This window comes from Chelonoidis abingdonii, chromosome 7 (assembly GCF_003597395.2).
Source record: "Chelonoidis abingdonii isolate Lonesome George chromosome 7, CheloAbing_2.0, whole genome shotgun sequence".
Classification (NCBI taxonomy): domain Eukaryota; kingdom Metazoa; phylum Chordata; order Testudines; family Testudinidae; genus Chelonoidis; species Chelonoidis abingdonii.
This window is the reverse complement of record NC_133775.1, coordinates 88952355-89024072: the sequence shown is the minus strand read 5'-3', so window position 1 is coordinate 89024072 and position 71718 is coordinate 88952355. Positions and strand designations below refer to the sequence as shown.

Genomic DNA, 71718 nt, shown 5'->3' with positions numbered 1-71718 from the left:
TTTTATCAAGGACTGTGCAATAGCTCCCTGATTTATTCAACTGAGCATTGCTTATGTGCTGCAAATTTTGATCCTTCTCCATAGGGGCTAGGGTATGGATGTCTGCCATCTGCCATGGCACCCTGTCCCCCGACCAGTTTCCATCTGCCGCAGCATTCCAAACCTTGCCCTCTGTCAGACCTTTAGGGACCGCTCCATGTGTTTGCCCAGTGGACCCATATTTTCAAATCTGCCTCTGATAATGGGATCAAGACCCCACAGCACCACATTCCAAATGACTGTTTATATTGCTAATATACTGCCAGCCTTCTAAGATATTCTCTCAACCCTTGCAGGTCAATTCATTAACCAAACACAGAGGAACAGGTAAAAATCCCTTTCTTCTCTTCACTTTTGCAATATTCACTGCAAATGCCACTAACCAGCCTTTGTATTTTCCAAAAGTTCACAGCTCTTCATTGGGAGGCCATTATGTATTGGGCTAAAGGGACAGAGATTTCACTGCTTTTGTCCTCCTTCAGAACTGGACCTGCAATGGTGCTGCAAACATTCCTCACAAACATTTGTTCACATTGTTAAACAGATTTGCTTTGAGTGTATCTGTGCCTCTTTGCTTTCCCTGAATATGCTAGAGAAGGGGTTCGCCAGCAGAAGCGTTCCCCCAAACAGCACACTTAAATTCATACAGCAGAGTATTTGTGGAAAGTCAAGTGTGAATGCAGAAGGCGAGGATTCACCATGGCCACCTAATTCTACGACTTACCGCCTGGAGTTGTTCACAACCAGGAGTGTCAGCCTTAGAGCAGACTGCCGTAAAACAGGGCAGACACCCCAAGCTGGCTGTATGTGCTATAATTAGATTTCACCAACCCAGAAACAAGAGTGAACTCCTGAAGCACTAGAACAGTCTTACCATGGAGTCACAGCCAGCCCCCTGGGGCACTCCAGTCTGTCTTGTCACACAGTCAAGTTGGACATAGTGATAAATGGTCACTTACATCAAAGATTACAAAAGATTTAGGTTTCTTCCAGTCCCAAGAGACCAATCACTTACCTCAGGTCAATTTGTACCTCAGATCTCATACCAAAGACAACGCTTGTAGCCAATCCTATGGTTAACTAACTAAGAATTTATTAACCAGGAAAAAGAAATGAGAGAGTTATTTACAGGATAAAGCAGGCAACATATACACACATATGAGGTACAGTCTCCAAAAGGTGTCAGAGCTGTAGTAATCTGTCAGCACTGAAAGTCTTTTAGGGCTAACCCAGGTCTACCCCTGGGGATCTCCGCTTTTATTTCTTAGCGCCAGCCCTGCGAGAGTCCAGACAGCAAAGAGATGAGAAATTTTCATGTCAGTTATCTTTATTTCCTGTCTTTGTATTGTGATGGTTCACAATGGCCTACTTAGTACTGATAGTCCTCCTTGATGGGCGGGGGAACCACTCCTCCAGAACAGGCATTTTTACAATTATAAAGCAAAACTTACATATGACCTTATTAGAGACACCAGGTGGGTGAAGTAATATCTTTTCCTGGGCCAACTTCTGTTGGTGAGAGAGACAAGCTTTCGAGCTTACAAAGCTTGTCTCTCACCAATAGAAGTTGGTCAAATTAAAGATATTACTTGACCCACCTTGTCTCTCTAGTATCCTGGGACCAACATGGCTACAAGAACCCTGCATACACATTCCATTATAGCATGGGATACAGATATTACAAGTAAGATTAATGCATTCAGCAACTTACAAGCATTTTATAGAGTCTGAAACACATCCTGACAAGTCTAATACCGATCTTGAACAATACTAACATATAGATGAGCTGGTCTGGTTACCAGCAACGAATTTATCCATGCTCAGCTGGCACCTACAGCCTTGGCAATAGCTGTCACCTGGTCCACCAGTGTCACAGTTACATTCCTACAACCAGACTCATCCATTGGCATCCAGGGTAGGAACAGGCCCTAAGAGGCTGTTCTTCTTTTCAAAACAATGGGCTTTGCGTGTCTCTGTCTCTTAATGAATTTATTTTATACCCAACTCCATCCCCAAAGTGCAGCTTGTGTTTTAATGGACATTGATATTCAGTGTTGTCTCTTGACATACAGAGCAGCTCCAGACTTCAGAGACCATTTCCATTATCAAGGTGAGTGTTCAAAAATGTTGTTGTTGCTCGTAAAGCCTGTGGTCCATATCTTCTCTCTGGAGGGAAGGTATCTATCTCACGTGCATTTTGTATTGTGCAGCTCTGTCAGATCTTCCTGTCAGAGGCGAGGCCAGTGGGAATGCAGAGTACAGGTACAGGGCATGGTCCTCAAAATCTGCACTAGACTGACATCTGCTAGAAAACACACAAGAGACATCCTGGAATTTAGGCCTTAGGGAGGGATTCCTTCTGCGTCCGTGCTCCTTAGGGGCCTGATCTAGCTCCCAGGAAAGAATGTGCAGACTCCCTCTGACTATAACAGAAGGTGGATGAAGTCTGTAAGGATCAGGCCTAGTTACTGGGTTACCACTGAATAGTAATGTGGTGTCTGTGCATTTGCATGCCTACTTTGTGTGCAAAATTATTACTATAACTGCCTTTTCTCCTTCAGTGTTTTTACTGCAAAGTGAATGAGGCAGGGCTGCTATCTTCCCTCATGCAGTGAGCACCTTAACAGCTTCTCAGTGATTGAGGCATTTCTTCTCTCTCCGCATTACACAGCTAAGTTAGCCGTCCACATGGATGTGTGATGTAGCCTTCTTTCCTTTAGCTACTCTCATGAGGTTCTGCTCACTAATGGAGTAAAAGCATTTTACTGTCTTGCCCTTTATGCTTCAGAAAATACAGGAGTAACTTCAGATTGACTCTTGTAAAGGAGATGAGTCTAATCCAATGTTTCATAAATAACAAAAGCTAAGTAGCAAAATGTTAACTCAAGCTTATAAAGATCTAGGTGAAATGCTGGTCCCAGTGAAGCCAAGGGGAGTTTACCATTGACTTCAATGAGACCAAAATTTCACCCCCTGATCTTACATCCATGCTACTTTGGGCTGTTATTTTTGTCAGAATTTATAAGCTTACCAGGATTAAGCCGACTAGATAGGAGGCGTCCAAGAAAAACCTAAGTGCTGCGGGACATCATGTCGGTGACTCCTAGCATTCTCTTTCAGTTGCTACTAATCCAGTGCCCAAACATTGCACCTGGTTGGAAAGTAGTGAGTTGTTTCTGTGAAAATTTTTACCAAAAAAATTATTTTTACTGATGTTTTCAGGTTTGGGGCAAAAAATAGAAAATGGAAGCCTTTTCAGTTTTCTAACAATGCTTCATTGAAAACCCAGAATATCTATAAAAGAAATGAAAAATTTCCTCAAAAATTTTCGTTTTGGGGGAAAAAAGGTCATTTTCCATCCAAACCTATTTCTGATGGAAAAATGTCAGCCAGTTCTACTCAACAGGATGGTGGTAACATTTTATTTCAAAGGGGCTACCTGTGTGATAGCTGCTCACCTGTGGGAGGAAGAGTTCACAATCTAGTCCTAGGTATGATTACATTTCCCTGAAATGTTTGGTTGTTTTGCCAGGTAATCCATACCATCCTTTCTTCAAAAAACAACAGATGTTTGATTTTGGAAATCCCTATTTTTCATGGAAATAGACTGGGAACACAAGGCAGTGAATGCAGGTAAGGTACTAAGAGGAATTTAATTACAGAGTAATTCAACAGTATCTCTGTCCTCTCTTTAGCACCCACCCAGTCCCAGATATGATAGTAAGTGTTTAAAACAGCTTGCTATATTTTTCTAAGACACTATTTTGTCAAAACCCTAAGTATCAGCTGAGCATTTTAACACAATAGTGTTGTCTAATTAACTGTATTTAAAGAAAGCTATAGCTCATTACTAGGGCTCTGTGTTTGCAATGTAGGTTGGGTTATGAGACAGGTTTTCTGTTAGGGTCAAACTAAATGTTCCATGCAGAGCAGGAACCTAACTGAAATGAGAAAGCAGGAGAAAACACTGGACAAGATGAAATACTAAATAGCCCTTAAGAAATGTTGCTAACATGCTAATACAAATATAATTCATTATTGAGGGTGACAAAGTGAATCTTCTCTCTATCTTTTATATTTCTAGAACATACAACGAAAGGAAAGGATGTGGTGTCTGAAATAGTGGTTCCCAGCAAAGCCCATGATTCCCACAAGTAATGAAGAGACATGGAAAATATTGGGGAAACTGAGACCAAAGAGATTAAGTTCAACATTTTCAAAACTATCTGTTAATTCTGGGTACTTTTCAAGTGTCCCTGCCAAAAAAACTTCCTGCAGCAAATAAAAATATAGAATACGAATGCAAAGAATTAAACATGAATGCAGCAAAAAAATCCATGTGGCTTGTCCTTTTCCCTTTCTCACCAACACGTGGAACTGCTTGTTTCAGAGTATTTACGAACCAAGCTATAGTCGTGTCACCAGTGATAAGTCTGACTAAATAGTGGCTGTGTGTGTGTAAGCTTTTGACTTCTGATCAATGTGTTTTGGCGCAATCAAATAAATGATTACAAACTTGAAAAGTCAGTGCTATAGTAGTTCATGCCATTAAGCAGATTTCTAGTATTCAAGACATGTCTGCTTACAGTTGACTTCAGTAAACAAGGCAGGACTTCGGGAAGCTAGACAGTGAAGTATCATATAGTAATCCTATGAAGAAAATTTTGTAAAAGGACTCCTCAGTTCACAAGCAGCACACTTCACCTACAGTCCTGCAGGCTGGGAATGTGCTGCTTTATTTAACTGTATACAAAAACAGGATTGGGGGGGGGCACAGGAAATGAGAGGTGGAGCATGGCCCAACCCATAATACTCTACCCAGTTAACCCCTGGATGGCCACTGTACTACATCCCTCTCTTCGTAATTTACACCCCAAATGTAGTTTTATAAATAACCGGCGGCTCTTCTCTCTCTCATGGGATAGCACCTCTCTGGGGCAGCTCAGGCAGATTCGGAACCTGCTGCCTTATTCAACTATATATAAACAGGATGCGGAGAAAATACACACTAATTAAACAGGAATTAAGGTAGCGGGGGAGCATGGCTCCAACCTTTAATACGCTGAGTAACTCAATTAACCCCTAGATGCCCACTGTATTAGAGAAAATATTTTGAAAACTTTCCATAAAGTGTGGTTATTAGCTCATGTTCACTTCAGAGCATCATAATTGTTTTTATATCAAAGCCTACAGAATGGGAACACACTGGAGCTTAGGCAGCCTCTGAACGAATCTTTAACACGATTGGTACAGACAAGTCAAAGAGCCAGCAGCAAATAAGGGGAACGTATCAAAAAGACCTACTCTGCCAGAGGTTTTCTTCTGGTCTGACATGCTAAAATGCCGCTGTATTTCTTTCACAATCCTACCCCACCTTGATTCCTGAGGAGCATTCCGCATTTCAATACAAGTAACTGCTGCATTATTTGTAAGAATGCCTACACAGTGCCCATTTAGTTCCAGGTAGGAGCCATATGAGTTTCTTATAGACATCAGAACAAAGCATGAAATTACTCCAAGACCCCTATTAAGTCCATTTTTAGTGTCCACATCCCAGTAATGCTGGCTGAAAGAGAAAACGTGAACTGAGAATCCCCTTCAATTTGCCCAAACTGTACCTCTTCCTAGTAACTGTTGTCCGATGGTTTGAGATGGTGAGTCCTGGTTCTTGTTCCTTACTTCCAAAAGTCAGGTCAACATCAGCTGTAGAAGAAAAAGTAAATCTATTTTTTACCACTAGCCCACTCAGCTTTATTTGTTTAATTTCAGATCTTACAATTATGAAAAAAGAAGGGAGAAAAATGAACAAACACAAATCTCCCATCTCAGGTTTCTAAAATAGTCTTTAGGCCTGCTCCTCTGCTGGTGTCAACTGGTGGAGCAGCCAGCAGGGAAGGAATAGCAGTTGCTCAGAGCACTGCTGGCTCACGCTGGAGCTGCTCCTGAAATAGGGGCACGGGAGAGGTGATGGGACAGCTGGAGAGGCAACAACTCTTTCCTCTTCCCTATAGTTGTGGGGCTGATTCAGACTTGCCGGTGTAAAAGCCGCACTGCACAGCTCAGGGACGTGGTTTCAATTCATAATCAAATACACAATTTCTTCCCACATCATCACCTTTGAGGACCACAGTTCAGTGCCACAAATATTCCCCAGGCTACAGGTTGGACACTCTTGACCTAGTGGGAAATTCACCCCAGTGCAGAAGAAGACTTATGCCCCATCTAAGTGCCAGTTAAGGCCTATTTTGATTAAACTGATTCCTAGCTCTATTAGTTAGAGCTGAACTAACTGACTATTTTGACTGAAATGGCTCAAGAGTTTATCTGAGTTCCAGAAATAGGCCACATATTGAGAGACGTTACCAAATAATCGTGTGACCAATCAGGACTCTTGAGCAGGGCTAATGAAGGAACAGATTAAGACGTGTGCATGCCGGCGGAGATGCCAGTATAGAGTACTGCAAGGTGAATTATTATCTTACAAGCACGTGGCACAAGCATGTTACGGTACGATCAAATGAAGCCATAAGGTGCTTCCATGGCCTCAGATCAGACCCTGGCCTCCATGGCTTCTTGACTAGGCTAGTGCCTGACATGCTACCTGGGAGTGACTGTGAAGGTTGCACTGAGATGAACTAGCCCAGCATGCTGCTGTCTGCTGCCTAAGTGGAATGAGCCAGAGAAAGAACATCACGTGGGTTGCTGTACACTGTGCTCCCTATCCAGCCTGAGGCCAATTCAGAGTTTTGTTCTTGATTTTTCAAGGCCATTAATGGACAGGCTCAAGCGATTTTGGCTGACCATCTTTCGCTGCATGACATACCATGGCTGCCACAATCACTTGGGCTGTCCTCCATAGTGACGTTCACAGAGGCTGGGGGCATAATGTTCTCAGTCATGTTCTTCTGGCCTGTGGCACTCCCTCCCCAATATGCAATAGAGACCCACCTCTTTGTGCAGTTCTAGTCTCAGTAACGCAGCTACAGAATGACTGAGGTGTTGAGGAAGTCGGGTGGGAAAGTTTGCCTTTGGACACAGAATTGATATGGTTCCTTTTTTTTTTTTTATGGCACTTAATGCAGAGCTAGTGGTGCTAGAAATGAAATGAACACATAGGCGGAGAGACAGCTCATAATTAGTTTACCATTTGTTACATTTTAATTGTTTTAGGACACTAATTAATTATCTCAATCTTCTAATCATTTTTAAATGTAGATAATTATTTAACTATTTAGGACACCAAAGAACTGGCTTAATTCAGTCTACAACTTCCGTGAGATATGACAGGCCCAACCACTCAAGATCAAGAGACAAGACATTTTCTGCCTTGGTGTTTTGAACCCTGCTGTGCTCCTTCCTCATGCATCCCTGTTGCCCTGCTTCCACAGGTGAATTCACAGACACTGTCAGCTCTGTTCACATTCTGGTATGGACTCATTGGAAAGTTGAGAGTTCGCTAGCCACTAATGGCACAGATTCAACAAGCAGGCTCACAACTGGGCATTGCTTCTTCTCAAAACCTGCCAAGTGAAATGTTGGAAAACAAAAGAAAATGATGAAAACAATATCTCCAAAACAAGACTGTGAAGAAATATTCCCCAGGATTGTCAACGGAACGTTGTTCAGAATTGAGTTTCTAGGGTTGATGTTTGCAGCCTTTAGGTTAACCTGGTGCCATTCTCATTAAATTAGGGTTTAAAGATTAAACTACCATACAGAAAGCGTATTAACTGAATAATGCTTTACCGAACATGCTCAAAAAGGTAAAAAGAGAGTTATAAAGAGATATTTCAGTCATTTTTCATACCCTCTTCATGAAGTCAACTTTGTTTTGTAACCGCTTCGGCATGAAATGTATCAAGCAGTTGAACTCAAAGCCACAGATTTTCCAGCCACCCCGCGTGTCTCTGAATCACTAAAGCAATTTCCTTAATTAAACTGAGATTATAAAACTCAAAGTCTGGAAAAGCCCGCACTGTTCATTCAGTAGTTTCCCCATCTATAAATAGAGGGCAGGGATACTTTCCTACCTCCCTCAGCGTTGTGACAATTAACTGGTCAATATTTGTACTGCCCCTTGCACCATGGAAAATGCAATCTCAGTGTTAAGTGTGATCATTAGCAGTATTTTTACAAAAGACAAATAAACCTCATAACATCCCTGGGAGGCAAACATTATTCATTATTTGTACTATTGTAGTGTTTAGGGTCCCTAGTCAGAACAAGAATACAGTCTCTGCTGCAAGGGGCTTACAGTTAAGTGTTAGACGATAGATGGAGGCAGACAGACAGGCAGGCTGGGGATTACAAGGAAACAATGAGACGATATTGGTCATTAGGATAGGCAATGATAGGGATTATCCCAACTTTATAGAGCAGGCAGGTTAAGTGTTTGCCTGTGGTCACAGAGGGAGTCGCTGATGAGAACTCTGCGGTTCCTGACTCCCTGTCCTATGCTCAGCCACACCTACTGCCTTTCTTCACATGCTTCTCTGTGTGTTTATTGCCCTCTCCCACCCATTTGTAATAATCCTCCTTGTGCCTGTGTGGCAATAGGCAGGGCCTAAATAAATTCAAACAATCACTGCAAATACTAGAAAATGGACAAATGGCCTCAAATGCAGCCCTGGAAAGTGCAAAGATTTCTTTCAGAGGATGTAGCTCAATCAGATTTTACCAAGGTGCAAATTCATAAAACCTTAGCACACCCTTACTTCCCCTTATTTGTCTCTTGTTTTTTAACTTTTAAAAATAACAGATAATTTAATGCTGGGGAAAGGTGCAGAACTGGCATTCTTAGGAACAGGTACAGAGCAGCAACTGCACAGCAAGCTCATACACTAGCCCAACATGACTCAGACTTGACCTTGAAAAATCACCTCAAAGGGAGATGTATCTCCGGCCTATTCAGTCCTTAGCGTCTCTACTGAGAGGAAACAGTTTGTATCAGTGTGATGGTGGATTCTGTGATGTGGAGGCTTGGCCACTGAGAGCAGAAGTGAGACCCCTGACTCATTCTCTGACTATAGGTCATGTCATCACACATTTTCTTTTAGTGGAAGGGGAAAGGGAGGTCCTATGGGATCTCCCAGCCTATGTTCCCTTATTGCACACTGTGCTCTGCAGCGCAGAGCCCTCTCTCTGCCTAAAAAAGGCTGGGTTTCTCCCTTCCACAACTCTGCTCAGTCTCTGTAAAAATTGGCCAGAAGGGGTCACTCAAGTGCAATTTAAGACCACCTCAACCCAGCTTCTCAGCCCAGCCATTCCTGGGCCTCTCCCATCCCAGGGTCAATGCACTCTTCTCCATTGTGTGGTTGGGGGGAATAACTGTAGTGAGGTTTAACGTTCACTTTGATGACCTAAATTAGTCTACTCCTAGCCTGATACCAAGGATCCAGCCTCAGCTGCACCCCCAAAGGTCCACAAATGCCATCTTCAAACAAACAAAATAAGCAACAAAGAGAAAAACTGAGTGGCAAACTCCCAGCAGAACAGACATGGTCTGCCCATGAAGCTCGTAGTGTATGAATTATGTATAATAAAACCCTTTAGGATAAAGAAAATGCAGTTGGGCACATTAGAAATAAAACTCACTCTGCATTGCAGAAGGCCCAGGGGAAAGAAACCAGTAAATGCAGCTGGTCTACTTGGTGAGCTGCTATTACAGACATAGCATTACTGTCTGTGCAAAGCCAAGAGCTTTTCTTTTCATTGGTCCCATTGCTTTGATTTCCTTCCTCTCTCCCGGGGATGATCAGTTGGAGAATAGTAACCAGAAGGGAAGCACATCCCTGTCACAATATCAGGGTCCATGTCACACAGCATGGGGAGCCTACAACAGATGCACTTTCATTTTCTAATGTTACCTGTGATGGTCTGGAGTTCTGGTTCTCTTTTAGTGGGAGTTTTAAACACTCTATATTGGGAGTGTCTTTGGAATGGAGAGATGGTTCAATTCTCTTTTATCACCTGCAGTAATCAATATGCACCTAGAGCGAGGATTCTAACCAGTAACCTCAACAGAACTGTCTCTGAGATTTCTCCCTTCTCAGCATAAACAGACAAGCTAAAGTCTGATAGATCTCCAGCCTTTGCTCTGCTGCACATATCAATCTTCAGTGTAACTCAAAGTTTGTGGCCAGGTTTGGGAGTTCAGCAGTCGTTCAAGGTGATCTACCTGCTCTCCCTATCACCACGCTAACTTTGGGTCCAAGCCAGCAGGATATGGATAACAGCTGCTTTCAGTCGCTCAAAAGACACAAAAGAAACCAGCCTGGCCTTGTTTACTTTTATTACCTAGCGTGTTTTCTGATTGTAAAATAGCTTGTTGTTTTCACCCAAAGCAAAGAAGCTATGGCCTGCAGATGCAACCTGGTGCTGCAGTTGCAGGCAGCAACTTATTGCAAATCAGTTCAGATGGGAAGGTGTTTTCTCAGAGTGCTACTTTAAATGCCACCAATATTGTTCTAGGTGGAGTGAGGGCAAATCTTTACCATTAATCAGCATCTCTGCATACTCCACCGAAGAGCTAATTTGTTACTTTCTGTGGGGACAGCACTTGGTAATTCACAACACATTTCCTTCACCTCCAGCAGCAGGAGGACATCGTAGGAGAATGAGGATCTATTTTCTTCTTTCTCCAGCAGTGGAACAGCCCCAGCATCATAAATGGCTGTGCTAATTCTGGGCCCTGGGAAGGAGTGAGCAGCTATGTGGCCACTTGGGGAAGATGTATTGTTGCACCACAGAGCATTGCCCTGTGCTGTGAAAATGCCCAACCTGTCTGTTGTCTAAGGTTTGGTTTCACTGAAAGCTCCCTTGCACAGGACTCTGAGCCCAATACAGCAAGGTGCTGAGCTTTATTCTTCTGCATTCACAGGGATTTGGCCTTGATCTGCATGTTGCAGGGGTAGGCCCTTTGTTCGGCAGCTTCTTTTTTTAACATCTGTTGGCGCCACTGCCAGAGAAGTGGCAGCAAACTTTTCTTCCTAAGATGAGAGGGTTTGAGATGAAGAATTTAGGGAGTTTACCTCTCCCTTTATTGCCAACATGCAATGGCATTTGGCTCCTCCACAGTTCCCCACATCTCTGAACCCCTGGTAGAAACTTCTGAAACAGGCTTAGAGAAGATTTCCTCTGACACCACTCAAATAGGTGGCAGTCTGATTCTTATGTGCCTCCTTTAGCCATTTGAAAGGAGTAGGTGGAAGCCATAGAAGGTATATTCACACTTTAAACAGCTGGGTATAGATGTCCCTGCTGTGATGGAGACCTCTATAGCCCTCACTAAACAGATCTAAAGCCCTCTCTGCAGTATGACCAAAGACAATACAACATCCCATTGCACAACTAAAACACTTGACAGCATTGCAAAGAACTGAAACCTGAAATTATTGGGTTATAATGAGCAAAACTGAGAGGATAATTACCTAGGTGGGACCTTCCCATCTTTGTTAGACTATAATTTAGAAGAAAAGCTGAACATTTCTCCACATTGGTACAATCTTCTGTATTCTAGTAGAATTTTTGGGGATGCAATATGTTGCCAAACTCTATGTGTGGGGGGGGGGGGCGGGGGGGGGTGGGGTGCCCACGTTGTTGGCTAAATTAGCTGTGATTGGTGGAGATAAGGATTTTGTCATTCCTGCTGTTTAGCAGGTGAGCTAGATACACAGATGTCCCAATACTGCCTAAGGTCAAAGAGGCTTGTAAGTGAAAATTAATATCTAGGAAGGCAGATTTCTCTTTGGATACTAAGCTGACACTGCAATTTTATTTCCAGGTCACATTTTGTCTGTTACAGAATGAGAAAATGTGAGTTTGATAATACTCCTATTTTTAATGCCCCCTGCTTATGCTTTGGAGGAGGAGGAAAAGGATGAAGATGATATGAGGAAATATACCTGAGCCCAGTGATTATTTAAGAAGAATTCAATCCTATAAGAATTTTAATACCCGCGTAGCTGTTGACTCTAGGACCCAATAGTACACCATCCTGCACACTCAGAATCTAACCATTTTGGATAGAGATCCATGGACTTGATCTGTCTGTGAGGCCTGATAGGAACTGATGTGTGAGCTACGCATTCCTGATGCATGCTCAGTGTTATTTAATGTTGATATTTCCATGGCTTTGAGTTACTGGGGCAGTGTTCATTGCCATGGCCTCTTCCCTCCATCCACTTCCTTTCTGTTTGCTGTTTTTCCCATCTTTGATTGACAACTTTAGTAGGGTGAAAAGAGGAGAAGACAATTTTGCTGTTTCCACCAGTTGCATCAAGAGTGAGGTGTGGCTGCAGTTACACTTAAAGGCATAAATAAGACGCTTTAAGAAGCCAGGGCACAGACCCTGTTTGCGTTTACATTCCTGGGCAGCGAAGTAATGGGGCGCAAAGTGACCCCTTTCCCCTGCGCACCTCACAGGTCATACCTGGGGGAGAGCAGCCTCCGCAGAGCTGTGGCTGCCATGCCTGTGCAGGGGGGCGGCTCCTCGGTTCCCGAGTTACCGCCGCATCCGCCAGACCAGCTGAGCCGGCGCTGAAGGGGAAGGACAGAGTGGAGCAGGAGCCGATTGCTTTCCCACGGAGCAAGGCGGAACTAGAGGAGGATCCCGACTCCCTCCGTGACCTGCTCCAGGGGCAGCGCAGCTACGTGCCTCTGGCTCCGTGTAAAGATCGTCTAAGCCCCCAAGGAGCAAACGGTGAGCAAAGGGGTCCGAATCTGGGCCGTGTCTGCAACTCTGAAGCTCCTGAGACTGACAAACTGTCCCCACGTCTCAATAAAAGCCTGAACGGCGATGGCAGCTGTAGCTTACAGGGGAAAGAAGGGGTTGTAGTGTTCCCGGGGATAGCGTCTATTCACGGAGGAGGGGCTCAATCCGCCTGGTCCTGAACGGTGGCAGAGGATGCTCATTTCAGAGTCAAACACTGGCCCCTCTGGCTTTGACTTCTCAGATCCCCCGACTCAGATCCAAAGAGCCATTTATCTAAAGCACAGACTGGAACCCTCGCTGCATGTTTCAGGATATGGCCACCGGATCCCTGGGTGGGTCCTCTTCTAGTCCAAAACCACAGAGGCATTTAGCAGCTAGATGTGATCAGAGACATCCCTGCTACAAGACATACTCTTTGCAAAACTGAACTGCTCTTAGATGAGTTTTTCCTTTGCCTTAAATAGCCCAAACAGCATGGGAGCAGCTCAGAGTAACCCACACACCTCCTGGGTGTGGTGTTCTGGCCCTTCTAATGGCACCAAGACCACTTAGAGCAATGGTCCCCAACCTTTTTCGTCTGGGGGGGCACCAGATGACAAGCCACAGACCGTGGCGGCAGAGGAGCTGTGACGAACTGGGACTGTTCCTAATGTTTGCTCTGAATACTGTGTTGGTGCCTCAGTGTCCCCTAGGCAGTTCTTAAGTATCTTGGTGGTGGGATAAGGGTGTGTGATTGCTACAGAGGAAGGGGCCAGTGCCCCTAACTGCCGCGCACTCTGCCTCCTAGCAACTGATGGCCTGGGCCCCTCCTCTGCAAAGGTGCCAGCTGAAAGTGTTGGAGACAAAGGAATCAGGTGACCTCCTGGCCCGGGAAAGAGCTGAGCAGAGAGGAGGGGCTGGAGGGAGGTTAGTCTGGAGCTACCTGGGGACATAAGGAGTGAAGTGCAGATCTTAGGGGTCTGGCTCACTGCCCGCAGAATGGACCCGGCCGAGGGTTTGTGGTTTGCTGTTTCTACAAGCTCTTTTTAGACCTGTTCCTATCATCGAATAAACCTCTGTTTTGGCTGGCTGAGAGTCACGTCTGACTGCAAAGTGGGGTGCAGAACCCGTGTGGCTTGTCCCAGGACCCCGCCTGGGGCGGGCTCGCTGTGGGAAGCCCACGGAGCGGCAGAGGATGCTGAATGCTCCAAGGAGAGACCCAGGAGGTGAAGACTGTGTGAAGCTTCTTGCCCTGAAACATAGTCTGCTCCAAGGGAGAGGAGCTCCCCAAAGTCCTGACTGGCTTGTGGGGAACAGCAGTTCAGAGCATCGCCGGGGACTCCGTGACAACTGGTGGGCAGCGAGGGAGATACTGCACCCCGTGGATGCGCTTCTGCAGTAAGTGACTGGGGAGCAGATAAAACAGAGGAGGGATAATGAGGACCAGGCGTGCTGAAGGCTGATAGAGAGGAACGGTTTCAGGGGCGGTTTAACCTCTGGGAGTGTGACCAGCGAGAAGACTGTTGATAAGTACGGGGTCCCCCGGAGGATGCAGGTGAGCAGTCTCAGGGCGGAGGAGCTTGCCTTTCCGCTCGACCCTGGGAGAGAAGAAGGATTTTGCAATAGCAGGATTACCCTGGGATTGCAGGAGCAGTCCAGGGCAGAGAGTCGCAGCTCGACCCTGGCAAAGAGGTGGTGATCACGAGAAGGGCTGGGCACACTAGGGGTTCTCCTGGAACCATGGAGAGCCAGAGAGCACAGGCCTGTGAGTCCCAGAGCCACTTGGAACGGTGAAGTGATGGCCTATCACCATCTCCTTAAGAAGGACGTCGTGATCCTGTGCACAAAGAGAGTTACGCATGGGAAGTTCACCAAGCCACAGTTAATTGGTGCAGTTTGAGGAGGAGGACCGCTCTGAGGAGCAGATTCCTGACCCAGATGGGGCTACAGAGGATCTGGGGCAGCTGAGCAGCAGCCAGAGCATCCGAGAGTCTGGTCCCCGCCAGACAAGGATCTTCACGATTGGGTTCCCCATCAGGGTATCGGGAGACGGATGGGATTGGAGCAGAGCCTGAGAGAGCGAGAGGACCATGAGAGAGAGCAAGAGCTGTGAAAAGCTGCAGGAGAACAGCAGCAGCGCACGGACTGGTGATGGTGGAGTGGAGAGACATAGGGGGCTAGCCCAGGGGTCAAGTGGGGAAACACGCCTCGCAGGGGCGGAGGCCCTGGCAGAGGGAACTGTGGTGGTGCAGCCGCAGATGCTACTGAGGGACTGTGGGAACCTGGTGAAGGGTCCCTGGGGTGAAAGCCCCTTGCCCTGCCTATGGCCCGGATCCCTGGTGCAGACGCGAGAGGGGGTCGGTTACTGGCTGTCATTGGGGTTTCTCCAGGATATCGGCTTGGCGAGGCCCTGTTGGGGGGACTGTTCTCCCCTAGGGACAGGACATCCCAGGACCCTGCTCCTGTAACTGCCGAGGGGGTTTGAATTTAAATCCAGGGGAACCAATTTGGCTGGGATGGAAATGGTTAGTGGAAATGCAAATGACCGGCTGGCAGGGGGAAGCGTAGGGGGTCTGCTGGGCTCAGGATACCTGCCTACCTGTAACCAGCCCCCTGCAGACTGAGGGGGAGGGCAGAGATGCTCCCCGCCCCCTGCACACCAGAGAGGGGGCTCACGCTGGCTCTGAGATTGCTTGTTGGGACCAGAGGCAGAGAGCCTTCGGCTGCTGCCCCACTGGGACAGCCAGGGCAGCGCTGAGCACGGGGGAGCTGAGACCCCAGCTGAGTGGGGGACCACCCGGCAGGCAGCGGTCAGCTTGCCAACCAGGTTTGCCTGGGTCCAGACTGCCTGCTGGGACATTGAATTATACAGCCGGACAGAGCTACCAGGGACAGGCTCAGGTAGGCTGTGACGCCCGGCCAAGCAAGTGAGCAGGGAGCAGGTCCCACTCCCTGCTTCCCAGCCAGCTGAATTCCCAGACCGTAAAGCTGCACTGCAGAGAGGATCCCTCCTTGGAAGATCAGCTGATGGGACCTTGCTGGACCAACAGCGCTGCAAACCCCATTGGCGGCAGCTGCTGACCACGGGACAGAGGTTCCTTTGCGGTGGAGAGGGATTGCCTGTCAGCGGGAATGGCCCTCCCAAGGAAGTAGAACTGAGGGGAATTCTGGAGGCAGTGGTGGTGCCCCAGAATCCACATCAGGGTTTTCCTCTCAAGCTGCGTGATGGGAGGAGACGTGAGGGGACTCCCTGGACTCGGAAAGGGAGGGAGTTGGCAAGGAGAAGGGAAGGATGACCCCTCGGTGTGATCCTCTTACTCCTGATGGTTGGGAGCCAATCTCCCCATCAGGTTGTTCCCCATGTCAGAGTCTACTGGCGAAAGCAATTCACAGATCCTGGTAGAGAGAGGTCATAGGGATATGCTGGCTTTAGATAGGATCCAGCCGTTTTACAAGCCCAATGCGGCCTCATCCGTGGGGCTGATGCCCAATGTGGCAGATGGTCTGCGTTTTATGGTCGCCGATCATGCTTTAATGCCATCACGCGTCCGATGCCGACCCCATGCCTAGAGGCCTGGGGAGATTCGTAGACCAGCCAGGAGGGGGATGGGATAACTTGGGCCTGGCAGACACTGAATAACTGGTGCATCCTCTCTAGCCAGACCTAGCGAGTTGGAACAGGTAGTGGTCCACGGGGCTAAGAGGGGCGGCTGGGCTTGCCTCTCAGGAGGTGCGGACTGATGGTAAAAGCTTGGAACGTATTAAGATGGCGGGATGGCTTAGGAGATGTGTTGTGTCTGGCCCACCAAGGTGGGGAGTGGCTGCCCCAAGCCCCAGAGCTGGCCAACGGCCAACGCTCTGCGCTTGCCCGGGCTCTTAACCAAGACGGAGCCCGAACGCAGCCCAGAGTGCTGGGAGAAAGACCCTTGTCCCAGTTTAAACCCCAGGAGTTATTGGACCGGTGGGCAAAAGAGGGTAAAGGCCGCAATTAACCTTCCACACGTGGCCTGCATGTGCGCTTCAAGCACACTCAAGCCCAGAATGGAGGGCACAAAAACTGGGAGGGGCCTTGGTGTGTCAACTCACCCCAAGGAAATGGAGAGATGCTGAGGTACGGACTCCATGGGAACGTTGGTGGGTTCGAACTTCCCCAGGTTCACTGGCTGGAGTGACCATGGCTCAGTTCGCGGTCTCGAGATACAAGGAGGGAGAGATAGTGTACCGACCTGGGACTGTTCCCTAATGTTTGCTTCTGAATACTGTGTTGTGGTGCCTCAGTGTCCCCTAGGCAGTTCTTAAGGTCTTGCAAGTGGGATAAGGAAGCTGTGTGATAAGCTACAGAGGAAGGGGCACAGTGCCCCTAACTGCCGGGCACTCTGCCTCCTAGCAACTGATGGCCTGGGCCCTCCTCTGCAAAGTGTGCCAGCTGAAAGTGTTGGAGACAAGGGATGAGAGTGACCTCTGGCCCTGGAAAGGAGCTGAGCAGAGAGGAGGGGGGTGTGGAGGGAGGTTGTTCTTGGAGCTACACTGGTTAGGAGTGAGTGAGACCTAGGGGTCTGGCTTCCACTATGCCCCGCAGAATGGACCCGGGGTCGATGGGTCTCTGGTGTTTGCTTGTATTCTACAAAGCAAGCTCTGTCTTTAGGGGCTTTGGATTGCCTGGTCATCCGGATAAACTTTGTATTTTGACTTGAGTGGATGTCGACAAGGACGTCCGTGCTGCACTAGGCTCAAGAACGTGAGGCGCCGAGGCTTTTCCCATAGCAAAGCGCTGTAAGTCGTGTTGCCTCAGTGATGTCAGGATCCCAGGCGATGGGGCCACTTCTTTCCTGGTGCTCGGGCTGTGGGAAGCCCACCGAGCTGAGGTGCCAAAGACAGCAGCAGATGGGTGTTCTGGAGGCTACGGTGCCAATTGTATTTTTGGGAGTGAGCAAATTAGCCAAAGTCTTCGTCTTCTAATTTTTTTTTTTTTTTTTTTTTTTTTTTTTTTTTGTTTTTTCCAACAGTGTTTTTTTTTTTTTTTTTTTTTTTTTTTTTTTTTTTTTTTTTTTTAAGACAAAAATAAAGTATTCCTCCTGATAGACGATTTAACGAAGTGGGAGTTCAGGAGAAATGTAGTTCAGTGATACAGGTCTCTCTGCTAAATTGTTGGCCATTGCATGGTGCACTGGTATTAATCAGGGCAAGGGCCTATCCCACCCAGGAGCTCCACAGCGGGACCCCCCTCCCCCCCGTCGCGCTTCTCTCGCCCCCCCCCCTTCGCCCCCCGCGCTCCTTCGCTCCAGCCGCGACGCGCGCCCGCTCCCCACGTCCTCCGCCCCTCGCGCTCTCGTCGCCCGCCGCGCCTGGTTCCACGATGGAGTCATTCCGTCGCAGGGTCGTACTCACCAAGGAGAGACCCAGGAGGTGAAGACGTGTGAGCTTCTTGCCCTGAACAAGTCTGCTCCAAGGGAGAGGAGGCTCCCCAAAGTCCTGACTGGCTTAGTGGGGAGCAGTTCCAGAGCATCGCCCGGGGACTCCGTGACAGGAGCATCTGCTGAAATTCTGCCGACAAGCAGCAACATCAATAGGCGTCACCACCGAAATGCTGCCAACAAGCAGCGTCATCCAGAGGCATCGCTGCCAAAATATAGCTAAAAATCGGTGGCCTTTCGGCAGCGACACCTCTGTATGACGCAGCTTGTCGGTGGCATTTTGGTGGATGCTCGTCCACCGGCCAGTACGCGGGTGCCATGGCGCCTGCAGGCACCGTGTTGGGGACCCCTGACTTAGAGAGAATTAAATGAGTCTGCTCTACAGTCTTAGCTAACAGCCAGTTGGCTTTTAGCTCATGCACTAAGCTCCAGAGGTCCCCGGTTCAGTCCGACAACCAGGGTCTGTCAGCATTATATTAGCACAAAATTTTCTTCGACAATCCTATTAACGAACCATCATCAATCACCTCCCACATCCTTCTTCCCCTCCCCTCTATTTTTTGAGTGAAAAAACCCAAACCAGTTAGCATAGATGAGCATGCTTGTTTGCACCTGCTATAAACACATCCTGTGTACCTGATTCAATGAACAGCAAGCCATGCATGTGCTTGTGCATGCAATTCCTAGCCTCCAGCCCTATATATCAACTGATGCCTGTAGCATTGGCTGATTTACTTCCTGAGATGGGTGACTGACACAAATTGGAACTTCAACCTTTTGAAATGTTTTCCCTCATTTTACTGGAAGGCTCAAAGGATATAATTGTGCTCCACCCTCTTGGTATCTAGGGATGAGGAAGCTGCTTCAGATAAAACAAACTGAACCTTCACCCGCAATTAAAACTGAATAGAACCGAAGCCTGCAGTTTTCCTGTGGGTTCAAACAATATTTTCATTCTGTTTTAAAATGCATATGTACCTCTTCACTTTCTGCAGTTGCAGTTACTGCAAACGGAAATACCAAAATACTATAAGAAAGGCTATTCCCAAAGTATCTGGGCCCCAGCCAAAACCAGGAGCCCACATCAGAAAGAGCCAAGATCCAGAGCCAAGAGGTTCCAATACATTAGCTTTGAATAGGCATCCAAAATGAACCTCTGGACCACCTGAAACACCCACCATGCCCAGGGTTGGCAAAACAGATGGGAAATAGGCATTTTGAGTGCCACACAAAGGTGATCTTGTAAAGGGTGATGATTGTCATGGGGGTCACTGGATGAAACCAAGTACACTACTAATAGTCTTGAAGCTCTGTCCTTTAGGAATATTTTGGTATGGCCTAGCTGATATTTAAGAGGCAATTAATGTATGCTGTTAAATGGGGGTTCTCCTTTCCCACTTTTGCCTCCCCCAAATCCCACCATGGTGTAAATACAATAAGCTCCAATAGCTTGGGCATGACGGGTGCTATTTAATATCAGTAACTGTTCCTAAAACAGGGCACAAACAATATTATAGGAGAAGAGCAGGGGGGAGAGAGAGAAAGGACCTGTGTGTTATTAGACACCACCGGTGTGGTGCTCTGCGCTGTTCAGTGTTGATAATAGTTGGCTGCATGCGTGTGTTCCCTCTGTGAGCCGCAGATAGCTGACACAGCAGACTTCGAGAGAACTCCCCAAGACCACAGACTCCAATAAGGTACGAAAGCACCAGTCCAGGTTTATTATCAAACGAAACACAGTTTTTAGCTCCCCAGATCAGATGTCTAAAGTTCTGCTAGTACATATGTGCTCCTGGAAAATGGATATAGCCCAGTCAGTGGCGGGACACTCCACTGCCCCCTAGGCTGGACAGAGATACCGCCCCAGGGATGTATTCCTATACACAGGTACAAACAAGTTACGCAGCACTCCTGACGTATTGAGGTGCAACCAGTAACATAGCTGGGCGGGGGGAGTTGGGGGAGCAGCCACTCCCCCACTGAGCACAAGTGGTGCCTTGTCAATTTCCTGGTGCCTTTGTACTCACTCGAAGGAGCGATAAAAAAAAAAAGGTGCACGCGCTGCGGGGCTTTTATTTTACTCACCAGGCGGTGCTCCGGGTCTTCAGTGGCGGCACCTTCACTTGCTCCGGGTCTTTGGCAGCATTTCGGCGGCAGGACCCTCAGTGCCGCCAAAGACACACAGAGCGAATGAAGAGCTCGTCGCCGAAGACCTGGAGCGCTGCTGGGTGAGTAAAAGTGCTGCAATGGGTGACACCTTTTTTTTTATTGCTCCCCCTGTTCCCTCCACCTGGCTTTGCCACTGGGTGCAAGGTGCCGCCTCTCGCCTTGTACATATTGGTTCGAACAAAACAACTCTGTCCATCATATTACCCTTTTGCCCCTGTCTTTAGGATGGGTCAGCTTGTTACTTGTTATGTGTGTGGAATGTGCAAGTATTGGAGTGTTCTGGTATCTCTAGTGTCCAGTACCTTTTAGGTATGTATCTTTTTGCAACATCAGCCCTTTTCTTGCCAGCTTCTGTGAGCAGGGCCTGCCTCTGGCTCACAGCTTAACTTTGCTTTACGTTAGCAAAGGCTTGACCTTTACTTTAGTTCAGGCCTTAGGCCTCATACCAGACCTCTGATAAGGGTTTATGTTTCAGGGCCTCATCTTACTACACTGTGCATCTGTAACACTGACAGACCCTGGTCATTATCAGCAGGGGCGGCTCTAGACATTTCGCCGCCCTAAGCACGGTGGCATGCCGAGGGGGGCGCTCTGCCGGTCGCTGGGAAGGTGGCAGGTGGCTCCAGTGGATCTCCCGCAGGCATGCCTGCGGAGGGTCCGCTGGTCCCGCGGTCTGCAGGTCCCGTGGCTTTGGTGGACCTCCCGCAGGCATGCCTGTGGGAGGTCCACCGGAGCTACGGGACCAGCGGACCCTATGCAGGCACACCTGCGAGAGGTCCATTGGAGCCGCCTGCTGCCCTCCCGGCAACCGGCAGAGCGCCCCCCGCGGCATGCCGCCCCAAGCACGCGCTTGGCGGGCCGGGACCTGGAGCCCCCCCTGATTATCAGGCAGGTTTAAATCGGAGACCTCTGCAGCTTAATACATGATCCTCTATCGCATGAGCTAAAGGCCAACTGGCTACTAGCTAAGGCTGTAGAGCAGACTCATTTTATCTCTCTCTTTAAGTGGTCTCGATGCCACTAGATGGGACAGAACACTACACTGAGGAGGTGTGTGGGTTACACATCAATATACCCTAGATCAAATACTGAAGATTATAGCTGCATAACACTGCAATGTAAGAAAAGTAACCAGATCTTCCCTGGGACAAAAGTCCTGTTAACACAAACGTACATTAACTATAGAACCTGATACCATATGAAGCTGCTGAAGGAAAAACAGATGGAGGCTAATTGCCTACTCTTTAAATATTTACATTGTGATTTTTACCAAATATAAAAACACTGTACAGCAGGAAGAAAAAACAACCAGAATTAAAAACATTCAATCTGGAGAATTTTTTTTTGTTCGTTTGCTTTGCAATTCCAACAAGTATTATTTCCGTATTCCTCTTTAGCTGACACAATTCAGTGGATAGGCCAAATTCTCTATGGGTAACCTCTCTAGGGAGAAGGTGAAAATGCTGTAGAAATTGTTTCTTTGCTTTGTTGTTTCTCATTTGTGTTTTGTAGAGTCACTCCATAAAGATCTGTCTCTTGGTGCTTTTATAATAGCTGCCACTCTTTACTGGAATTGACCTAACAATATTGGACAGAGCTGGGCAAAATGTTCTGGTTGAAACTTTTTTGATGAAAAATTTAGATTATGGGTCGACCAACACACCATTTTGTGAATTTGAGTCAATTTTGCCAAATTGTTTCAGTTGAAAAAAAAAAACCCTAACTAAAAATGAAAAACAAAAGTTCTGAAATAACTGAAATATTTCATTTTTTCCTCTTAGAAATGAAATATTGTGATTTTTCAATTTCAAATGAATGGGTTTGAAATTTCTTTCAGTTTTATTTAAAAATTTAAAAATTCAAAGCAAAACAAATCATAATATTTCATGGAACTGAAAACATTTTTTAATTTTTTGATTTGCTGAGTATTTAAAATAAATTGTTTGGCGTTGATCTAAAATGAACTTTTTTTCTAAATTTTCAGACCTGCTGTCAAACCAAAAAATCAGTTATTCTCACAGCTCTAGTCTTGGAGTTCCCATACATTTCATGCTCAGTTAAAACCCATATGAAAAGCACCAGCAGGATCAGTCTCCAGGAGGAACCAGCAATAGTGCTGCTGCTGATGCCATTAAATGAGCAGGAAAAAATGCAACATTACAGCTTTTAAATGCACTGAAGTCTGGAAATTCAAAGCTAGTTTTCCCTATAGATCTGATGTAACAGTTTGTATTACTATACGCAGTGTTGATTATTAATTCTTATTGCAGCATGGCCAAATGATAGTCGTGGCAGGTGTTTTCCTGATTTTTGTGAATTTAAGGGCTCAGCCATAACATTGCATTAGTAAGTGTACAAAACAGGTGTGTCCAACTCATTGTAGCAGGTCTTTCTGGCATCATTTCTAGTCTCTATAACCACATCATTTCCCATAGTTGTATTTCCAATTGGTAGCATTTCCTCAAATCTATTTTAATCCCCTCATTTTCCAGTTCATTATCCATTTTATTGGCTTTTTCAGCATTGGGGTCTAGTGCAGTGCCTCATTTGTGCCAGGCCTTCCCAAGGCTGAGCCCTAGCACCTCTAGGCTTGGTAGTTCATAGCCCCAGCACCTCTGGGCCTGCTGTGTCAGTTATGAAAGTAAAAAAATTGCTTGAGCCCCAGCATCTAATTGCTTGAGCCCCAGCACCTCTTTCAATACAATTAAGCATTGGTTAATGTAATGGCCGCCACTAACTCAGTGCTTGGTTTTCCTCCATCGCAAGTGGACTTAGGCTCTCACCTTTTCATGTGAAAGGTGTGTTTAGAGGGCTCTTCAGTGAACTGCTCTTTATTACCTAATCATAGAAGCTTAGGGCTGAAAGGAACCTCAATAGATCATCCAATCCAGTCTGCTTCACTCGAAGCAGGTCTAAGTAATAACTAATCCAGGGGTAGGCAACCTATGGCACGCGTGCCAAAGGCGGCATGCGAGCTGATTTTCAGTGGCACTCACAATGCCCAGGTCCTGGCCACCGGTCCAGGGGGCTTTGCATTTTCATTTAATTTTACATGAAGCTTCTTAAACATTTATAAAACTTTATTTACTTCACATACGATAGTTTAATTATGTATTATAGACTTATAGAAAGAGACCTTCTAAAAACGTTAAAATGTATTACTGGCATGCAAAATCTTAAATTAGAGTGAATAAATGAAGACTCGGCACAGCACTTCTGAAAGGTTGCCGACCCCTGAACTAGTTCATTCCTGACAGTATTTTCTAACCTGGTCTTAAAAACCCTCAGTGACAGGGATTCCAAAACATCCCCAGGCAATTTATTCCAATGCTTAACTACCCTGATAGGAAGTTTTTCCTAATGTCCAACCTAAACTGCCCTTTCTACATTTACCCCCTTGCTGCTTGTCCTGTCTTCAGAGGTTAATGAGAACAATTTTTCACCCTCCTGCTTGTAACAACCTTTTATGTACTTGAAAACTGTTATCATGTCCCCCCTCTGTCTTGTCTTCTTTTCTCCAGACTAAACAAACCCAATTTTTTCAATCTTTCCTCATAGGTCATGTTTTCTAGACCTTGAATCATTTTTGTTGCTCTTCTCTAGACTTTCTCCAAATTGTCTACATCAGGGATTGGAACCTTTGGCACGTGGCCTGTCAGGTTAACCCACTAGCAGGCCGGGACAGTTTGCTTACCTGCAGCATCTGCAGGTTTGGCCGATCGCAGCTCCCACTGGCAGCAGTTCACCATTCCAGGCCAATGGGGGCTGCGGGAAGCAGCACAGGCCGAGGGATGTGCTGGCCGCCGCTTCCCACAGCCCCTATTGGCCTGGAACGGAAAACAATGGCCAGTGGAAGCTGCGATCGGCCGAACCTGCAGATGCTGCAGGTAAACAAACCATCCCAGCCCGCCAGCGGAATTCCTTGACAAGTCACGTGCCAAAGGTTTCCGAACCCTGGTCTACATCTTTCCTGAAATGTGGCACTCAGAACTGGACACAGTACTCCAGCTGAGACCTTATCAGCGTGGTACAGTAAACAATCAAGGCAGTACATTAAACATCTACCACTCAAAGAAATAATCAGCACATTTCATCTGTATTGATTTTTGGTCAAGAGTGAAAAAACTGGTCAGACACCTTTTTCTCTGCCACTGTGACACAACTATCAATTACCATTGTGCATGTTTAGAGCCTTAGGAAAGGATAATATTAAATGTGTCATTTTAAACTATACAGTTAAGCAAAAGTAGATCTTTCAGCCCTTGTCTAATATCACAAGACGAGACATGGGTGGGGAGTCAGTAGACCTAGAGTTGTTGGCACCTTCCTTATTCTTGCACATTGAACGCAACTGATCTTTGGCAGTTCAAGGCTGCATTTGAAAAACAAATATTAGGCAACATTCAGTTTCAAGGACCGCATTCCTGCTTTTCAATGAAAACCCAGCCGAAAAGGTAAGTGGGGCTGGATTCAACCCAAACATTCCAAAGAAAGAAACACAGAATACTAGAATACTAGTGTTTCTGAATGTGTAAAATATCAAAGTTTCGCTGTGGTTTGGCTTGGAAGGATTTGATTTTTGTTGGTATATGTCAATTTCACACAAACTGATGAAAAAATATTTCCATCTTATAATAATAGAAAAATTTATAGATAGGCAAAGTAAGAAAAACGCTGCCTGAGAACTTATCAGTTTGATTTAAAAATATTTAGTTTTTATATGTGATGTCGATAGTTTGTGTTAGCAGTTATAAAATTTTAACTTTTTAATTTCAGTGTCTACCATTATTAAATAATTATTGTTGGACCCCACCCCCATCCATAATCTTGTGCAACTGTGAACATTTAAAGTGTTAAAAATAAAAAGAATGCTTCAAAACTCACATCAATATTACCTATCAAAATTATAAAAAAAAATTGAATTATGCCAAGCCTATCTCTGGTTCATGGTTAGGAGGGACAAGGAGAAAACATACTTCAATGACACTGAGGCAGATAGCTTTGTAAGATTTCAAAAGGCATTTGACATTTCTGTGAATATTTGTGGTATCCTAGTGCAAGATTTTCTCTTTAAGGAATTACTGAAGTATCTTTAAATGTGAGAGATATGGGAAAATTTTAGATTCTTTTGCCTGTTTGTTAGCAACAAATGATTAATCTTGTAAATTAAAAGGATTAGGACGATTTAATTGGTTCTCACACTTGAATTAATCAGTTGGTCTTTTCCTTCAGAAAGATTAGTGCCAATGCATCATTCTTTGTATGAGAATTCTTCAGCCCTCGTGGGGGTCCAGGACGTGCTAGGAAGTAATCATATTTGAAAGGTAAAGCTGAAAGTATTATTATTAATTCTGCAGTGGGCCAAATCCTGAGCACTCGGACCTATTTTTGATATCAGTGAGGGATGCAAGTGCTTTGCAGATACTCACTTGTTTTCAGGATTTGTCCCAGACTTATGAAATATTGTGATCAGCTCCATGTGCCAATTTTTCTTGCATACCATGGCTGGTTTATTGGAAGCTGAGAAGTTTTTTGTCAGCCTCATGTCTCACCCAAGAAGTAGTATATTACTCTGCAGCGTTGGTTTTCAGTTTTTTGCCTGCTCCTTCTTCTGCAAACCTAGTAATTGTTTCCTTTGTAATCCTCCATTCCCTTGTCTTCCTCTTTTATTCTGGTCCACTGGTCATTCTTCTGCAATATCGGTTGGCAGTTAAGAAACCATCTGCATGAGGCAAAATTTTGTCATAAATTCTGATACACTCGGCCCTGGTCCTATACCTAAAACTTATGTCAAACTAGCTATGTTGCTCACACCTCTAAGAAATGTAGTTAAACCAAGCACTAGATTGATGGAAGAATTCTTCGGTTGACCCAGCTACTGCCTGTTAATGAGGCGGATTTACTATAGCAATGGAAAAAAACCCTTCTGTCTGTGTTGCAAGTGTCTACACTACAGCATTTGCATAGCTGCAGTAGTGCTTTGTAATATAGACACAGGCATGTGATCTCAGAGTCCCAACCGTTCCACAGAAATTCTCTCATTTGACAAGATTTGGGGTCAGTTACCATTACAATCTGTATTTTTCTACTTTAGCACCCCATGAATTGTTACTTTTTCGAGGTAAACAAGGTTTCTTCCTGTCCATGTGCATTTGGGACAAGGGAGATAGAGTGATGTGATGTTGTTCACAAGACCTTGTGATGATGTAGTTTTGCTACACATGGGGCATAAAGCATACCATGAAGCAAGCCAGCAATGGTCTAATCTAATACAACGCATCTCTCATGTGCCAAAGCGTTTGTGTCTGCTGGGACTAAAGAATCAGCATTAGCCCAAACACTGAATTTGCTGGCAAGAGGTGTTGGTTTGTATCTAACCCTTAGGCTTGGTCTACACTAGAAATTTTTGCCAGTTTAGGGGTGTGATTTTTTTAAACAACATTTCTATACTAACAGTTACAGTAGCATACAAGTTCTTTTGCTGGCACAGATTATTTCATGTGGGGAACAGGTTGCAGAAGCACTCTTTTGCTGGTATAAGATGTGTTTCCACTAGGAGGGTTTGCTGGTATGGCTATACCAGTATGGCTAGGCCGGCAATGTTTCTGCTGTAGCCCTGGCCTTAGTGTTATGTACAGGACAGAACTCCCTCGTGTAAAGACGGACAGGCCTATCTCCCCCTCCCCACCACTCCTTCTGTTATGAGCGACAAGGTGGCACAGGAGGAGTGTCACTTAGGTCAATCCAGGAGGCCTGAAAGCCGGGCCTGGGTCTGGGATTGTGACGGGGGTTCTCATCATGGGCATTCTTGGCACCCCTGCCTGTGGCATTGTGTGGTCCCGTCTCTTCTCCCAAGGTGCCACTTCCCTGCCTGTTTGTCATGGGGGAGGAAGGGGTGTGGGCTTTGGCTGTTCCCAGGAGAAATTGGTCCCCCAACCCCTCTGGCCAGGGAGGGATCCCTCAAGAGAATGACTCTTCCCCCTCCCTCTGCTCTGCCCTGCCCCCCGCCTTCTTCCTCCTGCCTTGCCCCGCCCTGGCTCCGCCCCCTCCTCCTCCTCTGCCCACTCCCCTCCCTTCTTCCTTTCCCTCCTGCCTGCCCCGCCCCCTCCTCCTCCGTCTCCCCTCCGCTCTGGCTCCGCCCCCTTACCTTCCCCGCTGCCCCTCCTCCCCCTCTTCCCTCCCCGCTGCCCCCTCCCTCAGGGCGCTGCGCCAGGCGGGCAGAAGGAGGCGGGGCTTGCGGCCGGGCTCGCCCCCTCCGCTCTGGACCGGCAGCTGAGCTGGGCGCGGGAGGGGTCCGAGTTTATCCCCCGGCGCTGGGAGCGGGGCGGCCGGGTGAGTGACCCCTGCTGGGAGCGGGGTGCGCGGGCGCCTTTGCGAGGGGGCTCCGGTGGGGGGACGCCCCGGGGAGAGCGGAGAGTCCCGGTGCAGGGATCCTGGTGGGGTACGTGAGCCCCAGGGAGAGCAGCGAGAAGGGGGTCTTGGGAGTGGGAAGGGGCGACACCCCGGGGGGAATGCGGGGCCAGGGATCCCCCGAGAAGGGGGCTGCTAGGGAGGAGGGTGCAGCGTGCACCCCGAGGAGAGGCGGCTGGGAGTCCTGTTGGGGATGTAGGTTAAGAGTTGGTCTCACTCTGAATCGTTTTTAAACTTCTCAATTAACTTTGTCAGGGCTTCTATAACTAAGCCTCCAAATCTGTTCTGTCCAAAAATCCTTGTTCTCCTTCAGCCCCGCAATGCCTTATACATAGAGCCTCCATTGCCAGAACTGCTTGCTGTCCCAGCTCGTCGCATCCCTGCTCTGTCTAACCCATTTATAAACTTCTGCCAGGTGTCTTACTCTGCCTATATCACATTAAATAACTGATGATAATCCTGAATGGTGGTTGCCCTCTCAGCACCATTTTGAGTGGTCCAGCCTGGGGTGAAATTAGGAGGGGCAGTAGTATTTAAAGATTATCTATTATTACAGATTTAAACTCACGCGAGTAAACCAAACAGACCAGTTTTTCATAGAGATATGAATTCTGGAGTTTAAGGTTGTTGAAATTTATGATATTATTGCAAACTCGTCACTGGTTTTGAATAGAACTTGACTCATCTGGTTACTGCATCTTTATTAAAGACTTTATCCCAAAACACCTTCCAGGGCTAAATAAGAGATAATAGCAGAAAGATCTCATTTTGAGAGAGACAAAGGCAAGAAAGAATAAGTTTATAGGTGAGACTTGAAAATAGATGAGCGTATCACAGCGGCCGATCGAGTGCCTGGAGCTGTAGTGGGGCTGATAAGTACTAGATTTGGAGAGAAGGGAAGATGGAGAAGGCACTGGTCCCTTTTCATTTTAGACCCTGGTCAGTTAAATTCTCATAGTTTAAGTGGGAAAAGATCAAAGTGATGATTTAAAAAGAAATAATTTCACTGATGGTAGGAACTGCAATGTCAAACCTGACAAGGGTAGGGCTGAGGGTCTTGATAAAATTGTCCAACCCTGTAAATAAACATGGAATTTCTGTTTTTTTCTGCTGTACATGCATTATAAAAAATATTCCTTTAAAAAAAAAAAGCAGCGTTAAACTGAATTCTGCAGATATATTCTGTACGAGGCAATGTGGCCTGAGTCGTCTGAGACCTGGGTTTTATTCCCAGTTCTGCCACAGCTTGCTGGGCCTGGGTCACTTCCTTTTCTGCCAGAGTTTTCCCCATCTGTAAAGTGGGGATAATGATTCGGACTTCCTTGATAAAATGCTTTGAGATCTACTGATGAAAAGCGCTTTATAAGAGCTAAGTATTATTGTAACCTCATTGTAATTTACTGTCATCTGGAAAAACTTAAATAATCTAGTAATAAATTTGTGTTGGCTTCTAAAATGAGAAAAATAGGCCTCCACAGCCCTAGTAGATCAGGATGGGACACTGTTTCAAAGAGAGAGTGGCTGTGACAGTGGATAGAAGACTTTCAAGCTCAAGAAAAAAAAGTGTTTGGATTTTTTGTTTGATCTGTTTCACTTCTCACCTTGTTTATTCCCCCCCTGCCCTCACTTATCCTTTATCCAAGGTAAATGTTGGCTTTCTGTGTGCTAGTCTGTTCAGTTCAGTCTCTGGCAGGATTCGTTTACAGATGTCTCCTGTTCATGTGAAAACCAAACAGTTTCTCTTTTTCTGGTGGAGCTGGGAAGTTCCCGGCATTCAGTCAGAGAGGGCCATGTGATGTGAGCTGGCCTTAAACATGCTAGGAAATTTCTTTGGGGAGAACTTCCCCTGCTGGTATTTTATGCAAAATTTGTACATGACTGTAGCACTGTGTATCTGTTTAACTTGCCTGACTGACAGTGGGCTAGAGAGAGATTGTATTTAATGCATGAATTGCTGCTTTTCCTTCCCTGGTCAACCCAAAAACTTTTGTTTTAATTGGAAATGTTTCGTTTAGATAATAGATTAAAATTCAAAATGATCTGGAGAAATGGTCTGAAGTAAATAGGATGAAATTCAATAAGGACACATGTAAAGTACTCCACTTAGGAAGGAACAATCAGTTGCACACATACAAAATGGGGAATGACTGCCTAGGTAGGAGTATTGTGGAAAGGGATTTGGGTGTCACAGTGGATCATAAGCTAAATATGAGTCAACAGTGTAACACTGTTGCAAAAAAAGTAAACATTCTGGGGTGTATTAGCAGGAGTGTTGTAAACTAGACATGAGAAGTAATTCATCTGCTCTACTCCCTGCTGATTGAGCCTAAACTGGAGTATTGTGTCAAATTCTAGGTGCCACGTTTCAGGAAGGATGTGGACAAATTTGAAAAAGTTCAGAGAAGAGCAACAAAAATACTTAAAGGTCGAGAAAACATGACCTGTGAGGGAAGATTTTAAAAAAAAATGGGTTTGTTTAGGCTGGAAAACAGAAGACTGAAAGTGGACATGATAACAGTTTTCAAATACCTAAAAAGTTGTTACAAGGGAGGAAGGAGAAACATTGTTCTCCTTAACCTCTGAGGATAGGACAAGAAGCAATGGGCTTAAATTGAAGCCACACATGGTCCAGCTCTGTGCCCATGTGGAGACTTCATGCTGGGCCTGGGGGCCCATTGACTGTTCTGCCTTGGGGCCTGGAATTGCTGTCTGCGGGCCTGGATGGACTGCTTAGTACAGGGTAGTTTTTTGCCTCCAATAACCACAGGTGAAAGGGCATGTTTTCCAAAGTATTGCTTTTACACTTAGACATTTTGGCTGGATTTTCCAGGGAGCCTAAAATTGTTAGGCCGCAACTCCTAATTAATTTCATTAGGACTTGGGTGCCTTTGAAAATCCAAACGTCTCTTTAGAAAGTTTGCTTGTGCACTTTTATTCTGGAATAAGTGTGTCTACAAACTGAGTTATACAGGAATAGCTATTGAACTTTAAATTCACACCATGCATTAATCAGAAAGAACTTTCAAGTATAAATTAGCTTTTAGTGTTTAAAAGTGGCCGTGTGAAACTGCACAACTGTTGGTGCACAAAACTGGGTATTTGCACATCTAAGTGGGTGTTTGTGTACATATAGTGTAGGTAGCCAATCTTGACATCTGGAGTCTGTATTTTGGAAAGCAAGCAGGATTTTCTTTCTGCTTGTAAGCACAAACTTGACTTGAGTTTAAGGTTGTAATGAATTGTTTGAGCATATAAGTGAGTTAAAATTCCCATTACTGTTCTCTCACTGTCAAAGTGACCATGTTCTGGGATGGTTACATGGAAATCCATGCCAGCAGAGACTGCTTGCTGCAGTTCCTGGTTCCATGAGGCTAGACTACTAGGCAGGTTGCAGCTAACGGTTTAGTAAAAGGGGGAAATGAATCCCCTGTCTTTTTATACTGACTTATATGTAATCTGGATATTGTACAAATTTTAAGCTTGCATAACTAGAAAACGTCCCCTTATCTGATTTTTAAGACTGGTACTTGTGGTAAGTCTCTCATGACAGAGGGATATCTGTGACCGTTTCTCTTACTTCACAGCATATGTGATGGATCTGAAGCAATTAAGCACCCCTCAAAGACTACATTCAGGCTGAAAGGAACTGGTAAGACTGAATTCTGTGCATGGAAATTGGTCATATAAAATAACATCTTCTCAAAGTAAACAGACTTTGGAAACTCCTTTTCTGAAATGAAATGCTGTGCTCGCTGTACTTAACTGAGGTTGTCTTGTCCTCTAGCCCTGAATGGAAAGAATTCAAGTTTTGTTCTAGTTGGCTTGGGCTGTCTGGTTACAGAAATAATACAGAGCAGCATTTTTGGTCAGAAATGAGTGTAACTGGATGAAAATTCTGCCACTGCCCAGTGTCCTTTCACTCTTATAGGCAATGCCTATCTTTTTGATGAAAGGCCCTTTTCACACCACATAAGGAAGGCTGTTATACAGACTTTGTGTAAGTCAGTCCACTAGTATGACCACAACTTACTAGCAAAATCATTTTCCCTTAGACCATGATTCTGCCGTCTAGACATTATATAGTGGTCAGAAGATGTACAAACAGATGTCACTTGGGATGTCTGAATCCAAGAATACCGAATAGGAATAAATAATATAGCTGGCTGTCATTTCAGAGTTTTCTGACAGAAATCAGGAATAACTCCAAGGTTGTTGCGAGCCCTCTGTGATTTTTTGGTGAAGAGGGGATCAGAGAGATTTAGATTACTGTAATGTAGGAAAATAGTAAGCCTGTTTAAGAAGTTTGTAACAGTTATAAGTAGCTTGGAGATTAAATTGAAAAACAAAATGTCAGCATTTTATTGTACTCATTCATAAAAGGGTTTTGGCAGAATGATTCTTGGTTCATAATTATGGACAGATAAATTGGGAATAAAAGGCTTCAGTCGCAAATACAGTGTATGCTTAGAGTGCCTACTGTAGTAGTGCCTACTGTTGTTTATCCTTGCTGACTTGAAGTATTTGTTTTATATGCACACGCTATAAATAACAGCCAACTAGAATTTTGCAATACCTTGTAGGAGGGCATGTTATCAAGTGGGTGCTGGATGAGGCAAGGGTCATGAATTCTAAGGTCTCTTTTGAAACTGACTTGCTGTGTGACCTTGAGTAACTTACTCTGTGTAAATTTCCCTGTTGATAAATAGGGATCAGAATACATTCTTCACAGAGCTGTTAGGAGGCTTAATTAATCAATGTTTATAAAGCGTTTTAAAGGTATGTGAATGGAAGGCATTATCAAATAACAGTGTACAGTTACAGTTCTATATGATGATCTTAGTGTTATCCTGCCAGATATGAGACTAGCATAAGGGCGAAGTTCAGAATCATTAGGGATTTATTAGATCAGTACCATAGTGATACTATATTTTAGATGGAGATTTAATAGACTCTGGTTTGTGGATTTACACTTCTAGAGCAATTAAGAGGGGATGCCCTCATGTTAAATGTAAGATGGATGTATATTTGGGTCTAAAATGAAGCACACCCCAGCCAGTTAATGTGGGCAGGGCTACTGGACCAATTTGTATAGTGGGGGTGCTGACAGCCATTGAACCAAAGTAGAAACCCTCTGTATGATGGAAACCACATCAAGCCATGGAGTGTGGCAGCACTCCCAGCACCTCTAGTTCCAACACCTGTGAATGTGGAACCTAAATTTGGATTCCCTGGGTTAGAGCATATAGTGCTGTCACTGGACACAGTGCTGGACAGGTGTTTGTTTTTATAACAGCTAATTGAAAAGAAGGCCTTTTTAACAAACATTAAAAGGTTGCACTGTAGTCGTCTTCAGAAATGGACTTGTATTGGGTTTCATTTAGTCATAAGTAAGCTATTGTTTTCCTCTTTGTCTCATTACTTGGAACATTTTAAAACTAGGCTGGGGGGAAATGTTGATAAATAGAGAACAATCCTGAAATGTTAGAGATGTGACCTAGACAGGGCACTGTGTCTCAGTGGGTCAGAGGACCTAATAGGTATTTCTTATTTCTGGATTCAATGATTGTTCACAGAAGATCAGGCTGTTTTGTAAACCGCACTTTCATGAATCAATTCATTTCTGATTGACCGAAATTAATCTACTAATTTAACTGGTTGACACAGATTTCATTGAATATAATAATACTAGTATTTGTGGTGAATTGGCTGTGTCTTCCTAGGCATTTTTCTTAAAATTACCCACCATTGCTCTAGCACCGGTAAGGTCTACTGGTGGTAGAATTGTGGCTGGCTAGTATAGACTAGCTGTTGGTGTTTTCACCATTATTTCTAACCTCTTCAGTGCTGCATCAGTGCTAAGTGGAAGATTCGAAGAAAAATATAATTGGAGACAGTTTCCCCCAATTCTGTTGCCAAAGAAAGGGTCATGTGTGCTTTTGGATGCACAAAAACCTCTATTCTGTTTGATTTGGCGGTTAGCAAACCAGCTTTGCAATTCATGTAATTTGCAAGAGGCCAAGAGTTATTTAATTTGTCATCTCATGTGACTAATGCTTAAATCTACAGTAATAGAGAGTCACATGGTTACCATATTACATTAACTTCTAATTATCATGTTGATCTTCAGTGGTATTGTTCAGAGGATTTAAAAAAATAAAGGTATTGTATATAGCTGTGAACATTATATTAAAGGCTGCAGCTCAGCTTCCACAGTAATCCTCTTTTCACTCTCAGCTTTCTCATATACCTTTTTGGGGTGAAACTTTCCATTCTTGGCCTCACTCCAAAGGTGAGAGTCTCTTGAAAGCTTTAATTAAAATCCATTTAGCCATTTGAGTATGTGTACAAATGAGAGAAAACATACTTCCACTATTGTCTTTTTGTGGCTGCCCAAAAAGTGAGTGATGTATCCCTCCTGCTGATAGGTGGAGATAGGAAAACAAGTCTCACAGCGTTGCCTTTGCTGCTACATAAAGGGTTTGTTGATTGACATGCTACTGTGTGGGAGAAGCTCCAGCTAGTGGCTCTGAGGCTCACAGCATAAGAATGGCCGAACTGGGTCAGACCAGTGTCCAGCTAGCCTCGTATCCTGTCTTCTGACAGTGGCTGGTGCCAGAGGCTTTCAAAAGGAATGAACGGAACAGGGCAATTTATCGAGTGATCCATGACCTATCTTCCAGTCCCAACTTCTGGTAGTCAGAGGTTTAGAGACACCCAGAGCATGGGGTTGTGTTCCTGGCCATCTTGGCTAATAGATATTTATGGACATATCCTCCAGGAATTTATCTAATTCTGTTTTTGACGCAGTTAAATTTTGGCCTTCAGAACATTCCCTGGCAATGAGGTCCACAGGTTGACTGTGCATTGTGTGAAGTATTTCCTTATGTTTGTTTTAAACTTGCTGTCTGCTAATTTCGTTGAGTTCTTGTATTATGTGAAGGGGTAAATAACACTTCCTTATTCACTTTCTCCACACCATTCATGATTTTATAGGCCTCTATCATATCCTCTGTTTAAGTTGTCTCTCTTCTAAGCTGAACAGTCCCAGGTCTTTTTAATCTGTCCTCATAGGGAAGTTGTTCCATACTCTTAATCATTTTTATTGCCCTTGCCTGTACTTTTTCCAATTCTAATATATCTTTTTTGAAATGGAGTGACCAGAACTGCATGCCATTCAAGGTGTGGGTATAGCATGGATTAATATAGTGATGTAACAGGGTTGGCACCCACCTCTTGCAAGTGCCCCCTTCTGGTTAGGCATGTCTGTGTTCTTTAGTTCTGGTGATCCTCTTTGGTGGTTCTCAGGTGGGTTTGTCAGTGACAGTGCTCTGACTCAGTCACACTGTCTGCCTGTTAACCAACACAACCCCCTTCCAGGATATATAGTCTACCGGGGCCTCTTTCAGTGCCCCTCTCGTGGTGTCTCTCTCTAGCCCTCCCCAGGCTTTGATCTTTAAGTAGTCCAGCCTTGATATGGGGCTGTAATCCCAGGGATTCCTCCCTAGCGACGCTATCTTCCTGCAGCCCTCCCCAGACTCAGTCCCTGCTCAGTCCTAGCAACCAGCCAGGAGCTCCCTCAATGCTCCCCCGGTCCCTGCTAGCAAACCATCTATGGCCCTGCTGTTCTTTCAGGTCTGCGGTCCTTTCTTTTCCTGCTCCTAGCAACAACTAACTACTGCTCTGCACTGCAACTCCTCCTGGTCCCTGATTGGCTGCTTCCCCTGCAGCCACTCTAGCCTACTTGGAGGACCTCTCTACTGCTTCTTCCCTGGGATGGGTGTGGCAGAACCCTGAGGCCTCCAGCAGGGGGCCTTTGGGCCTAGTTCACCCCATCACAAGTGGCATTATAATATTTTCTGTTTTATTATTGGCCCCTTCCTAATAGTTCCTAATATCCTATTAGGTGTTTTGACTGTTGCTGCATATTGAACAGATATTTTCAAAGATCTATCCCCAGTGACTCCAAGATCTCTTTCTTGGGTGGAAACAGCTAATTTAGACCCCTTTATTTTGTATATATAGTTGGGATTATGTTTTCCAATGTACCTTATTTCCCAATTATCAACATTCAGTTTCCTCTGATATTTTGTTCCCCAGTCACCCAGATCCCTATGTAACTCTTTGCAGTCAGCTTTGGATTTACCTTGAGTAATTTTGTATTATCTGCAAACTTTGCCATCTCTCTGTTTACCCTTTTGCTAGATCATTACTGAAATACGTTGAACAGCGCTAGTCCCAGTACAGATCCTTGGGGGACCCCACTATTTACCTCTCCTCTGTGAAAACTGACCATTTATTCCTACCCTTTGTTTCCTATCTTTTAACCAGTTATGTATCCATTAGAGGACCTTCCCTCTTATCCTATGACTGCCTACTTTGCTTAAGCAGCAGAGAATCCTGTGGCACCTTATAGACTAACAGACGTTTTGGAGCATGAGCTTTCGTGGGTGAATACCCACTTCGTCAGACGCAGGTAGTGGAAATTTCCAGGGGCAGGTATATATAATGCCTAGCAAGCAAGCTAGAGAACGAGGTTAGTTCAGTCAGGAGGTGAGTCCTGTTTCTTCAGCAATAGAGGTGTGAGCAGTGAGCCAGTAGAGGTTTTCACACCTCTACTTGCTGAGAACAGGGCCTCACCCTTCCCTGACTGAACTAACCTCGTTATCTCTAGCTTGCTTGCTAGCATATAGATACCTGCCCCTTGCAATTTCACTAGCCTGCGTCTGACAAGTGGGTATTCACCCACGAAAGCTCATGCTCCAAAACGTCTGTTAGTCTATAAGGTGCCACAGGATTCTCTGCTGCTTTTACAGATCCAGACTAACACGGCTACCCCTCTGATACTTTGCTTAAGAGTCTTTGGTGAGGGACCTTGTCAAAAACTTTCACAAAGTCCAAGTATACTCTATCCTGGGGGTCGGCAACCTTTGGCACGTGGCTCGCCAGGGTAAGCGGCGGGCTGGGCCGGTTTGTTTACCTGCTGCGTCCACAGGTTCGGCTGATTGTGGCTCCCACTGGCCGCAGTTTGCTGTCCCAGGCCAAGGAGGGCTGCGGGAAGCGACGCGGACTGAGGGATGTGCTGGCCGCTGCTTCCCGCCACCCCCATTGGCCTGGGACGGCGAACTGTGGCCAGTGGGAGCCACGATTGGCCGAACCTGCGGACACAGCAGGTAAACAAACCAGCCCGGCCCGCCAGGGTGCTTACCCTGGCGAGCCACATGCCAAAGGTTGCCGACCCCTGCTCCATCCACTGGATCTCCCATGTCCACATGTTTGATCCCTTCATGCCTCACCAATATATTAAAATTCTTTGATCTCCCTTTATAAAAGCTGTGTTGACTCTTCCTCAACATATTGTGTTCACCTATGTGTCTGATAATTCTGCTCTTTGCTCTTTCAATCAATTTGCCTGTTGCTGAAGTTAGGTTTACTGGCCTGTAATGGCCAGGATTAGCTCTGGAGCCTTTTTAAAAAATCAGCATTACATTAGCTATCTAGCAGTCATCTGTTACTTTCTGGGTACTTTCTGTTTCTTGAAGTTGTTGTTCTCCCCTTTCCCTTTTTTAAAAAAAAACAAAAACAAAACTGAAGCAAACTAAATCAGTATTAATGAATCATTAAGGGCGCGTATTTAAACACAGTCAGGAAATGCAAAAATTAGCATTTTCACAGCAACATTATCTCACCCACCTTGCACAGAAGCACTTTGGGATAATTATACTGTTCAGTGTGTACCTTAAAATACAGCATGTGCAATGCAGATACATTAAGGTTGCTCCCAGAAACATATTTTTTCATTTCTATAAATTTTGGTGTTTAAAATTGCAAACTTAACATTGCTTTAGCTAAGGATTTTTTGTGTGGGTTCCCCCCCACCCACTTTTATAATAGATGTAAAATGAAATCACTGGTGATGGACATTATTTAGGCCTGTTTGACTTTTGCAGGCGGTTAGTTCCATGTAATAATGTCTTTATTCACTGGGGTCAAGTATCAGAGGCGTAGCCGTGTTAGTCTGGATCTGTAAAAGCAGCAAAGAATCCTGTGGCACCTTATAGACTAACAGACGTTTTGGAGCATGAGCTTTCGTGGGTGAATGCCCACTTCGTCGGATGCATGTATTCACCCACAGAAGCTCATGCTCCAAAACGGCTGTTAGTCTATAAGGTGCCACAGGATTCTTTGCTGCTTGTTCACTGGGGTGTATCAGCAAGTACTAGACTTTCAGCAAGCTGACACAAGGAAGTGCTTGGATAGATGACTCTATGTAAAATGGTCATGAAATAATTTTTTTAACCGGTTGCAGTAATGACCACACTGATGTCTCTCTATTCCTAATATTTATGCTATGCTCACTATAATCTATTCTGTCTTTCTTGTCTGTCTGTTATATTTCTCATGCACCTAGCACTCCAGGAAACACCAGTTAAGTTTGTAGGCTTTTGAGTGTGGAGTTTGTGAAATCTTTTCAGTTTAACTTTACAGTCGGACTAATTGGAGTAAGGAGCTCGCATTGGGCTGAGCTGCAGGCTGAATATCTTGTGATATTTTCACTGTCATAAATGTGTGTGAAATGTTCCATTCAAAATGTGACTAGCCCAGTCTGTCAGTGACTTGGGTTTCTTCTTTCAACGAAATATTTGTGGTTTTTCTCTGTGTGTTTCTCCTTTGTCTCCCCACCCCCTCCACTCCTTCCTTCTGCCCAAACCACCATACAGACACTTCATGCAGAAACCCAACCAGTCCTCTTTATATGCAGAGAGAGGAAATTTACCAAATAACTAGTTCAGTTTTTCAATAATTCCAAATCTCTCTTTGAGGATTTAGCTGACTGAGGCTGAGGCCTTTCCCTCGTGCCCTTTTTATTATGGCCATGGCTTTTATGCGTCCTTCTGTCTTTGTTTTTATTTTCAGAGAAAAAAAATCAGGTACTTTGAAAATATACCCCTAAAATTAGAATTGCATTGGCTCTCTGAGTGGATTAGTTCATTGGTTTCAATGGGCAGCTAAAATTTAAGAACTTGAATGTATACTTGAACTGGCCCAGTTCAGTATAATCAAAATATTATAACCTTCCATTGCTATTGAACAATGGAATAGTTCAATTTTGGTGCAATCACTGGAGGTTAATACAAAACAGAGGTTCCAAAGTGAAATACATTGCAGTGTAATATGGAGTAACTGAACTAATAAGAATATATTGATTCCTAATTGGAACTTCATTATAGATGTGCATTGAATATTGCTAGTTGGAAATGGAGGCCACTTTGAAGATTAAATGCTATCACAGCTTCTAGTGTGATGGGCAGGTTTGAGTAGTTCAAGAAAGCAGATACTTCACCATTTACATTTTTTTGCATTGTCAAAATTATCACCCAAATCCTGCCTGAAGGTCCTAGAGACAATTAGTCTGAGTTATGTCTGCATTAACAGACTATTAAACACAACTATGGGCATGGACCATGGCATTAGAGGCCAGTGGACTGCACTTTGGCCACCCCTGCTTAAGAGCCTTCAAACACAGAATGAAGAAGTGTAGATAATGCATCCTGTAAACTGAAATTAGTTCCACAGCTGAACCATTTCCACAACTCCAAAGAGCAGTGTCTTGTAACAGACCGTAGGAGAAGCAATCTGTCTAAACTCCAAAGTCTGACTCCTGCTTCACCCATGTGTACACAGTTTCTAAGAGATTCATCCTGAAGTAGTAGTAGCAGTGAACATTTTATAGCTCTTTGCAAAGTGTTATTTAGGTGAAAGAATTCCCAGTGAGAATCCTGTAATATATTCTCAACAAGCCTAGCTCAAATACGCTTCTGCTAATTAATTCAGAAGTTGACATTATGTAGAATATGAGTTCTGCAGTCATTAATGTCTGAACTACACATTGAAGGTGCAAATTGCTATATAAATGATAAATATTTTTGTTAGTAGTAGAGCTGAACTGGTAAAGAGGTGTGATCTGGTTTTGAAGGTGGAGGACTGGGAGCTAGAAACTCTAGAGTTCTAATACCACCTCTGACTTTGACTCCTTTGCGGCATTGAGCAAGTCAGTCTCTGGCAGAGTTTCACCCTATGTAAAATATGAACGGTAATGTTTAATTCATCCTTACTAGCCATCTGCGAAGGAAGTAATGTTTGCAGAAGTCTCTGAAACAGAAGAATGCTGGGTAAGCGCCAAATTGCATACATGTGTTAGAGATGTCTTTTTCAGGTTGTTTTTGATTTGCTTGTCTGCTCAGATATTTTGCTTTCACAAATTGAGGAAGTAAGTTCTTATTATAAGAATGTTCTTTATTAACGATCACCTTGCTCATATATCGTCTGCAGTTCAACTTACAGTAGGAGAAACCTGTTGGTGGGAGCATGTCATCTAGTACCCGTATTTCCAGTTAACATGCTTGTTTCTGTTCCTTTGATTGGATATAATTTGCTTGAAATCCAACCTTTTTTTTTTTTTTAAATGGAAAAGTGCATGCAAAGTGTTCCTGTGCTATATCACAGGCTGAAACAAAACCATTTGGATAAAGATTGCTGCCTTTTAGATAACAAGTAAAAAGTAAAGCTCCAGTATAATTGGCTGGCATCCTAACTGCACTGGAAAGAAAACACTAGTGAAAGACTTAGACCTCAACTGCTATACCAGAAACTGAGTTGCAAGGGGTATGGTTCACAAACTGAATTGTAATGAATGTTCAGCTAGTACAGCCTACTGTTTCTAATTTTGCTGAATAGTATAGAACAGAAACAGTGAGTGGACTCATCAGGGAAGCAGGGGCGGCTCCAGGCACCAGCACACCAAGCGCGTGCCTGGAGCGGCAAGCCACGGGGGGTGGCCTGCCGGTCCTGTGAGGGTGGCAATCAGGTAGCTTTCAGTGGCATGCCTGTGGGAGGTCCGCTGGTCCCGCGGTTTCAGTGGCAATTCGAGGCGGGTACGCCAAAGGCACAGGACCGGCGGACCTCCCACAGGCATGCAGCTGAATCTGCGTTACCTGCAGACCTCCCACAGGCAAGCTGCCAAAAGCCACCTGACTGCCGTGCTTGGGGCGGCAAAATACATAGAGCCGCCCCTGCAGGGAAGGTGTTCCAAGAAAAAGTGCCTCTATAGTGGTGTGCATATATCACAGTTGGGCTGATTACACAAAAAGAAGCATGTTCTTTTCTTGCAGTATGTGCATAGCTATGTTTTAGTCACAGTCATATTCATGGAGGGGCTCTGTCTGATCATAAAGTTTATTTTAGTGACAACAAAAGGAATCAGATTAGGTTTATGATGCCACCTATGCTTGGCTGAGGAGGGGAATAACAGCTGATGCTAGGGTGACCAGACAGCAAATGTGAAAAATTGGGTTGGGGGTGGGAGGTAATAGGAGCCTATATAAGAAAAAAAAATCCCAAATTGGGACTGTCCCTATAAAACTGGGACATCTGGTCACCCTAGCTGATGCTGCTGGGCAAGATTGAGTTGTATCACAACAGGTTGTGTGGAAAATTTCCAGAGACCTTGCTTGTGCAATTGTTGGCTTAAGCTAGTACTATTAGTCCTTGCCTTTCATGAGAATTAAATTCACTGCCATTTAAAAAAAAAGAAGTCTGGAATAATCTATAATTTAGTTTAAGGTTAACTGATTTACCGGATTATGTTTGTGTTGGTAGGGAGCTTTCAGGATGGCAGCAGAAGTGGAACTCAACCACATCCAATCAGCATCTGAAATGGCAGAGGGAGAGGATGACGAACACATTTTTCAACCCATGATGTTCCTGGAGCCTCAAGAGACGAGCATTGATATGAAGGCACTTCTGGTCAAGAAAGTGAAGAAAACTTGCAGCTGCACCCCAGCCAAAGTTAAAGACCTGATTTTCAGTTTTCTCCCTGTCTTGCAGTGGATCCCCAAATATAAACTGAGGGAGTACATCCTGGGAGATATAATGTCTGGGGTGATAGTGGGCATCCTGCTGGTCCCCCAGTCCATTGCCTATTCCCTGTTGGCTGGCCAGGAACCTATATATGGTCTTTACACATCCTTTTTTGCCAGCATTATTTATTTCCTATTTGGTACCTCTCGTCATATATCAGTTGGTATTTTTGGTGTGCTTTGCCTGATGGTGGGACAGGTGGTGGATCGTGAGGTACAGAGAGCTGGGTATGATATAGAGCCCAGTGTTCATAGTGGCCTTCAGAGAGAGATGGTCATTTATGTAAATACCACCACTTTGGCTGTGAACCAGACATCACAACTGCTGTTATGTGATAGAAGTTGTTATGCAATTATTGTGGGAGCCACGGTGACCTTCATAGCTGGAGTTTATCAGGTAAGAGGGGGCAGGGTAAATGGGTATTCTATGGAAATGCTTCTAATTCTCTTCCTCTCCTCTCTTAGCTATAGTTCAGCTCTTTACTGAAGCCTTCTGAGACCAGCCTAGAGACAGTGGCAGTGTTGTTTATAGCAGTAGTGTCCCACATTGCTCTTCTGGTTAAGGTCCACCAACATTTCCCTTTATAAGGACCTGATTCTAAGCATTGCCAAAGACTCAACTTCGATTGATTTCACATTATCAGGTACTCACCACTTCTTACAGTCTGGCCCTAAACACTTCTTTTCATTGATTTGTATTTGGGCTTTAATTTTCACTGGGCCAAAATTTGCAGCATAGCTTTCAAATCAGACCACTTTTCATTTATTTTATATGTGATCAGCTGGCTTTTTTCCCCACTGAAAGTTAATACAAATTGTAAAATAAATTCTATGGTATTGGATGCTTTTATTTGCTGCTTGTAAAACTTGACGACTTTTTGTTCAAAGCCAGAACCTTACTATTATTTTAAAGAGATGCTACAAAGATAAAAAATACTAGATTTTAAGATATTTCCATTTTAATAAATTAAGGTATTAAGTAACAGATTTTTTTTCAGTTATGATTTTTAACAGTTATGCTTTGTTTACCACTTGTATTTCACTGTTTAGCTACTGAAATTAGATCAGCAAGCTTAATTTCTGGATTAGCAAAATGCCATTGTGTTTGGCTTTCATAGCATTGTAGAGGAAGATATACATCCAGAATCATGCACAGTCATTTCTGGAGTGCCCACAACTGTCTCGGCTCTATGAGCTAAGAGATGAAAACATTATCTAAAAGTTGTATCTAACACATTGTGGGGGAGAGAAAAAGAAAACATTTTTATGACATTCTAGATAATCCTCTTGATATAAAACCTATGATGCCCTCTTAAGCTATCTGGAAGTGTTGAGTAATTGAGATAGAGTGGTGGTAGTGGGTTGGGTTTCTGTGAGGCAGTGGAGATGTGAATTGCTGTTTGGTGTTTGGCAGAGAACACTCTCTCTTTAGCCTCTTTACATAGACAAGTCAAATTACTTTGCCTGATTTAGATGTTATACGTAGAACAGCAGTTAGCTGTGTTTTGCCTGGGGTCTTTCTGCCTACCAGCCAATAGAACTAAAATATTACTTATGTTACGTTAGCTCTTCAAAGCCCCAACCAAGAACAGGGTCCCTTTTTGCTAGGAACTACAGTAGAACCTCAGAGTTACAAATGCCTTGGGAATGGAGGTTGTTCATAACTCTGAAATGTTCGTAACTCTGATCAAAACATTATAGTTGTTCTTTCAAAAGTTTATAACTGCACATTGACTTAATACAGTTTTGAAACTGTACCATGCAGAAGAAAGTTCTGCATTTAACCATCTTAATGTAAATGAAACAAGCATAGAAACAGTTTCCTTCCTTTAAAGAAAAGATTTGACAAACTTTCCCTTTATTTTTTTAGTAGTTTGTTTAAACTCAGTACTGTACTGTATATGGTTTGTGGGAGGGGTCTCTGCTGCTGGATTGTGTAATTCCAGTTCCAAATGAGGGGTATGGTTGACTGATCAGTTTATAACTCTGGTGTTTGTAACTCTGGTGTTCTATTGTATACAGACACATAGTAAAAGACAAGCTCTGCTCCAAGGTTGCTTGCAGTCTAAGTAGACAAGAGAGGGAAAGGGTAAGGGAGAGGAAGTATTATCCTTATTTTATAGACAAGAAACTATGAAAGAGAGAAGTCAAGTGAGTTTCCAAGGTTACACAGGGAGTCGGTGGTAGAGTCAGGAACTGAACTCAGCAGTGTCAAGCCTCAAGACCGTCCTTCTTCTCAGTAAATTTATGCAGTTCTTAGGCAGTTAGGCCAGTTTCCAGCCATGCCTATATTTTCTTTGTGTTGCCTCTGCTACCTGATGACACGTGTGACTTTGTTTGAGCCAAGTAGTGTAAAAGTACCATAGCTGGCAGCTTGTGGGATCCTGGCGTGGCAGTTTCTAACATAACAGCAGGGAAAAGCCCAGTTTGGCCAGTGAAAAGCATTAAAGGGCTTTTAGTTGAGGGTTCAAAGGGAAAAATAACTGAACTTGGTTGTAAGGGACGCCTGTGTTTAACTTACAGAAAGTTAAATGGGGAAAGAGGGACACTTAGCCACCACCATTGTGGCTGTGTAAATACAGCGGACTGCAGGAATCTGTACATCTATACATCATGAGCTTACTATAGACAGCACCAAAGATTTAATTGGAACCAGAGTTCATAAATATGAATAAAAAGATACCTTTAAAAATTTGCTTTTACTCGTGTAACCTGGGCATTGTGGGAGTTTCTGTACTCTTTTGCTGAATTAGACGTGCTACAGGTTAGTCGTTAGTGAAAAGGCAAGCTGGTATTTGATTGGGGTGATAACTTATTGCAGGCTACAAGGAGACATGCAAGAGAGACTCTAACATCGGTGTTGGGCTTCTGTAAGGCCTAAAGCCAAGGGGCTTTCAAAAATTTGAGGGAGAAGCAACATAAGTTACCGAAAATGTAAAAAAGCTTTTTCCCTGTGCTTCCCCTCTTATCCTTTAAGGATGCTGTAAGCTATTACTGAGAGTTGAAAGAAACCATGATATAAAAATGAGTTCAAAAAATGAAGACCATGTCTGAAAGCCAATGTCTGATTAGCAATTATGCATCTCATTTAAAGCTGATGCATAAATGAGTGGCTTGGGATTCTGGCTTGCATTTCATTTTGCTCATCAGGTAGTACAATATCCTGCAAAGTCACATATTGTGCCGTATTACCTACATCAGGAGTTCTCAGACTTTTGAACTGTGACCCCTTTCACATAGCAAGCCTCTGAGTGCAACCCCCTTATACATTAAAAACACTTTTTTGTATATATTTAACACCATTATAAATGCTGGAGGCAAAGTGGGGTTTGGGGTGGAGGTTGACAGCTCAAGACCCCCCATGTAATAACCTTGCGACCCCCTGAGGGGTCCCAACCCCCAGTTTGAGAACCCCTGACCTACTTATCTAACTTTCCTGCTAATTTCCATAATGCTAAGATTTGTACTCTAATCTATTGTGTGTGGTTGATTCCTTTCAGGTTGCTATGGGCTTCTTTCAGGTGGGCTTTGTCTCAGTGTATCTCTCTGACTCCTTACTCGGCGGATTTGTCACAGGTGCCTCCTTTACTATCCTAACTTCCCAAGTGAAGTATCTCCTGGGCCTGAACATTCCACGCAGCAATGGCATTGGCTCCCTCATAACCACTTGGATAAACATCTTCAAAAACATCCATAAGACCAACATCTGCGACCTCATCACCAGCTTCTTGTGTCTCCTTGTCCTCATCCCAACCAAAGAGCTGAATGAGCATTTTAAATCCAGGCTCAAGGCCCCCATACCTATTGAACTGGTCGTGGTTGTGGCAGCTACGCTGGCATCTCACTTTGGGAAGCTGAAGGAGAATTATGGCTCCAGTGTTGCTGGACATATTCCAACTGGGTTCCTGCCACCTCAGCCACCCAAATGGGATCTGATTCCTAATGTGGCGATAGATGCTGTTGCCATAGCCATTATTGGCTTCGCTATTACTGTGTCCCTCTCAGAGATGTTCGCCAAGAAGCATGGTTACACAGTTAAGGCCAATCAGGAAATGTACGCCATTGGCTTTTGCAACATTATTCCCTCTTTCTTCCACTGCTTCACAACTAGTGCAGCTCTTGCCAAGACTCTTGTCAAAGAGTCAACGGGCTGCAGAACTCAGATCTCTGGGGTGTTGACTGCGTTGGTCATCCTGTTAGTTCTGCTTTTGATTGCACCTCTCTTCTACTCCCTTCAGAAATGTGTCCTGGGGGTCATAACCATTGTGAACCTCAGAGGAGCCCTGCGGAAGTTCAGGGATCTGCCCAAAATGTGGCATCTGAGCAAAGTGGACACAGTGATCTGGTTAGTTACAATGGCTGCTTCAGCACTGCTCAGTACTGAAATTGGTCTACTGATTGGTGTCTGCTTCTCAATGCTGTGTGTCATTTTGAGGACTCAGAGACCAGAGGCACCATTGCTCGGCTGGGTGGTAGACAGTGAAATATACGAATCCCTGTCTGCCTACAAAAACCTGAAGACTAAGCCAGGCATCGTGGTTTTCCGTTTCGAAGCGCCTCTCTACTATATCAACAAAGAATGCTTTAAGTCCACTCTGTATAAGCGGACTGGAGTCAACCCAGCCTGGGTAAAGGCAGCCAAGAAAAAGGCAGCAAAGCGAATGCTTAAAGAGAAAATGGTGAATTCTGGTGGCAGCCAGGCTGACATCACAGTGCAGCTTGTCACCGAGCCACTGGTGTTTCACACGCTAGTGATTGACTGCTGCGCAATACAGTTCTTGGACACAGCTGGGATCCACACGCTTAAAGAGATCTGCAAAGATTATGGGGAGATAGGCATCCAGGTGCTGCTGGCCCAGTGCAATACCTCTGTGAGGAGTTCCCTGCACCGGGGAGAGTACTTTAAAAAAGAGGAACAGAACCTCCTCTTCCACAGTGTGCACCAGGCTGTGGACTTTGCATTGGGTGCACATACGCAAAATGGGTGCCGGGAAGGCAACAATTGTGTGTAGGATCAGGGGAAAAAATTGTGGATGTGTACGTAATGTGCATGCACTCACACAGGTAAAATGCACCAAAGTACAGGAGTATTGTTAAAAACCTAGTGTAGAGCATACAGTGTGCTGTAATGCTTTAATCTTGCCCTACTGGATAGGGTGATTAGGTAAGGAGTGCTGAATATAGGCATCCTCAATGTGATCTTGATTAACATGTTAAACCAATGTTGTTCATGATCTTTCTGTGTTAGGTTCTCCATATCCCAGTATTTACCCCATGTTTAGACCTGCATCCCTGAGACTCTTATTACAGCCATCATCTTTCTGGGTTGGACTTCCTTTGACAGCTGTCAGTGCTCCCCCTTAGTGAATAGTTTGAGGCAACTACACTTTTCCTCCCCAGTTCCAGGACTGGGCATGCTGCCTCCGTATCACTCAGCTGGCCAAGGAATGAGTGAGCAGGACAGATACCCAGCTCTGTTGGGTTGTTCTCTGATATGACAATGGAGAGCGTTTTCTGCTGGATGAGGACCTGGGCCTGACTTTCACAAAGAGTTACAATCACTCTGAGAAAAAGGAAGTGACAAGTAGATTCCTTGAGGTGTGTGACCTGTGCGTGTTATATATGCAGTAGGTCAGGCACTGAAAGAACTTCAGGACTCGGAGTGATTTGAAATCAAGGCAGCGAGTCTCAGAGCCCGGGTCTGCAGATTTGGGCTCACACTGTGATGCTAAAACCAGCAGTACAGATGTTCGAGTTCGGGCCGGAGCTCAGGCTCTGAATCCCCCTTGCCTCGGGTTTCAGAGCCCATGCTCTAGCCTGAGCTGGAATGTCTACACGGCTATTTTTAGTTTTTTAGCACAAGCCCGAGTCTGTAGACTCAGACTCTGAGACTTGCTGCTTTGATTTGTTCGAGTTCAGGCAGAATGCATGACTCTGAGGGTGTGAGTTTTCATCCCTAATGGGAAAGCATTACAGTTATCTCATTGTCGCAGTCTATTGCTGTTATCAGAGAGATCTGCAGAGCAGGTACTCTGTATTTTCGTACGCCTTTGATTATACCTCTGATTGCACAGAGTTTAAGCGTCTTTTCAGAAATACAACTTGATGCCTTTCTAGCTTGCATGAGTTGGGTCGATATTATAACTCCTCATGACCACTTCTAACCAAAGATGTCTTGCCACCTACTCTCTGACCTTGCCATCTATTATTCTTATCTAGTAGATAAGGATTGGAGCAATGGTTTTCTTATTCACGCACATGGCTGTATAGTTGTCGGGAAAGTTTGTCTTTTTATGTTGAGTTCCTTTGGACAGTCATGACAAATTTTCATTTAAAGATTTTTAGAGCATAGTATCAGGAATGGGTTATAGATGGGAAGCTGTAAGACAGGCTCAGTGTAGCCTGACTCAAGCTTGACAGGTTTCAGAGTGGTTGCCGTGTTAGTCTGTATCAGCAAAGATCACGAAGAGTCCTTGTGGCACTGTAGAGAAGTAGGTTTTAGCCCACGAAAGCTTATGCCTAAATAAATGTGTTAGTCTCTACGGTGCCACAAGGACTCCTTGTTGTTTTGACTCATGCTTGTATTTAATTATTTGCTTGTATTCAGTTATTTGGCTCACGCTTAAGAGTAATGGCTATAGACAGAACCCTACAGAATCATAGGAATTAGACTTAATGTATTATTTTCAGTAAAGGATTGTCCCCTGCAGTCAATATTGTGTGTCATGCAGATTGAGTCATATACATTAGAAACTGAAAAGGTGGGTGAGGTAATATATTGACCGAACTTCTGTTGGTGAGAGACAAGCCACCCCAGCTCTTCTTTACCTTGTCTCTCTAATAGCTTGGGACCAACATAGCTACCACAATATTGAAAGCGGAAATGAAGAAGGCCTTTTAGGTTATCTGTTCCATCCCTAATTTACAACTTTAATACAAACTTCATGTGCTGTTCAGTAGAAACTAGTAACTTATCCTTCACACATGCAAAGTAACTGTCTTTATATAACAGGGAAGAGTTAATACAAAAGAAATGGAAACCAGTAACAAATCTTCAGCTGATTCTATTTATACTCAGGATCGCCAACTTCAGACATTCAAAAATCAAGAGTCACTCCTAAAAAAAATCATCACATTGGCTTAAAAATTAGGAGGTTAAATAAAAATACATTTTGTCTTCTGGTTTCTGAGCCTCTAGGGTATACTTGGACCATATTTTCAAACTTTTCTTTGCAACCATGAGGGGTTGAAACTTTTTTTTTTAAACATGAAACTGAGATGATTGTGTAATCACTTGACTCTAAGAGCAGGAGCTTTAAGAAAAGCCAAATATCGCTAGACTTGTGATAGTATTGCAAGACTTGTGATAATATCACAAGACTTGGCAACACTGGAACTCAGAATCCTCAAATCTTCTGCAGTAGCATACAGGCATTTAGACAAGGTTTGATCGGATGAGGATTTTTCAGGTTCCTGAGTTAAGAGCTTTAAAACTGTTTTAAAGTTTTTTTTTTAAAAAAAATATTTTTTCAGAGAAATGTACCTGATTGACCAGACTATAAAACACTATAGGTAAGTTCAGGAATACATGATACATAGATTAGAATTATTTTATAATGCAAAGAGTACAAAAATGCATTCCAAAATAAACTACACTAAACAAGTTCCTTTTTTTCGGAGTATTTAAGAATATAATTTATGATCTTCCCACAAAGTTTACAATCCTGCACAGTTTTGAGAGAGGGAAATACAAGCAAAATTCATCTGTTCTAAAGGCTTGACCTTGGGCTGTTTAGATAAGAAATTGCAGTTGACCAGATCTTGTTGTCCTACAGTAGTTTCCATGGCTATTCTCTCCTCAAGTCAGGTTTTCATGAAGCTCCAAGAAAAACTTCCTTGGCAGTGCATTTTGCAACAAGAAACAGTAGCTCTTGTCTGGACATCAGTAGGAAAATGTTAAGTCTCCAGAGAGCTTAGAAACCTAAGCATACTTCTATAGCTCACAACATTTAGGCTAATGTCAAGAGACAACAATTTTATTGTATGCACAATGATACTTTCTTGGAGACTTGAGACTGACTATGTTAGTGTAAAACCCTGTATATTCCAGCAGAGGGCTCTGCATGTTCACGTATTGTGGGAAGAATAAGCCAGTATATATTGAGAAATGTAGAGGTTAAGCACTAGAGGAAGAACTGAGTATGAGAGTAAATTAAATGAATGAGCCCAATATCAGCCAATTCAGAGGCTTGACTGAATTGCTTTCACTATGATTGTTCACAGGACCATAAAGTGTGACTGGAACATTGATTTTATCCCAACACCCCTGTTAAACGTTAAACTGTTTAGTTTTAAATACTGATTAGAACAAGCAATATATTTCAGGGGAACAGACCAATGTTGGAGAAACATTGACCTTTGGTATACTTTCACTTTCTAGTAAGTGTGAGCGTCCCACAAAATTACAGAACACTTGTTCAAAACTCTTGCATATTAGCTTTTGTAAGAGAATCATAAAAACCTCAGGCAATACAGTTTAAAGCTGTTAATGCAGCGTGATTAAGACACATCTAGAACTAATTTATGTTCTGCTAAAATGCATGTTGTTTGCACACTATAAGTGCTATTCTTCTACATGGACAACAATGGGTTTTTTTCCTCTTATACCGCATACCATTATAGACAAGACAAAACAAAACAGCTAAGCAGAAATACACCCTTCTGAACAATTTTGTGTAATACAAAAGTGTCCTGAGTGCCATAGCTTGTGTGCAGGTTGTATATTAATACACACAACCCCACTCAGAAGTGTTCATAGATAAATGTCAACAAAGGCAGAGAACTGGAAAACTACAAATAATACATTTAAATGTACTTGAGCACTAAATAAAGATTAGAGTTTACCATTGTGCTTGTTATGTGAAACACAATTACCAGGGTATTTACTGTACTTGTTGCACTACTGATGAGGAAGAAGATCTAATGCACTAAAGCCCAATTGTGTGTGTGTATGTTGGACTTTCAGTACTTTAGTGATACATAAAAGAAAAGAAATCATTTGTGTCAGCATGTGGGAATGCATTCTCCACTCCAGATTCTAGCAATAATTCTAGATAATACCTCCCAAATTCTGGGTCAGATCCTCATTTGGTGTGAATCGGCCTAGATTCATTTGAACCGAGCAAGGCTGAACTACACCTGCTGAGAATTTAGTACTGTGATACGAGAAATCCTTAATATAGCAACCACCAATCTGAATGATGGATTATGAAATCATTAGCACATTAATTCATTTTAATGACATGGCACTATGGAAATTAATATTCACAGTCTCAGTTATATACCTGCCAAGAGACTTAATCTCTGCTTTTACTTAAAACTGCTATTTATAGCAATTTCAGTAGCTCCTAATGTAAGTATTGCACTAATAAATGCTTTAGTTTGTTTAAATGTTTTGAAACCCAAACAGTTTTCAATCTACTTATTAATAAAAAAAATGACAAATGTACTTCAGTAAGTTACATGGCACTAATTTTAATCCTGGATTTATGACCACATCGTTATCCCTGGTCTTGTGCTTTGTAATGAGCCTCGGTGGAATAATTTCCTTGTAAATCACTGCAGCCCCATCCATTTTTTTTTCTAATTCATTGCAAGATGTGGGCTGTATGCCATTGTGGCATTTGTTTCCCTGTTTTATTGTAAAAAGACATAGCGTGTGACTGACTGTGAATAGGAGACCCATTGTCTTTTGAGATACTGTTGTCACCTATGACCTTTATCCATTTTACCCTGTTTGCCAGAAGCTGGGAATGGGTGACTGGAGATGAATCTCTTGATGATGACCTGTTCGTTCCCTCTGGGGCACCTGGCATTGGCCCCTGTCAGAAGACATGATACTGAGCTAGATGGACCTTTGGTCTGACCCAGTATGGCCATTCTTATGTTGTTTTCATAAAAGAAGAAATGAATCTGACATCTGAAGAAAAGAGAGAGGAAATTATTGGGTGTTAGGGAGTTCAAAGCTCTAGACATACCATTATTCATAATTTCTCCCTATCTTTAGATCAGAAGAAATGTTCTGTACCCTCACCCGGCAGCGAAAGGATTTGAGAAATTTTGTAGAGTGTCAAAAATAATGTTACCCAGGAAGGTCAAATCAGAAGTGTCTTTATTATAGGGGCTATTATGAAATTGGCTTCTCCATGTGTGCATAGGTCTGTGCCTTATTCCACAGTCAGCGTAGGAACAATGACGGTCCTGAGTAGTTGCTGTTTAATGCTGCTGTGTGGGTCACAGTGTCTCATTACATACATGCTATGTACAGTAGGGTTTCTTTGTTTTCAGGCTTATTTGTGTATAATTCTGTACCCTCAACTCTACCAGCCTAGACTGCTGGACTTGCATTTCTCCTGCACTCTGTCAGGTTGCAGCAACCAATGGAAAGTTATACTCCAAGCCTGCCAAAGTGTCCAGTGGTACCTCCATATCTATTGTTGCTGCCGTCTGAATTACTAACAAACTGTTTAAAACTCATCATATGACATTGGTGAGTCTAATGGGTTCAATCAAGACATCACAGATGGCAAGGTACCTGTAAAAGGATTTGGAACCCAGGGACTATGATTCAGTAAAAATCCCATTTTGCCTTTCTCTCGTGCTGAACTCCACTGTGAATTCTGGCTGCACTGGATCCTAGATCTCCATTGTTTTTAGTGCTAGAAAAAGATGATAGAAATTTAAAGTAAGAAAAAATCCATTGGGTCGGGGTAGTCAATTATTTGTTGTCAATGTATAGTCAAGGTCCAGACTCCAGAGAAAATAATTTAAATAAAATAAATAAATAATACTAAATAAAAAGATTTTGGGGTCTGTTCAAAAGCAGCTGGTGGTCTGGATTTGGCCTGTGGTCCACCTACTGACTACCCCCGCGTTAGGTCATCGAGTGAATCCTCTCAAACAATGTAGGGTTGTTCCTTTCAATACATTTCCTAGAGCTTTTTTCTCTCTGCTTTTGGAGAGGCAATGGAATGATAACTAAGGCCAAGTCTATGCTAAAAAGTTAGGTTGACTCAGCTGCATTGCTCAGAAGTTTGAAAAATCCACATCCCTGAGTGACATAGTTAAGCTGAGCGAATCCCCTGTGTAGACAGCGCTAGCTACTGCCTCTTGGGGAGGTGGATTACCTATCGTGGGAGAACCTGCACTTAAAAGGTTTTAATGGCATATCTATGTGAGGTATCATGAGGGGGGTCATTTTCTTATACTGATCTAGTTATGCCACTAAAAGCCCTACTGTAGACAGATATTCTGGTGTAAGGCCCTTTATATCAATATAGTTTATATCTTAATTTGCTTTGCTGAATCCGAATATGCTATACTGGTATAAGTGGTTTTTTATAATGGTACATTTGCGTCCACACTAGGGGAGTTTTGCCGCCCTAAACTACGTTGACATAGTTAAGGAAGCAAAACTTTTAAGTGTAGACAAGGTGTTATGCATGTACTTTACTTTATACACTGCGAACAGTTCTCTGTTCCAATCAAGCTCCAACCTGAGCAGAAAACTAAATTTTGGACTCACTTTTACTTTTGATGTCATTAAATAATAGAAAACTCGGCCTGGAGTCAGGTAAAATAACTGCTCTTTAAAACAAAGATAAACTGTTTAATGACATGATGTAGTTAGTACCTTTGCACTTCATAGTCTATAGGTAATGTCAGAGAGATGCCTGCCTCTCTAAACTGGGCGGTATATAAAATGTTAGTGCATTTAAGAGGCTTGTATTAATTAGATTTACTGCCAAAATTATCTTTTTTTTTTTTTTTTTTTTTTTTTTAAATTAGCTAACTTCTAGCTTTAGGAAGAAAAACTTTTGGGGTGGGAGGAGGAACATGGGCTGGGAAATGGTCAAAGGTAGCTAAAGCTTCACTGTGGAGACTGAGATACTTTTACCGGCTTCTTTGTTCATTGGAATCATCTTTTGGAATTTTGTATCACACAACAAATCAAAGCGACATTTTCCTAAGTGGAAATGACAAGTTTTATCACTACCCTTTTCAAATTTGGGGATAAATTTAAGTAAACGAAACCTCAAGTAGCCAAACATTTCACATTAGGAAGTAGATCTTCCACTTTACAAAAATGTTTTATGTTTAACAAGAAGGTTTTGAACAGTGCTGTACTACGAACCAAAAAACTTATTTTTTTTACCGTGAACTGTTTGCACAATGGATGTTTTGATACTGACCTGATGATCTACAACATTAACCAGAAGTAAAGGTTAGAAGACTTTAGATTAAGCTGGGGAGAGCCATTAAGTGATCTAATCTCACTACATTCTGCACATGTAACTTGTTAACATAAACTATGCCTGTGCATCAAAAGAGAGAAGAGACCTGGTGTATGAACATTTTACTTTTCACCAAAAAGCTGTACAAATTGATCAAATGTTTGTATATATTTCATCAGTCTCTGTATTTTGTCTTACTGTAGAAAAAATGTCTTTGTTTTGTAGATTGTCAAATTCTTCATGTTATCTCCAGCTGTTAAACGGTAGTGATAATATTTTTAATACCAATGTGCCTTATGAAAGAGTGACTGTGGAGAAACTATCAACACAAGAATTGTATCAGTTTTAATAAACATTTTTGTTCACATTTAAAAAGAGGATATTTATAATTTTTCTATTCTTGATGTTTAAGCTCTTTTCATTTGGGTATTAAGCAAGTACAGATACAAATGTTACATTCTTTAGACAACAATTTCCATCCAAACAAATTTGTGAGCGATGACACGTATAGCTAATTTTTTTTCCAATTTAGTTAAAAATTTAGTAACAAAGTAACATTTTCATACTCAGAATGTAGTGGCACCATCACCTAATGTTTAATTTTATATATACACATAGTTCTGTATGAACATGAATCACAGTGTATTAGAAAGAGCTCATTGCACGTGACTGGCTAATGCTGCATAGGCAGAAGCACGCTTTCCCCTTAGTCCAGCCTTCAGTGCTCCATGTTGCTATGCCACTGTGCATCTCCTCTGCAGATATAGCTATTTATGACACATTGGGTGGTTGTTTTGCAACGTGCGTAAATGACCTCTGGTGACCAGGGTCAAATCCCCAAACTGGATCATAATTCACTGCAAGAGATGAGTGAGTCGTCGTCTTAGCATATGTGCAAGGTGCCTCAGGTGCAGTCATCACCCAGTTTGGTCCACTGGTTGGATCATTAGCTTCCCCAGCCCAGGCTGGGTACTGTCAGGGAGTGCGACTTGAATGCTAATCCATGCCTCCCAAGGAGTGAGTGGAATAGTGTTATCCAAATTTCTGAATACAAATGTATACTCACAGGGTATAGTGCTTTGTAACACTAAATATTCTCACAATGTTACTGTGATGTAGTTGGTATCCCTGGGTATGTCTACCCTGTAAAACCCACCTTGGCTGGCCCACTAAGAGGACTCCTTCCATACTTGGAGGGAAGACACAGTAGGAAGTAGAGAGAGATTCCTTTGGTACAATTCCTCTTGTTTACCAAATAAAATCTTTTGATAGTGGCAATGCTGCCATCTGCTAGGAGTATTTGACTAAACCCTTCCAGTCATCCCTAATGGGCAGAACAAGTTTTCACCAAAATATCCCTCTTGAATGTTGTTTGTTTTCAAAATACAACTGTTTGGCTGGCTTCACAGTTTCGATCAGGCAGAGCTAGATAAAAAGGACCAACAGCATGGGTGGATTATCTAGGTCTCTTCTCAATGGGAGCAAGATACAATCCAGGAAGAGGACTAGGAAACAGGTTTGAAACTTTTTGCCTCATGCATTCTCTTCTCTTTGCTCCTGTTTTGAGGTAAGATGGTTGGTGAGAAGCAGCGTGGGAGATGCAGAAGATCTCCCTTCAGGTAGCTTATGGTCACAGAGATGTACGTACACTGTCATTGCTGTTGCAAAGGCATTCCTTGTTCCTCATGAGACCAGAGGTCAGTTGTCATGGGGTTCCACAGAAGGAAGCCAGAGCGCTGAAACAATGCAACAGGGAAGGGGGAAAGCGAGCCAGAGGGCAGTGTCATTTGGTTTCAGAATTGCAGCCCTGCAATGTCTGGATGCAGTGGGGTGACTTGAGGAGCCCTAGTTCTGAATTTCCCAGCCTTGACTGGGTCAGACCGGCTGAACGACTAGAAAATATGAACACTTGCATTTTCATATAAAGTAGCATTACTGCATGCAGCAGTGATAGATGCTGTACGGAACCACAAAACGGTTGTATTTCCATTTGAGCAAGTGCATGTAAGACAGTTGGCTAAATACACCTCCCTCTAAAAACCTGCCATGGAATATTGTCCCCTGGTGACGTTGCTCAAAAGGGCGTTTGCTAATCTTGTTGCCACTATTCCACCAATTGTGAGGCAATATCTCTGACTGCTGGGAAAGTACCCAACAGGAATAGCCACCTCACCACAAAGCAGCATTTAAGGCTTGGGTGCACATGGAAGTTAATCCAGAAAAGAGTCGGATATGACTAAAGCAAATTAACGATTCCTGATTAACTCCATGTGTGGCTGCTCTTATTCTGAAATAAGAGAGTATTTACAAAGTGGATTGAAGTAGATCAAACTAATTCAAAATAAGAGATTTATATTCTGGAATAAGGGCTTCCACACATGGAGTTAATCAGCAATCGTTGTTTGGAACTAACTTCCCTAGGGGCTGGCGCACTGTTTTCCTAGCCCCAAAATAAGCCAGGGAAACAGCATTCAGTCCCTTTTCTCCAGGGACATCTTTATGGGAATTTATAGAGTCCAAACAGAACAGACATCACAAAATGCACACAGCAGTTACAACCAACAGTCACACAGACCTGTGAGCAGGACTCCAGCTCACACTCAGGTCTGGTCTACACTACGGGGGAAAATCGATCTTAGATACGCAACTTCAGCTACGTGAATAACGTAGCTGAAGTCGAATATCTAAGATCGGATTACTCATCCATCTTCACTGCATGGGATCTATGTCCGCGGCTTCCCATGTCGATTCCGGAACTCCATTGGGGTTGGTGGAGTTCCGGAATCGATATAAGCGCGCTCGGGGATCGATATATCGCGTCTAGATGAGACGCGATATATCGATCCCCGAGCAATCGATTTTAACCCACCGATACGGTGGGTAGTCTAGACGTAGCCTCAGATGTTTCCCCCATTGGGCTTCCTCTAGAGGTCAGGGCTAATTGGCTGCTGCATTAAGCCTCTGGGGTTTGGGCTAGGCTAGCCTGTCACATTCCCCATGTTATAATAGACAAACTCTGAGAATGGAAAAGGTATTTTAAAGGGTTCAGTCTTCAAGTTTACCTGTCAGGTGAGTATGCAGCTGTGCAACGAATACCTCTTATGCCCTTAGGATGTTGAATGAATGTACATGCTTTCTAAAACTGCTCAGAATTTTTTTTGTAGAAATGTACAGTAATTTCAATGAAATACGGCTTCTGTAAAAATGAAAATTTTCAGAGGAAAAAAATCATTTTTGATGGAATTTTCCTTTCTTTAAAAGCAGTGGTGGATTTAGAGTTAGTGGGGCCCTGTGCGCAGCTTCATTTTCAGTGGTTCCCCCTTGGGACCCAGCCAAGAAAAAGAACATTCTCTCTTATCGTCCCCTCCCCATTTTTCATTTTTTCTCCTTCATCCTCCTCCTATATTATAAAGAACGGGAAGTAAATGAAAATAAAGTGAGGTACCTGGATTGGGGCAAGGAGCTGTGGTGCAGGAGAGAGTGCAGGGGTGGTCTCTGGGAGGAAGTTTGGGTGGAGGGTGTGGGCTCTGGGCTGGGGCAGGGGTTGGAGTGTGGGAGGGGGGCAAGCGCTTACCTCCAGTGGTGTGGCTCCCAAAGCGACCGGCACACACACACCTCTGGTAGCGGCTCCTGGTGGGGGGGGCTGGGGGTCTCCGCACACGGCCGCCTGCAGGCACCGCCCCCGCAGTGCCTATTGGCTGCAGTTCCTGGCCAATAGGAGCTGTGGATTCGGCGCTCAGGGAGGGGACAGTGTGTGGAGACACACACACTCCCCGCAGGGGTCACGGGGCCATGCCGGCTACTTCCAGATGTGAAGCGGTGTGGAGGAAGGGAGGCAGAGCAGGCAGGGAGCTGTCTTAGCCCTGCTGCTGGCACGTTTCTGTGTGCCCCTTATGGGGAGGGAGGGAGCGGGTCTCCTTGCACTGCCAAGGCTGGGGCAGTGCACAGAACTGTCCCCTCTCCCTCCCCATCAGGGGTATGCAGAGACATGCCAGCAGCTGCCCACTTCCGGGAGTGGCATGCACTCAGCCTGCCTGCCTGAGCCCTGCTGCGCCATCAGCTGGGATTGGGGGGCAGGTTGTTAGATATTTGTCCTGCATTTTGGGGGTTCCCCTGTCATTGTGGCCCCTGTGTCACTGCACAGTTTGTTTCATGGTAAATCTGCTCCTGTTTAAAAGTTAAAAACCAAAACAATTTTTTTTAAATTTTTTTTTTTTTACCAAAAGGCTTTTGTTGAACACTCAACATTTTGGGGGTTTTGGTCTTTTGCAGGAAAAATAAAAGGAAATTTTTTCATAAGAAAATTTGATAAAAATAAAAAAAAAAGTTTTCAAATTTTCCAGCAAAAATACTTGGCATGTTTTGATGAGGTCTGATGCATTCATAATCAAACACCACAACCACTTAATTTCACCTGCTTGGGCAGAAGGGGTCTCTATTCCTCTGTTATAGAGGTTTGTTGGCTGCGATTGATTTTTCTGGTGCTTACCTGCTCTCTGGATTCTCAGTTAGCAGCAGCCAGGAGAGTGGAGCTGTTTGCCTTGTTAACAAAAACCCAATTTACAAATATTTATATAAACAAAAACACCTGTGCCAGCTCAGTACAATTCATGGGTTCATATTATGTATCACATACGGACATTCAGATACTACTGAGCATTCATGACAATTCACAAATCTCAAAAATTTCACTAATGTTATCACAATTCATAGGAAAACATCTTACTATTCATCATTCTCCTTTTTAAAAACTCACTCACTCCATCAGGGAAGAGAAGCACAATGGCCCATGATTTAGTTAACCAGTCATGCAGCACAAATACCAAATCGCATCTAACTGTCTGAAAGTTATTAGTTAAAACTAATTAGTTAACTTCTAACAGGCTGAAAGTTTTATTAGCCTGTTAAGCATCAACAGAAACCAAGTTTGCTTCTGTCATAAACAGATAGCTAAGGGTTAATGTTTTTTTTACCTGTAAAGGGTTAACAAAGGGAATCAAACACCTGACCAGATGACCAATCAGGAAACCGGATTTTTCAAAGCTCAGGGAGGGAAGTTTTTGGGTGTGTCTTTTGTTCTGTTGTGCTCTCTCGCTATGAGAGTGATTTCTATCTCCAGGTTTCTAATCTCAGTTCCAAGTGTAAGTACAAAAGTAGAAGACATATAGGTTTTTTTATATTATTTGTATTTACATGTGTGTAGTTTGGTGGAATGGTTTAAATTGTATATCTTTTTGGTATAAGGCTGTTTAATCATTTCTTTTAAGCAATTGACCTGTATATTGTCAACTTGATACAGAATCATTTTATGTCTTTTTCTTTTTTTATATAAACTGTTGGATTTTTCCTAGTTGAACTCACCAGGAATGGTGGAGAGGAGGAAACAGGAGGAAGGGAAAATCTCTTTGTGTCAGAGTTGCAAAGCTTACCTTTGCAGGGACTCTGACTGAGGGTGAAGAAACTGATCTCTCTCTTGTTTGATTTCAAGGACTTAAAGGGTATCGTCCAGGGCATCCACGAGGGAAGCCTGGGAGGAAATAAAGAGAGACAAGGAGGAGGTTATTTCCCTTTGTTGTAGATCAGCAGGCATCTGAGTCTTGGGTCCCGAAGTTTTGGGAGACCAGAGGCACCAGACACTGGAATTCTGGCTGGGGCAGCGATATCAGATCTAAGCTGGTAATAGCTTGGAGGTTCATGCACACCACCACATTCTGGACGCTAAGGTTCAGAATTGGGACTTATGCTTATATTAGGTTCCAAATGTTGCTAACCAAGAAATGCATAGAGCCAGGGGAACGAATTCCATTTTCAGAGAATCCAGTTCAAAAATTGTTCTGCTCAAATCAAAACAAACAAAAGAATTCAAATATTTCCCATGAAAAATTCTGACCAAAAAAATCATTTGGACAGTTGAAACATTTTGTTTGGATTTTGGCTTTTTTTTTTTAAATTTTTTAATAGACTCATAGTGAAGATAGAAGGGACCATCGTGATCATCTAGTCTGACATCATGCACATTGCAGCCACAGACCAACCCCACCATGCCTCTAATAGACCCCTAACCTTGGCTGAGTTGCTGAAGTGCTCAATCATGGTTTAGAGACTTCATATTACAGAGAACCACATTTACACTAGTTTAAACTGCAAATGACATGCCCATGCCGCAGAGGAAGACAAAACCCTCTGCATGGATAGCGGGTACAAAGGCCAGAGAAGGCTAATCTCCCTAACCAGGCCGACCTGCTCCTGCTCCACCAAGGCCCCTCCCTCTCCCAAAGCCAGGGAGGCTCAACTGGCCGCACCTGGACTGGGTATGGCTGGTGACCAATGGGCACGGCCAGTAGTGGCTCGGGACAGCTGGCAATCCAGGCAGTTTGGTGCTGGCTGGCATGTCTGGGCAGCTCGAGCAATGGCATGGCTGGGGTTGTGCAGCCTTGGGCTGCTAGCGTAGCCAGATTGGCCATTCGGCCAGGCTCCTCTGCCACAGTGATGGAGGGGAAGGTATCTGATATATGACACTGGTGGAGCAGGCTGGGTGGAAGGGGTTGGGATGGGGGCTAGCCTCCTGAAGGTGTGGTGATATAGCCACCCATACCATCCAGGGTCTTGCCAATCTTACTGAGGGAAATTCCTTCCAATCCGAATACAGTGATAGTTAGACATGAGCAGGTAGGCAAGACCCACAAGCCAGATACCGGGAAAAATTTCTCTGTAGTAATTCAGAGCCTTCCTCTAATGTCCATCACTGGCCATTGATAAAAGAAAATTTTAGAGGAAAAGTCTTTAAAATGAAAAATCAAGATGCTCCATTCGAAAATTTGACATTATATTTGGGCCTTATTGAATGCTTTTTCAACTTTTCTCCCTACAATTAATCCCTCAAATCGACACATTCCTGAGAGTATTCAGTTTAAATGAAATGACTTTTCTAATGGAAAAAAACAATGTACAAGCTCTGTTGCACTTTGCAACAAGCATTGGCCTGATTTCTCATTGCCCTTCGCCTTGGATAGTAATTTACACCAGCATGCCTGTCCCCCAACTGGGCTTCCTCCATACTGGATGTTATGCTAAGCCACAAACTCTGTCAGGAGGTACTGTACTTACACAGACATCCACAGCAGGACACACTCAGCTGAGTTACATAATCTTTGCCAAACACTCATAACCACAATAGAGGTCCAGCCAACTCTCTCAGCTCCCCAGCTAGACCCCCAGGCTGTACTGTCTTGCCTTGTAGATCCTGACCAGAGTAAGGTTTATTACCCAGTCCACCACTTCTGCAATAGGAAGTGGACGTGCCCCAGCCATTGAGCAGAAATCCAAGCTTTCAACATAGCCACTGTTTAGGTAAAATATAGAACAGATTTATAACTACAGAAAGATAATATTTTAAGTGATTATATAGTAACGAGCGTTGCAGATCAAGTTGGCTACCCTAGAAATAAAAGTAAATCACAATCTGAGTTCTAAATTAGACGATTGAATCAAGCAGTGTCCACCTGGTAGATGTATAGTCCTTAATACACATGCCCCTTTCTAGCCTGGGAATCACTCCCTAGTTCAGTCTTTTTCTCCAGATTTGTTCAGTGTTATTGTGTGGTGGTGGGCGGGTTGTGAGGAAGGGTAATATCATCTTCTCTTTCTACAGCTTCTTCCAGCTTGTTGAAAGAGCATTTGATATGATGTGAGTCAGCATTCTCCATTGTCGTGTGCTATCCTGAAGAAGTCTCGATTGTACATGGTTCCTGAATAGTCCTTGGTTGTGGATTCCTTCATGGTCATCACGAAGTCTGATCTTCCATTGTTGCACTTGAAAGGCTGGTTGTAGGTGTTCCCAACCTTACAACATATTTCAGTAACACACACATAGCAAAACTTCATAACTGCCCATACAATGATAGCATATACAATCCAAGAGGATATTAATGTTCAACAGGTCAAGATTTTTAAAATGATACCCCACAAGGCATACTTTGTACAAAAATAATCATAATTATACGGCTGTGGTGAATATGGGGGTTCCAGGGTACTGTTTTGGGGCACAGTGGGCCACAATGAGAGAGTCAGGTCTAGAATGAATGGTGGATCTGAATTAAACCTCATGCTTCAGGGGTACAGTGATCAGGATGAGACCTAATGTCAGACCCACATCTGGCTATTGCATCTTGTACTGGCCACTATCAGAGACAGGATACTGGATGGGATGGCCCTTGGGTCTGATCCAGTCTGGCAATTCTGATGCTCCTATCTCATAATGAGAAACATTTGGAAAGTGCTAGTAAAATGATCAGTGTAATGTGCAATGACACAGAATCCTGTTATTGATAAGGGCCCTATTTATTTACAATCTCTCTGCTAAGTGCCTCCCCTGTTCTTTCCCTCTTTGGTCATCTCCTTTGAAAAAATAAAAGAAAATAAATCCTCACCTCACTCTGCCTGGGTATTTTATTCTCTGGTCCTGGTGCACGATTGACATTAACAGCATGCTGGTCACCAGAGGGCATAAGCACATTACATGTAGAGATCCATGAGAACTGTGCTTCTCTCTCATCTGTCATGCGGGATCTTGCTAGAGTGACATTTTCCCCATGCCCCAGTGCAGTATAAAATAATTGCATTTACTTCTTGAGTTAAATTTGCAAACAATTGATTTCCTTTTATTATTGTGGGAGGAAATTAAGGATTTTCGATTTGTTGGGGGTGTTTTTCTTTGCTAGAGTAAGACCCTTTAATGTATTGAAGACACAAATACGTAGCGAGTTTAAAGTACTGAAAAATGGGCACATTTCCCACTGGACAGAGCAGTAAAAAAAGGACTTGGTTCAGGCACCTTGAAATGTAGGGTGGGAGTCTCTTAAGGAATGAATTTTATGCTGGGATAAACTTGAAAAGAATTCTACAAACACAGTGTAACTTTTCTTGAGTTTAGAGCCCAGAGGCAGAATAGAAACATTACTGCTGCTTTATTAACAGGCTACATTCAGCTACAGGAGCAGGGGAGCAGGAATCTTCTCCAAGCAGCAAACATTTCAGTCAAGCTCCCCAGCTGGCTACAGATTGATACAACACTCAGTCAATGAAACACAAGACAGAGGCACAACAGCATCAGAATAAGATGTCATTGGCTAATCAGGACATTGTTCCTTAGCAACTCAGAGATCTGATTAGCCCGTTTGTTAGCTGATTTATATTTGTACAGATTTTTATATTGTGACTTCACTGCCAGGGTAAACAAAAGGGGGCAATGGCCTTGACCAAAATCATAGATCCAACCACCACTATCTCATACATTTAATTAATGTTCAGATTTGCGTCAAAACTGGGCCCAATTCTAAATCATAATTAGCATGAATAGCATGGGAAATTATTACATTTCCAGATGGACAAGTTCAGCACAGTCCCTGCAAGTGCTGCATCCATAGGGCATGGATCCAACTCCCAGTGAAGTCAATGAAGGTGTTTTTCCACTGACATCAATAGCAATTGGATAGGGCCCAATCTGAGGAGGACCTGAAGGTGCAAATCCAGTTGGAGACCCTGTAAACGACCCACCATTAATTCAATAGAGTCCCTCCCCTGTGGCAGCATGCTATGGATACAAAACCTTCCCTAGGGACAGTTCTCAGAGAGCAATCGCTTCACTTACCACCTCAGCGGGGAGGACACAGAGCTACGCACAACAGTGTGGCATTAGGGGGATGGAATTTCTGGTCAGGGTCAAATGTCCATGCTTTTATGAGAAATGTCTGGAGATTCTCAGTGTCCCCATGGATCCACCTGCACCTCTAGCATCAGCAGGGTACTTGAGTACAACAGGGAATATTTTGTGTAATAGCTTATATAATGTTAAGAGGCTAAAAAGGAAAGATGGACTTTCCCATCTTAAACACTTCTCCTTCCCCCTCCTCTTGCTGGGTGTGCAACCAGAGAGAGTGTGCCTGCATGAACTCAGTACTACATTCCTCCAGAGCACCTCTGTGTTGAGGTTGTTTGCTGTCAGTTACCTCCTTTGTTTCTGCTGCCCTTGTCTAGGGTTACCTAGTTGTCAGAGGGCTGAGGAGACATTTCCTGGTGAAACCTGCCCAAGGAAAGCTGGCAGATCTGGAGAACAGCAGAGGGGATAGGGTTAATGATACCTGCACAGATTCAACTCCCTTAAGTCCTGGAGCATCTGTTATTGGGTGATGATGATAGGAATGTGCATAGGATTGAATTTAAGGACAGAATAGTCTAAAATCAGAGGAACGGCCCCAGCTCCTGCCAGGGTCGCAGAAAAGCCCTGCCTCCCACCCAGGTCCATGGAAAGGCCCTGTCTAGTTAGTGAATACTAGAGGATTCAGTACTGCTGTAATTCTGAGCTGGTTGAGAGAAGAATTCCCTTCTGGGTTCTCAGATTGGACAACAAGACCAGCACGGATATATTAGTCATGGTGAAGGCACAGCTAGGGGCAAACTCCCCTTCAAGGACTTTGCCATTCACTGAAGTTGCACAAAAAATGGGTCTTAAAGAGAAACACACCCAAAATGTCCTTGGCTCACAGTCAATGAGCTCTAAATGAATCAGAGAAAATAACAACATTCCAAAGGCACTAACCAGCCAAGAACTGCCTCCCGAAAACCAGATAAAAGGTAGGATTATGCACTGAGTGTACTAGTTCCCTTCACCAGTTTAGACAACCTGTCAAAATGAGAGATAAGAGGAGGTAGGATGTCAGGGGTTGGACCAGCTGCTGAGAGGGGCTTTTCAGTGGTCAACGGTTGGTTTGTTCATTCATGGCACAAGTTGTGTTGTTTATTCCTTCTTTCACAGCATGGAGTGATGGGTCATGGTGCTAGCTGTTAAGTGCCACACACAGCCCAGGGTGGCTTTATTCACAGGCTAACACACAGAGTGAACGTGAGGAAGCAAATGACAGACTAAAATATAAATAGCAGATAAGGACAGTGTGTGTGTATGTGTGGGTGGGTGTATTTAATAGAATGGCCGTCTCTCTTCCCAACACACTAATCTATCCCCTTTATCAATTCCTTGACAGCAACCAAAGCCAAACAGCAAAACCCCAAACTGCCAGGTTGATTCCTTTCCTTTAAATAAACAAAAGCAATAGCTAGAAACCTGAGTTTGCTCAGTCACTAGGTCTTGTTTACACTGTAAGTGTTGCTTAGGGCTTTCCAGTTGTTGGGGAGACAAATGCCTTCAAGCTTCAGCTGTTGAGGTCTGTCATCATTCACATGAGGAGAGACAAAGCCCTTCATGCATGGTGATACAAAGTGATTGGTGGGTACCCACCACAAAGAGCAGCAGGAAAAGAAGTCAGAGACTCCTGGGGAGCTGTGACCTTCCCTGCATGGTGAAGATCTTAAACAGGAGCACTTGTACCATAACTAAGGCTAAGATTTTGTCATGGTTATTTTTAATAAAAGTCACGGACAGGTCACAGGCAATAAACACAAATTCACAGAAGCCGTGACCTGTCTGTGACTTTTGCTGCTGCTGCTCTGTGGTTTCCTCTACCACTGTGGTGGCTGCGAGCTGTGTGGTTCCCCCTCTGCCCAGGGCAGTTGGAAGCTGTGGGGCTGGGGAGAGGGGGAAAGCTCTGCCCACGGCAGCTGGGAGCTGCAGGGTGACCATGTTTCCCAAAGAGAAAATGGGACATCCCCAGCTGCTCACCCAAGGAGCTCCCCCTCCTCTCCAGGCACGAGGCTGTCACCTATCCCTGGAACCCTGAGGAGGGCCCTGCCAGGAGTCTGTCACCTGTCACTGGAACCTTGCAGGGGGCCACCTGTCTCTGCTGTTGCATGTCACTGGAACCCTGTCTGGGCCCCTCTGGCTGCCAGCTGGAATCCCACAGCCCCCAAGGGCTGAAGCAGAGAATATCATGGAGGTCTCTGGAAGTCACAGATTCTGTCGCTTCCATGACCTCCGTGACATAAAGGTAGCCTTAACCATAACCAACACAAACCACAGCTGGTCTGAGTTCCTTGGGTGTGAATAGCATCATGCTGCCTGTCAAATATATGCCCTTTTCAGATAGCATGGGGTGGATCTGGGCAATAGCACCAGAATCCTAGGTACCCGTCTTTCCTCAGAGCAAGGAAAGGATGTGGCACTTCAGTATGACACCACCACATGTTGCGGAGGATGGGTACGCTTTTAAGTAGAACAGAAGGATGGCCCAGCATCTTGCTCTCCTGGGCACAAAGAGAAGGGAGTGTTCTGTTTACATGGTGCCTGGGAGAAGTGAGGGTCAAAGAGCACAGCGGACTAAGGTCATTCTAGAATAAGACAAGGGACAGCTGGGCAGGCTGTAATGAAGCCTTCCTTCTTATCTGTACCTCTGCGGTAAGCTGCATCCCGGGTAAACTGCTTACCTGTCTTGGGAAAGGAGAGACAGGTCTAGCAGTTGATGCTTATTTCTGGGAGAGCTAAGATGTCCCTGATGGTCTATAAAATCATGACTGGCGTGGAGAAAGTAAACAAGGAAGTGTTATTTACTCTTTCTCATAACTCAAGAACTAGGCGTCACCAAATGAAATTATTAGGGAGCAGGTTTAAAATAAACAAAAGGAAGTATTTCTTCACACAATGCACAGTCCAACTGTGGAACTCCTTGCCAGAAGATGTTGTGAAGGCTCAGACTATAACAGGGTTCAAAAAAGAGCTAGATAAATTCATGGAGGATAGGTCCATCGATGGCTATTAGCCTCTGATTGCCAGAAGCTGGGAATGGGAGACAGGAGATGGATCACATGATGATTACCTGTTCTGTTTATTCCCTCTGGAGCACCTGACACTGGCCTTTGTCAGAAGACAGGTTAGTGGGCTAGATGGACCTTTGGTCTGATCCAATATGGCCGTACTTTATGTTCTTATGATACATGCTGTGAGGCCTTATGTTGTCGCGTACCATGATAGTTTTCCTTTAGTGAGATGTCTATGAAAAATTTTCCAACACCTTCCATTCATTCAATATGCAATCATTTTCTTTGCCTTATTTGAGTAGAGACAGGAGAATGAAAGTTGGGAAAGATCCAGCCCAGGAGAATTCAATGCTAGACAATCTCCCAGGTGCTAGGTTGGCAGGAAACTGTCTTGGTTGAAAGGCCTCAGAAAAGGAGACCAGTCAGCTGTTCTATCAGAATAATTTGTTTGTGTGGTCTATTGTCTCCCTTGAATTGGTTAAAGTCCCCCTCCAACACACACACATACACACACTGCTGTCATGTAGCCGGCGACTTGAAGTAATGCACGGTCAGTATTAAATTAACTTGACTGAAAACTTCCACACCAGTGGGGGATCCGCACGATCCTAACTGCCCCTCCCAGAATCCTGATCAGCGTGTCCTGGGTCCAACGTAAAATCTCGGATGGATCATTGGCAGAGGGGGTTGTTTTTCTCCAGTTTTTTCCCATCAGGAACACTGAACAGTTCTTGCAGGGAGGTTACATCAGCTAATGAGGTAGCTCTTCCATGCGTCTGGGGGGTGGCGGATTGGAGTCAGCAAGTCTTTAGACTAGTGGCATCTTGTCTCTTGTAACAAGAACACAGCCTTTTCCCCTTTGGAACAGCATTGCCATTACTTCCTTACATGACCACTTTATGGGGGAAATTAAATTGTCCTAGTTAGACTTTAAATGCATTTATGACCCATTGGGATCATAAAACCGCAGCAGGAAACAAACAGCCCTAATAACTCATGGACACAAGCTTGATGCAGTATAGTACAGATGAATTTGTTGTCAGCCTAGGGGTCCACATAGGGGTTTGCTTTAGGAAATGAATGTTTACGTAAGCAGAGAGTCCAATATACTTGTCTGAATGCTGAATGTGTATTTCACAGCAACGCATCAACAGCTACCTTTAGAAAGAAGAAGTCGTCTGTGCACAGTCAGGGAAATGGGAGATGAGCTGGCTATGAGATTTCACTGGGGGAAGATTGGGAAACTGAGCTTGGCACTAGCCCAGTCCCTCACTGACTTTAAGCCATAGGTCCCCAAACTGTGGGGCACAGGCCCTGGGGGGCATGGAGGAACGTTCGAGGAGGGCGTGGCTAGGGCCCACACCAGCCCCCATGGGGGATGGGGAGGGAGCACCACTCAGCTCTGCTCCTGGCAGCGGCCCAAGCTGCTGGCCCTGGCTACCGGCCTCAGCCCCCACGCGATGCTCCACTCCTGGTCTTGCCCCCAGCTATGGCCCAAGTCTCAGCTCCCTTATCCCTGTCCATGTGCCCCCTCCTCTGGAGCTGTGTTTCCACTCCTGGCCCTGGCTGGGGGCAGGCATGGACAGCAGGAAAGGGGGGCACGAGGTAAAAAGTTTGGGGAACTGCTTTAAGCCTATGTCTGCTGGGAATGCCCCTATTGTTAATCCTCCATTTCCACGTGTCCCTGATGATGCGATGAGAAAGAGAGACCCAACTTACTCACGATACTGATTTGTATGTTTCTAGTAGCTCAGATAATGTGAGCTCTGCAAATAGAACAGGTGATCTGAGCCTTGCCCTGAAGAGATGGATCTAAAAGAGGCTGGATGTAGGCAGCTGAAGGGCAGCTGAAGGGGTAAAGTAGTGAAGGCCATGAGCGCCCACATTTTGGTATCTCGCTGGTGTATTGTTTTATTAAGATTAAACCCAGCCTAGCTACTATTAATTGGCTAGCTTGCTGTAGGGGTCACGGCAGAGGTGGGTCTTCAGCAGGGATTTGAAGGCAGAGCGGGGACCGATCTTGCGCACCTCTCTCGAGAAGGGTGTGCTATGTACTGGGGGGTGGCATGAAAGAAGGCATCCAGGTAGCTTTGGGGAAGCAGACAAACAGGAGGCTGAGGCTGGTAACACTGGCAGGGTTGGAGACAGACTGAACAAAAGAACTGCTCTGGACACAAGCAGAGTCATCTTAGTTTGGAACTGCAGCGCTGTTGACACCGAAAAAGACTAAATATCTCATGACTGTATGGTAGCTTCAGCTCCATTTAGAAAATCTCCGTGATAATTACAGAGAGGGCCATAGACCAAGGCCACAAAGGATAGGGCACAGGCCTTACGTGTTGGTAAGTGACAGATTCACCTTGCTTGGGTGTCTGAGAGGAACAGCCCGCTTCCCTCTGGCCCATGGGGCTGCCCACTGCTTCCTGAGGGAACAGTCTGCTGCTGGCACTCTAGCACATTAATAACTGAACCATTAATCACCTCTGCATGCAGAGACAGACCATTCAGAAACAAATCTCATTCTGCAGAGAGGGCCGGCCTCAGGAATTATCAGGCGAGCAGGCCTCTCTCAACCGGGGAGTGATTTATTCCATCTCTGAGAGAGGAGCCTGGAAATGATCTCCATTCACAGCAAATGTGTGTAAGAGTCACATAGCACCCTTGCCCCAGTGACCAATTACTGGAGTTCCTGGGGTCTCTCTGACACTTGGGCTATGATCCCAAATTGTGTGGCCTATTAGCTATAAGGCATCCCAGGGAAAGTTCTGTGGGTACTGAACGCTGTGGTAGTTTGGCTCTGACATTACTCGCTGTCCCTCAGGATCTCTGAGATGTGCATTTAAAGTAGCTCTAGGGCATTGGCCATTTCAACATCAGTTCCTATGCAAGTCCCTTCCCTGTCTTCATGCTTCTGTGCTGGAAACATCCCAGAGGAGAGGATGCACACACTGGGAGGATGGATGAACTGGAATGATCAAGAAGGATTAGCTTATTATCAGTGCCCTAGGAAATCGGTCAGGCTTCCCTTGCTTCCTGCATTTCTTGGCAAATACAAGGGAGAGTGTAAAGGTTACTTAGCACTCATCCTGCTGGAACATTAGTCCTGACTGAACCTGTGTGACAGTCAGCTCCAGGCAGCCTCTCTCACTGCTAGGACTGATGGAGCATCTGGGTAAAGTGTTAGGCAGGACCCCTTCATAGAGAACTTTCTATTAAAGCCTTAGCTACTGTGTCAAACATAACAGGAAGATGGTATAGTCAGCAGACCTTTCCACGATTGGACAGCCAAGACCAGAATTTAGGAAAACCCTGTGTGGCGCTAGTCAACTATGTCACTAACTTGGCAGCTAGAGATCCAGGGCCTGTCTGTGTCAAAAAGGAATGTGTTTTATTTCCATTATCACAGAGCCCTGCCTTGATCTACTATGAAGGACACCAACAGGACTGTGGGAGCATTTCATCAGGGCCTTTTCTCTGAAGCCTTACATAGGACTTGCCATATTGGATCAGGCCTGTGGTCCCTCTGAACTGTCATGCAGATCAGACCCCTGGGATTTGGATCAGAACAAAGCTTTACTCTTTCTCGTGCTGCTCAGCCTGTCGCTAGTCTCTCTGTCCCCTGACTTACCCTAAAAAAAAATTACATGAACGCTCCAGGGCTCTGTTAAACAGGAAGACTGATCCTTTAAAGCTTTCTGAGCTACAACAGGTTAATAACAGTGCAACTGCTAATTATGCCCAGGCAGCTCCTGGGTTGGTTTAAATCCCTTAGCCACTTTAAAGTTCTCTCTTGTAGGGAGTTTAAGGAACAAAGGTCATAGTGGATTATATGTTTTTGCTTCCTCTCAGTAAAACAGATGAGAAACCAATTGAAACAGGAAGTGGCTGCTCTGCTTAGGGCTTTTTGCTCAGAGCCTCTCCCTGCAGCGTTTACACCTGGGCTTGGTTTTGTAACACAGTGAGAAGTTGGATCTATTGCCCCATGTCTAATTTCAATTAAAAAGTCATTGTTTCCCTCCTAGCAACCTAGGATTTACTTCCCCCTGTACATAGAAGCTTTTCCTAGGAACTGATAATCAGTAACAACTGGGAGAGCGTGAGCTGGAATGTGATAGTTTTATAACTTGGGGGAGGGAGGAGGGGAAAATGTGGGGACCAATCCTAGTGCTTTATTAGTGAATCATTGGGCCCTGGTTTGGGATGATGAAGACTAGTTTCAGGTGGAAAGCTAACTGGGCATGTGTCAAACCAGGTCTAGTGAATGCCTTATGCAGCTTAACCAAGCTAAGGGAGAACTGGGTGTTAGTGTCTTCATTAAGGAGTTTTATTCTGCAGTTTTTTAACATTGCTCTTTATAAGAATAAACTCTTTCTGTCTCATATATTTATTTCAGTTTAAAAAGAGATCCCATTCGAAGCATGAGGTGCGTATGCCATTCAGTTTAAAAATCCATTCACAAAAAGATCAAATTGATGCAGTGGCCACATTAAAAATGTTTCCTAATCAACCAAGACAAAGCCCTTCCCTAGTTTCTACTCCAGAATATTGAACAGAGCTTGAAGACATAGACAGAGCTGCCTTTATGACATATATAAGATGCCATAGCTGTACTGTGTTAAAGAAAAAGCTGAAGCACTACTTTCATAGTTGGGATGATTAGAATACAAGCTTCCCCAAACTTCAGAAGCATTTGGGTTCAGATTTTGCCTATCAGCTAGGGATGAGCTGATCCAAGTCTGGATCCAAATGAAAGAATACATTGCTTCTGTGCATGCTCCTAGGAAACAAATTGAAACAGAACCCTGTACCTGTGGCTTTTGTTTGCCATGGATGTTGCTATGTGTACAAAGGGTTTATTATGTAGAGCAATTTCTCCACTTGGTTGTTTGAACTCCAATTCCCCCTCCTGAAGAAGTATTGTCTCTGGGCTAGGAAATGAATAATGTCCATTTTCTTCTAAGAGACATGTTCCTGGGCCCTTTAAAGCACGTAATGTCTTTATCATAGACAGTGCTCAGAGTGAAGGCTTCCTTTCATGGATGGTGCCCCCTGGATGAAGTCTACTTACAAACATAATTACA

At 44.1% G+C, this 71718-nt stretch overlaps 2 protein-coding genes across 10 annotated transcripts in view; both read left to right on the top strand.

Annotated features, from left to right (window-relative positions):
* The window catches only part of LOC116833120 (E3 ubiquitin/ISG15 ligase TRIM25-like), an 11206-nt gene extending 6644 nt beyond the window's left edge, over window positions 1–4562 (top strand). For both annotated transcript variants that reach the window (XM_032794400.2, XM_032794399.2), the window contains 4 exons: window positions 336–366; window positions 2112–2149; window positions 3572–3672; window positions 4124–4562. In XM_032794400.2, coding sequence (XP_032650291.1) covers window positions 336–366; window positions 2112–2149; window positions 3572–3645 — 143 coding nt within the window. In that variant the 3' untranslated portion in view covers window positions 3646–3672; window positions 4124–4562. The remainder of the gene's footprint in view (window positions 1–335; window positions 367–2111; window positions 2150–3571; window positions 3673–4123) is intronic.
* A 19887-nt stretch (window positions 4563–24449) lies between these two features.
* On the top strand, window positions 24450–54307 carry SLC26A2 (solute carrier family 26 member 2). 8 transcript variants are annotated; one of them, XM_075068094.1, is made up of 4 exons: window positions 24450–24767; window positions 31308–31372; window positions 41380–42036; window positions 45140–54307. In XM_075068094.1, exons 3-4 carry the CDS (start codon window positions 41392–41394, stop codon window positions 46649–46651), a joined length of 2157 nt encoding a protein of 718 aa, XP_074924195.1. In that variant the 5' UTR covers window positions 24450–24767; window positions 31308–31372; window positions 41380–41391; the 3' UTR covers window positions 46652–54307. The 8 variants fall into 8 exon arrangements, with proteins under 8 accessions (XP_074924195.1, XP_074924196.1, XP_032650288.1 ...); XM_032794394.2 differs by lacking the exon at window positions 24450–24767 and adding an exon at window positions 26506–26672; XM_075068093.1 differs by lacking the exon at window positions 24450–24767 and adding an exon at window positions 27536–27645.
* The last annotated feature ends 17411 nt before the right edge of the window (window positions 54308–71718 follow it).

Bases quoted from the DNA above. Each gene is read 5' to 3' on its own strand.
- SLC26A2 (XM_075068094.1), top strand. From the start codon at position 41,392: ATGGCAGCAGAAGTGGAACTCAACCACATCCAATCAGCATCTGAAATG. The intron at 42,037-45,139 runs GTAAGAGGGGGC...GATTCCTTTCAG, and splicing joins TCATAGCTGGAGTTTATCAG to GTTGCTATGGGCTTCTTTCA.